The following is a 69,857-nucleotide window of genomic DNA, read 5'->3' as shown; positions in this document are numbered from 1 at the left end:
CCTTTTTAAGGGTCTCAGGAGTCTCTGCTCCAAAACTTTGTGGTTGAGCCGACCTCACTAGCACCAGGGATGCTGGGGATGATGAAGACCACGAGCTGGGGCTGAGCTTGGGCAGTGGTGCTGGGTCTCCCTGCTCCCACAGTGCCTGTGCTGGGCACCACAGTCTCGGTGGCTGGCCCAGGCCTGGGGGTAAGTCGAGGAGAGCTGCAGGGCGATGCCGAAGAGGGCTGGGGTGGCTGGCAGGGAGCTTAATTTACTACTTGATGAATAAAAGGAGGAAACTGGGGATTTTCCAAGCTGGGCTGAGTGATCCGGGAAGGGGAAGGCAGGAGCAGCGGTAGCGCCTATGCCTGCTGGGAAAGGGACATCCGAAGGTGAGTCCTGCTCCTCCGCAGACTAGGGTGGGCACCTGTGTGCACATGGGGGTCCTACATCTCCAGGCACAATGGTGAGCCCGCTTCCTGGCCCCATCTCCCTCCAAGGAGCAAAAAGCATTTGCAGCTCAGAGGTGGGGAGGGACAGGGGTAACAAGAGCCTCCCCCCAAGTTTGCAGGGCTGCAGACCTCAACCTCAAACAGTCTGAGCTTTCACCCAAGGAGCCCTGTAAGTTTTGCTAATCTCAAAATATTGTTGGCATCCGGAGCAGTGATTTACTGCATGTTTTGCCACAGCAAGTACTTTCCAAAAGGCCATGCTAAGTTTACACTGGAGCTGACAGGATCAGATAACTGGCTACTCTGTCCGTCCCTGCTGGCTGCTATGCTGGAGTGCAAAAGGACACTGGCTTCTCTGCAAGGAAGAGGTGACCATAGTCATAAGCAGCATAAAAAAGGGAACCCCAAGAGCGTTTTTCATCAGTCAGACGGCAGGGTGGGATGTAGGTCATGACCTGATTTGCAGGAAGTTTTGAACTTGAATGGAGCCCTGGTATTTCCCTTTGCAAATTGTGCTGCCAGGGACAGAAAATAATTGGTCCTGGTGTTCACCTCCCCAAGGGATTTGCAGGTTGTGAAATTAAATTGGCTTCTCAGCTTCAGTGGCACCCAGGGCCCATTTCCAGACAGGGTGAGAGCCTGGTGTATTGCTTCACATTCCTGGCACATCATCCCTGGGGCTTTTAAAGGTGCCAGGGAGGAATGAATCCTCCAGTGGGATCCTGGGGCATTTCCAGTCTGTAGAAAGGGCTGGATCTCTCTGTGACTTGGGTCTATCATGGAGCAGGTGGTGGGGACAGTCTGTTCATCCATCTTGTTGCTTGCCTGAGGTGTCCTCCTCCTTCCACAGGGCCTCCTTATGACGGTGCCCAGTTCTTGAGATGCATGGGACCCCCAACTTCTCCTTCTTGTGCACCAGTCCCCTTGGGATCTCTTCTATCACCTAAGCCTCCAGGAGAGGGGAGCCAGCCTGGCACACACAGCCCTGATGAAAGCCCTGCAAAAATGCAGGAGCATCTATGCTGCATTGGTGTGTGCATGGATGAGGAGGAGGAGGATGGAGCATTCTCTTCCTATATTGTTTCCTTGCAGGGCCTGTATTACTGTGCAATGAATCAAAGCGTGTTTGCTCTCTGAAGCTCATGTCCTGGCCTAGCTGCTCTGGAGGTGCTTTGGGGTGATGCCTGCTCCTGAGAAGTCACAGGGCTACTTCAGATGAGGATGGGCAGGAGAGAGGTGGCTGGGTCCTTCTGTCCATGGCAGCAGGACACACTGTGGCCAGTTGACTGCCTACATCCAAAGCAGAGCTAGGCCACATCTGACTGTGGGGACGTCACCTCTGTTTTGAAGACCAGGCAAAAAGGGGACAGCATCATCCCAAAGCCTGGCACAATATTAGGAAGGTTTCAGATTAGCTCAGGGTGAGAGAAGCTTTTTTTTCAGTGTCCGCATGATGCTCTCTGGTGGCAGCAGGGAAATGTGCAGCAGGGACAGGGCAGGGCTCTGTGCATGCCACATATTGGAGGGGTTTCCCAGTTAATCAGGACACGCAGCGAGTCACAGGGCTTTGGGATAAAGACCTATTCCCCCACTTATGGCCTAGGGATACAAGAAAAACCTTGATTGATGAGGCTGAGCAGGAGTTGCCTTCCCTCCTGCGTTGAAAGGATGGAGATAGGGGTGAGGCTGGGAGGTGATTCTGCCCCCAGCTGCCACCAGTCACTGTCCCACTCCCTAAACAGCTCAGATCCCCTCTTTCCGGGCTGTGCATGTGGAGCAGCAACCAAAGGAAGTGGAGTCAAGCTGATGTCCAGAGTCAAACCTCTGGAGAAAGACATCTCTTTTTCCTGCATACTTCTCACTGTGTGAACCCCCTCAAAAGGCTGCTGCATGGCCTCAGACCCCTTGATGGTACAGACTGCCTCCAGGCTTTCCAAACCCTACTCCACTCTGGCCAAGCAGGCTGTTAGTGTTCCAGTTGAGGCTGTGTCTCGGCTGGAGCATGGCAGGTTCTTAGCAGGTGCTCTGCATCAGAGCATGAGAGGGAGGTGAAGGAAGTTAGAAAGCAAAGAGGAAGGAGAGGATGGGGAGAGAACAGGGAGAAGAGGCTGGAATGGCCCAGGAGGTAGGTGGATGAAAAGGAAATTGAGAGAGTTGATGTGAGAAAGCTGGGGAGGAGCTGGGAGACACCATCCCATGGTAGTGAGGGACTGGAGACCAGGGAGGAGCCTTGAAGACACTTGAAAAGGTCCTTGATTGAGGTAATGCTGGCAATCCAAGAAGACAGTGGAAAGTCAGATGAGATTGGGAGCATGTGCCTGTCCAAATATATGTCACTGGCCAATGGGACAATGCACCTTGGCAGGGGCTTCTAGTGCCTTGAACTCTTTACATTAGGGCTAGACACCTTCTTGGGCACCAACTGGACTGACTGGGAGACAGCGGGTGCTACCATCAGCACAGAGGTGAGCAAAGGGGGGCTCTGGGTGATGGTGTCTGCCCCTGTGTAATGAAGAGCTTGGAGAGCAAGCATCTAGGACTCCTGCTGAAACAAGAAGACAAAGAAACCAATCTTTGGTATTGGTGGAGCCTGGGGCTAGGACGTTTTCTCCTCCCTTCTCTTGCAGAGCCTTTAGGTTTGCTGGCCAAAGGATTGTATTTTTAACTAGCATTCATATAATGCCTTGCATGGCTGGGGGAGATAGTTGGGTGTGTGTCACTTGGATGCAATCAAGGTGCATAAAACCTGCTAAATAAAGCAGTAAAGGTGACGTGGTAACATTTTGTGGGTTTATGGACCTTTGACTTTTAATGTGGGAGAGGAGAAAAAAAAAGTCACTTCTTGCAGCCTTTGCCTGCCCTAGAGCAGGGCAGGACAGGTGGTGCCGGAGCCTTATTGGCATCCCCAGCTGCTGTCCCCAGGCCTCAGGTAGAGGTGACCCCCAGCAGGCTGAGAACAGTGAGACTGGCAGGCGCTCAGCCCCTGTGGGCTTCCTGCCTTCTTGTCCTAGGTAAACTCAGTCTAGCAGCCCCAGACATAGAGTGAGACTGGAAAAAATGCCAAAGGCAGAGCAATGCCTGGGGTTAGACGTTGCTTCTTGGGGCTTGAGGCACAAAGAGGTGACTGACATGGTGCCAAGGTGTGTGAGCGGTCCTACTTTCCTATCACGTCCCATTCCAGCTGGTCCCCGGGCGCAGCTGCTGGAGGTCACCAGTCCTGCCCTGTGTGGCTGCTGATTTGGAGGGTGCTGTTGACCTTGCTCTGTGACTGTAATGTGCGACAGCCCTGTGGATGCTACTATGGCAGTTATTTCAGCTGGAGACATGGGCAGTGCTGCTCTGGTTGCCCCCTGTGGTGCCATACCCAGGCTGGAGAGGACTTGATAATGATGTTGAGCTCCATGACTCAGCTTCTAGCGATACACTGGGCAAAATCAGGGTATCCCTGTGTAGGTGTCCCTAGTTGTCTCCACCTGCCAGCTAGGAGGAGAGTTCACAGAATGGTTGAGGTTGGGAGGAACCTCTAGAGATCATCTAGTCCAACCCCTCTGCTCCAGCAGGGTCACCTAAAACACATTACACAGGATCACGTCCAGGCAGGTTTTGAATATCTCCAGAGAAGGAGACTCCACAGCCTCTCTGAGCTACCTGTTCCTGTGCTCTGTCACCTTCACAGTAAATAAATTCCTCCTCATATTCAGGCAGAACTTCCTGTGTTTCAGTTTGTGCCCATTTTCTCTTGTCCTGTCGCTGGACACCACTGGAAAGAGTCCAGCACCATCCTCTTGAAATACTCCATTAAGATTTTTGTATGCTTTGATAAGATCCCCTCTCAATCTTCTCTTCTCCAGGCTAAACAGGCCCAGCTCTCACAGCATTTGCTCATATGAGAGATGCTCCAGTCCTCTAATCATCTTTGTAACCCTACACTGGACTCTCTCCAGTAGTTCTACATACCTCTTGTACTGGGGAGCCCAGAACTGGGCACAGTACTCAAGATGTGGCCTCACCAGGGATGAGTAGAGGGGGAAGATAACCTTCCTCAGCCAGCCTGCTGACAACACTCTTCCTAATGCACTCCAGGATACCATTGGCCTTCTTGACCACAAGGCACAATGTTGGCTCCCTCAGCACTTGTGGGTGCATCTCATTGAAGCCCATGGATTTGTGGGTGTCAAGTTTGCCTAAAAGATCTCTAACATGATCTTCCTCCATCAAGAGAAAGTCTTCCTTTTGCCAGACCATCTCTCTTCTCTCCAGAGTCTGGGATTCCTGAGGGCTGCCCTTAGCAGTAAAGGCTGAAGCAAAGATGACACTCAGGAACTCTGCCTTCTCTGCATCCTTCTTCACCAGGGCCTCCAACCCATTCAGCAGCAGGCCCACATTTTCCCTCATCTTCCTTTTGCCACTGATGTATTTGAAGAAGCCATTCTTGTTGTCCTTGACATCCCTTGCCCAGATTTAATCCTAAATGGGCCTTAACCTTCCTCATCGCATCCCAGCATGCTCTGACAACATTCCTGTAGTTCTCCCAAGTGGCCTGTCCCATTTTCCACATTCTGTGTACTTTCTTCTTCTGTTTGAGTTTTGCCAGGAGCTCCTTGCTCATCCCTGCAGATCTCCTGTCCCCTTTGCTCGACTTCTTACTCATAGGGATGCACCAATCTTGAGCTTGGAGGAAGTGATACTTGAATATTAACAAGTTCTCTTGGACTCCCCTTCCTTCCAAGGCCCTAACCCAAAATTTTAGTGATCCTTCCACAGGAGTTATCCCATCACAGCCCAGAAATAACAATCCAGAGAGGCTGATGGTCAGAGAGGGCTGGGTGTTTGCAACTACAATCCCTGTCCGGATGTGGAAGCACTTTTTCTCTCCCATCCCAGAGAGAGGATTTGGCTCCAGGTTCCCATGTGTGCTACTTCACGAGCCAGTGCTGGCCATTGGCATGGGAGCATCTGATGGGGGGCAAACCTGTTGCTTGCCCTAACTGCTGAATCAAGCTGTTGATGCCGGTCACACCTCATGTGAGCTAACATGTTTCCCCATGCAACGAGGATGATTTGGAGCACACACTGCCACTCCCCTCACCTGGCCATACAGGTGGTGTTGCATGAACTGTACTGTGTGCCAGGCAGAGATGCTCTGCAGTAACTTGAAGATACCCTGAATTGCACCAAAGATGTCTCTTTCTTATTACCTGGCTATGTTTTGTAGATCAGATAAGGAAATCTTAAGGCAATGGTAGTTTAATGCCCCAGAGCAGCACTGCTAACAGGTGCTCTCCCTGGGGACTCAAGGAGAGGGACTGAGCTGCCGTGAGTGGAGCCCACGTCACAGCTCAGCCCTGGAGACCCTGCCCGCTGTCATTGCTTCCTGGTGAAGTAAGCATCTGCTTGCGTGTGGTACACAAAGTGGAAAGCTTGCCTACGTCCCAGCCCACCTGCTGCCTGCCCCGGCTGTTTGACTCAGCCTGCTGTGAATATCGTGGTGACATGGAGTCTGGAAAAACTTCTGCTCAGAGCTGAGCGAGATGTGGCATGGCAGATAGGGTACTGAGCCTGCCTGAATCTCAGCCCTGCAGCCGTGCTTGTGGCTGTGCGCTTTCCCAGTGAGCTCCCTGGTTTTCTTCAGGTCTGACTTCACCGTTGAGGAGAGGGGACAGACAAGGTCAGGGAGGGGGGAAAAGCAGCCAAAGGCATTGGGTTCCCCAGGCTGTGCAGGCACGAGACAGCCCATCATGGGAACCATCTCAGTTGTATCTGTGACTAGGAACGGCCAGAAGTATTTAGGCACCTCTCTTGTGCTGAAATTCAAGGGACTTGGGCATGTCCTGGGCCTTTTGTGGTGGCTCCTGAGGACTGTGAATGTTACGTACCCAGAGCTGCATGGGGCCACAGAGAGATTAGAGTGCAGAAACTAACTCCATCAAGTGGTTTTGAATATGCCCCTTTGAGGAGGAGGGAGGACAGCAGTGCGTGTGTGTGGGGGACTGGTAGGCCTGGGTGTCCCCTCATCTTCCCCCCTCCCCAGTACATATCATGGGTGATTTCTGCTTGTTGACCCTGATGATATAACCCTGTGGAGCTGGGCTCTGTCCTTCACCCTGGTAAAGCACCGCTTGCACTAGGGGCATGGTGACACCACACCTGAAGTTGGTGGTGGCTGTCCAAGTGACAGCACGTGATAGCTGTGCTGTTGCTTTTGCAGTCCTCCTAGGGTGCAAAGGGCCCATCCAGACTCTTCAAGGATGTTCACTAAGAGGAGAGCAAGACAGGAAAAGTGCAGAGGATGTTATGGCTTCAAGGAACCCTTCCCACCAGGAGGACAAGGGCCTTCATTTATTCTGGGCCTTTGGTATCTCCGCTTTGCGTTACGGTATACAAATGGAAAGGCCTCATCACCTCCCTTCTAATCTGGGAGCCCTGTCTACACATTGGTTTTAATCTTTGAAGCCTCTAGGATTTAGCCCACCTGTCTGAGGCATCATCCATCTTCTCGTACCAACACATCAGCTGTTGGAGACAACCGTGCCTGGCCTTTTCCCCAGCAGGTCCCTGCCACTGACTTCCCAGCTTGGCAAACCTGGGTGAAGAGGAACCTGGCTGTTTTGGGGTGTAAGCACACTTCCAAGTGAATTATCTTGTTTTACAGCCTCTTCCTGGGAGGTTCCTGTTTTGCAGAGGGATGAACGGAAGCATAAAATGTTTCAGGTATTTGTCCAAAGCTATTTGGTAAATCCAGTGTTAGAAGAGACCCTAGAACATGAGACTTTCCAGGCAGTATTTTAATGTTCAAGCCCTCAGCTACCCATACAAACAGCTAATACTGGTCACTGGATGTATTTTTAATCCTGCTCATTTGTTATTGTGTTAAGCATCAGAGGACTCACACTAGGTGGTACTTCCTTTTATTTCTTTCATCACAATATTGTTTGCTTGCACTGGTGGAGGGGCTTTAACTGAGACACCCTGCTCACATCTGTCATTGCTGAAGTGACTCCACAGAGCGATGTTTTCCCTCCCTGTCTACCTCCTGTGTCACACCTCATGAGAGCGTCCATTCGTGGTGGATAACCAAACTTTCAGCTTCCACGGCTTGTACCCCAGTGAAGGTCTTTGACTTTGGACTTGGGCAACGTGCCACAGATGGCTGTTGCGATCTACGGCAGGGGGTACAGTGTTTCTGTGTTTGAATTTATTCAACGTACAGTGGTCTCGCTGGCAATGTGCCAATAAATAAGATGCCAGTACGCTACAGTAACCTGGCCCAGATAAGTCTTGATGATCAACTGCGTTGATTCACTTGCTCTTAACCTATGAGTCATCTTGTGAGTCAACAGGAAAACAGCACTTAAATGTCATTGATCTGGTTAAAAACCTGAGTTTTGTTCAAATCAAAAACTTCAAGTGTAATAATTGCATTGATGTTCTTTTCCAGAGGAAGCATTTAATTTTCAACTGTGCGCACCCAAATTGAAATGGGAGAGAAATTTGAGTGTGTGTTTCCTTATGAGCTGGAGTTTCAGTATTGATCTCTTTTTGAGGTCTTTAAATTGCTTTTCTTGCATGAAATTGAAAGAAACCTACTTTTACAAAGTACTTCAGCTTAGATTAGACTACATGATCACTTTTGAAAAAATACAGGGAAGACTTCTGAACAGAGTTTATGCTGCTGTGGGAGTCAAGATGACCACCTGAGAGCTGACTGAAAAAAGCAATAAGACATGAGTGAAGTGACTGCTGAAGTCTCCCATGAGAAAAGTTGTATGTTTATTTCCTGAGGTCCCCACAAAGATGTCAGTTATCTGATAAACATATGGATAGTACTACAGCTAACGCTTGCTCTGGACAGAGGTTTTGGCAGATCTCAGTCCACCTCCCTCCAGATCAAGGAGATGCCAATATCATCCAAGACAGGCTGAAATACCTGTATGTCAAGACATGCAGAAACTAAAGTTTCCCCCATCCCTTCTCTCCGGGTCACAGACCCTTCAGGAAGCCAAAGGTGGCTCAGAGAGGTGCTTGGATGGAGGAAGACAGATGGTCTCTTCTAACCCTACATTGCTGTTGTGTTGGGGAGCGAGACTGTCTTGTCTTTTGCTGCAGAAAATTTTCTGGATTGTGACCTGCTTGGCAAATTTGAGCTGCTTCAACCCACTCCAGAGAACAGGGAGCAGCTGCCAGCATCTGTCCATGGTTTCTTGGCTCCCTACAGGTAGCAAAAATCATGGGACCTTCACTTCTCCCCTCCTTCTGCAGAGAATTTGGCCCTCTGGCACCCCACAGGTATTTTGGGAAGGGCAAGTCTTTATTGGTCATATTATTACTTGCTGACAAAAGTAGTTACAGAACACTTGGGTTATCACATAGTTTTGAAGGAAAAGTGCCCTCTCCTGAGACACTGATACCTTCTTTTGATGTCCTGGCTCTGTTCCGCTGCCAAATGTGGTCACTGAAATAACTGAGGGAGGAAAAATCTGTCCATGGGTCAGAAGGGTAGTGCTGCCAGGCTATAGCCTCCTGGCCACACTTGGACTCTGAGAGGCAACCAGGGCAGCAGGAGGGTGTGCGTGCATGTTACTTGATCTCCCTGTGACTAGCGGGACTGGTGGCTATGACGAACTTCTCCCTCAGCTTACAGGGGGAGCAGGGCTAGCAGAAAGTGCAGGACTCCTTCATGCTGCTCCTGGGGAGTGGCAGTCACCTCCTTTACATCCACTTCTTCTCTCCTGCTGTCAGATGTCTGTGAGGAGTGTAAGGTACAGAGGTCCTCAGGGCAGTGCCTCCATACCTCTGTGCAACCACTACAGCTTGTCTATCTCCATTTTCACAGCCAGGAGCTGAGCTTCTGGTCCTAGGCTTGGCTGAGGGATTCAGACTTCTGAGCCAAATAATCTGCAGAGCTGCCCTGTTGTCCTCTTCCCATCCCTTCTTCTCACCAGGTCCATTCCCAGTGCAGGGGTCTTCCACCTGGGATGCGTCTCTCAGAGCACTATGACTCTTCTTGGGATGTTGACATCCCATTTAACACTAATCTGGTAATGAGATTTTGTTTTTTCTTCTATCCTTCTCCTTCTTGGGTTGCCACAGCTCCCCCCACTTAGAAAGCCACCCCCTTGTTAGCAAAGCTCATTCCTTCAGTTCTGTTGGAGCATGTATCTTGCTTCATGCTCTGTCTGTCTCGGAGCTATTGCTTGACCTTTATGCCCCTGTTTGGAGGTGTTTTCTGGGGACCACAAAGCAATGAGCCTTTGGAGCAAAGCCCGGTAGAGTTGGCTTGCATTACTCCTCCATAGCAGGGTCACTGGAAGCAAACATGTAGCTGGGGAACATGAGAGAACACTCTGTGAACCTGAATTTGAGGAAGGTCAAGGAATTAGACCATAGGTTACAGAGACATTTTTAGTAATATTCCATGCACAACATGGCAAATGAGGGACCATGGACAGATCGGGGCTGAGGAGGGATATATCCTCTGAGGATAATGGGGCTTCTCTGGGCCATCATAGGATTTTGGGGTGAATCTGAGTTTGGGGGCTGGAAGAAGGGTTGCTGGACATGAGTCCTGGGGTAACCTGACCCCATGGACAGGTTCCTGCTTTGCACATGCAGGATCAGGCTGGAGGATATGGAGCAGGGCTAGCCCTTGGCTAAGCTTCCCCTGGAACATGGGTCAGCAGAGCTGGTGTACGTGTGCAGTGGGTGTCTGGGAGGGGTCTATGTTGAAGGTTGGGAAGGATTGCTGTGGTGCAACCCATTACATAAACGTTGAGGAGCTATGGGGAGGACATAGGGAACAGGTGAGTCTGCAGTTGAGTTAGTAGTTAGGGAGGACCTGGGGAGCCTGGGGTTCAGGTAGAAGCTAGGGGAGGACCTGGGGGACAGAGGGCTGGACAAGGTCCTAAGCAACTTGCTCTAGCTGACACTGCTTTGAGCAAGGGGGTTGAACTAGGCAATTTCCAGGTGCCCCTTCCAACCCCAGAGATGCTGTGATTCTGTCAGTCTGGGGTTGAGGTAGAGGCCAGAGGAAGAAATGAGGGGCAGAGGGATCTGGGGCTGCAGTAAGGGCTAGGAGAAGACTTGGGGGGGGCAGGTGGGATTGGGGGGGGCATTGCAGGATTCATGGGGGTAGGGAAGGTCTGCGGTGAGAGGAGGGACTGGAGGAGGGCATGGAGGGAGGGAAATTTAGGGTCAATGGAGAGATTTGGGAGGACCGGGGGGTTCAGCGTGACTGGGTAGTAGCAGTGTGTGGGAGGGCCAGGGAGCCCTTATTTAGAGGAGCTCATAGGGGTGTCGGTCCTGGGAAGAGAAGCTGTCAGCCATATCCCCAGAGAAAGGTGACCTGGCCAGGGACTGTCTTGTCCTGTGTGGGGCGTGGGGAGGGGAGGAGAGCAGGGGGGCAGAGACATATGCTCCATCCTCATGGGAGGGGGTAGGGGCATGCTGCTGAATGTGCAGGTCCTGGGTGGCTATTCCTGGCGGCCCCCGCCTGCGCAGGCAGATTGGTTTGCAGGGAGGTGACAAGTGCCAGCTGAAGCCTATAAAAATCTTCTAACTTCTGTCCTGGCTCAGTGACCTGGTTCCCCCCTCCCAGCACAGCCAGCCCGGAGCAGAGACCATTAGTCCACAGCAGAGACCCCAGATCTAGAGTAGAGACGCTTGGTCCAGAGCAGGGACCCCAGATTTGGAGTTGAGACCCCAGGTCCAGAGAAGAGATCATTAATCTTGACCAGGGACCCCTACCCAGAGTAGAGGTCCAAGAGAAGAAATACTCCCTTCCCCGGTCCCCAGGCTTTGCAGAAATGACTGGCAAAACCACAGCTCCAGCTGCACACCCAGCTCCAGCAGCCCCAAAGGAAGAACCAACACCAGCCCCAGCTGCTGAACAGCCCCTGACCCCTGAGAACCTGCCTGCCATGGAGCAGTCCACAGCCCCCACAGATGAGCCAGCTCCCACCCCAACAGCAGAGGCAACTCCAGCCCCCGAAGAAGGTTCCCTGGCTCCCCTACCTGAACCCCAAGCCCCAGCTGCTAAACCTGAGCCTGAGAAGCCTAAAGCAGGTGAGAAGGGGGATAGAAATCAAAGCGGGGGGAGTCTTTAAGGCTGGGAGGGCATACTCAGGGGTATTGGGAGTAGGGAGGGTGAGAGTGGGATGCTGTTGTGGAGGAGAAAGATGCTGGGATGAAATTGGCAGAGAAATAATTGGAGTGGGATAGGGTTGGAGGTTTAGGGTGGAAGGGGTGACAAGGACCTGCAGAGGGCTGAAGACCAGCCCAGAGGTTCTGTGATTGCCCTCTGACAACCCTCTGACACCCTGGGAGCCTGCCCTCACTGCCATTGATTTGTTACAGAGCCACCCAGCCCTCCTTTGTCCTTGGCTGTGGAAGAAGTGAGTGAAAATTCAGTTACACTGACCTGGAAAGCCCCGGAGCAGACTGGCCGCTCGGGCCTGGATGGATACGTGGTGGAGTTCTGCAAAGATGGAAGTAGGCTTGGGCTTTCCTGCCTCGTAAGCATGAAGAGCTGATGTGTTACTGTGAAGGGCAGAGGACAGCCTCAGGGTGGTGATTCAAGACCTCAGGAGGAAGAAGATGCAGTTCTTCCATGTTTGCCTAAAAATAAACACAGAGGAGATGGGGATAACGGGGGAGGATGAGGGAGGAATAGGCACTGCTAGGTAACAGAAGAGCAACTGGCAGGCAGAAGTAGTGGGCAAACCCTGAGCTGTGGAGAAAGGGGCTCAAGACACCTGGAAGGAGGAGGGCTGTGGGTTGCTAGAGGATGGAAGTAGGCTGGTGGGTAACAGTAATTATCTGTGGCTCTTCAATGGCATTGCTTGTAGGTGGAATGACATAGGTGAATGAGACTTAATTTTTTGGGGGAACTCTTGTGAAGCCCAGCTTGGCTTTGGGTGAGAGAGACCCACCTTGTGCAGTTGTGGAAGAGGGATCTTCAAGGCGAAGCCTAGGGCTAGTGGGATGGGTGTGTGGGTGCTGGATGACGTTGGAACAGTTTGAGAGACTGAAGTAGTTGGTAGGTCTTCAGAACGTGAACCATGACCCTTAGCTGTTTGCTTGTAGCAGGCATGATTGACACTTGCTTGGCCATGGGAGGCTTTCACCATGGGACTGGTGGGCTTGGGAAGTAACCACACCTGGACTCAATGCGTGAGGAGACCACTGTTTGGGAATAGGAAAAATGCAGCCATTCCTAGAGGAAGCTGGCTGATAGCCACTCAGAGGTCACAGTTTTGGATGCTCTCCTAGCTTGCTTTGGGTTTGACTGGGTGACAAGAGAGTACTAATCATTCAGTGATGACCACATGGGCTCCATAGCTGCTGAATTTGGACTGCTGCAAATCTGACCCTGGCTGACTAAAATACAATGAGAATTGTCTGTTGGTTTCCTTGGTTTCAGTAATGCAGGTGGGGAAGGGACAGAGGAGCTGGTGGGACTTGGTTCATCTGTCAGCATTTGACAGGAAAAACTTCAGATTGGAAGTGTGAATAGAGGCCTAGCAAACCCGGCACCAATGAGTTGCTCTGGTTGCCTGCATGGGTCACCTAGTCCTGTGGTGCTGCATTGTCCGTTTTTTAGCTGAGAAAACCCTTAAAAGGCTCAGCGGGGGTTGCAAGACCTTGTTGTCTGACATAAGGGAGCTCCTGTGTCTTGGCTGTGGGGTGAATTTGAGACATCCCTTCCAACCAAAGGAAGCAGCTTGGGAGCTGGGGAGCATAGTGAACCCCAATGAGTCTGGGTCAGCAGGAGGAGCAGGTTGGCTTGTTGAGTAATAAGACAACCTTTTGTGAACTCTAGAAATGCACTTAGATGGTCATTCTAGACTGTGAAGGCCATTCTGCAGACCTGCTGGTCTGACCCTTGCAAATCCTTTTTATAGACTGACAGGGGGGGAGCGGGGTGGAGAGACCAGCTTTGGTCTTATTTGCTAGTGAGTACAGGCTTGCTGGCAGCTAATGGTGGCTCTGTGAGGCTTGTTTGTAGGTTTAATCCATTTTTTTTTACTTGCAAACAGCAAGTAAATTTTTTTACTTGCAAATGCTACTCAAAAGTAGTTGATGAATATTTTAATGGACAAAAGTTCAGTATATGCCAACGTCTGGCACCCTGCAGTCCTTGGCAGAGCTGGGTGGCTGGCCTCCAGGACAATGCAGGATCGCATTGAATCCCTGGTGGCCAGCCTCACTTCTAAAATGCCTTTTTCTGCTGGTGCCTTGAATCACTTCATCTTTGCAAGGAAGTAGTTCTGGATTTCACTCCTGTGACTTGATCCAACTTTATGGTACGTGTGTGTGACTAGCTGCGGTGTGCCTGAAGTGCTCTTTTGTTTTTGTTCTAGGTACAGACTGGATCACTGCGAACCAGGAGCCTTTTCTTTCCATGCGGTACACAATCCAGAACCTTAGCTCTGGAGAGAAGATCCGTGTCCGCGTGAAGGCAGTGAACGCCAGTGGAGCCAGTGTTCCAGCTACCTTGGAGCAGCCAGTTCTCATCAGAGAGATCCTCCGTAAGTAGTGCTCCAGCGATGCATGCTCCAGGCTGTGCCACTTGAACTCCCTTTCATTCTGCTCACTTGCATGTGACAATCCAGCCTTTGACTTCATCATTATTCTCAATAACTGGGTCCAGTTCCCTCAGGGTGGGGTGGAGCAGCTGCCTGACCTCAAGACTATACCTCTATCTTTCAGATAGTGAGGCTTTAAGGGCAATGAGTTGCAATCAAAATGCTCTTAGACCTGAGGCCTGAGAGAGTAGACCCATGTTTTCCCATATCACTGCAAGAATTCAGAAATAGTTGCATGCTCAGCACATTTCCTGTCCTCTCCTTGGGCATGCTTACATCTTTAACACACAGTCACACACATGTTAAGTGGTTGGGCCAGAGACAGCCACGTTTATTTAGATGAGGAAAGCTGAGCTGGTTGTTTAGAGCACGGGAACTTTAGTCACTCCGAACTCGCTAGTAAATACCTTGCTGCCATGCTTAGCAAGACTTTAATTCCTCCTCGGGTGCCGCAAGCATGCAGAGGCTGATGTATGATTGCAAGGCCGGTTTTCATTTATTCATCGGAAAATATAGACTTGTTTTTTCTGTTCTGAGGAACTGTTAATGTGCAAGTTTTTCTGTTACTCAAAGAGTGCAGCAGGTTTCTCAGCTGCTTAAAAATAGTAGTAATATTGAAAATTATTCTAGGAACCATCAACTTTTGATAGAAAAAAAGACCTGGAGAAAGCTATCAGGGTCTGGAAAGGGGGCTCTGCAGGGTCCATCCTCGCATTCTGCTTGGAGATGAACCTGGCTAGTCTGTCTGCCTCCTTGTCCAAACTCCCACCCTGCCTAGTAGGGCTGAATCCTTTGGTGATTTAAGCAGAAACATCAGTGGAAGAGAGGTCTGTCTGGCAGCTAGTATCTCTCTCTTAGCCATGTTCACCTTCAGGTCTCAAAAGGAATTGTTATTTTCATTGTGGGGCTGGGGAAAATGAGGCATGGGAAGACTGTGGTGAGATGCTAAATGCAGAGCTCAGGTCTCCCACTTACAGCTCAATGGAGCACTCGCTAAGCTGAGTGCACTGGCTGAGGGGGCGTAAAAATCAGGGACCTGAAAGACCCATGCAAAATTTGCTCCTGTTCCATGCTAAGCGATTGAGTTTTTTTGTTCTTTTTGTTTTTTTGTTTTACTCTTTTGCTAACTGAAACAGTTAATCAGCAAATTGCACTTGTCTAGTTTTGCATTTCACTTGAAATACATCCCTGCACATAATATCCGGTTTTGCTGAGAAACAAATTACCCCTCAGTGCTTTGCTAGCACCCCACAGCCACCCCACTGGCGCTGATGTGCGTCAGGCACACACGTCTGTCCCTCTCTGCCCTATCTGTAACCTCCTGTTTTTCACGTTTTATTAAGAAGCACATCTTATACCTCCCAACAGATCATTTATACTTTTACAAGGGGAGCAGCAGGGATTTAAAATAGCAACAATATAGAAGGCAGACAGTGTGAAAACAGGTGTCACGAGAGAAGGCAAGTGGATTTGGGAGGTGGAGGGAGAGGAGAGAGGGAGAAAACACACATTCGCACAGCAGTTAGATTTTTCAGGGAAATGGGCAGGAAAAACACCTTCCGGCATGTCGCAATGCTTCACCTGGGTCACTGACCTTGGGCAGCCCTCTCCAGCCAAGCAAGGCACGTGTGGGCACGAACTGGGGGAAATACTCATGAATTAACATTCCTGCTTGGAGGCTAAGTTTCTCTGCTCCACTCAGACTGATAAGACCAAGTGTCTGCATCAATGTATGGATTCCTGGAGTGAATAGCAGTGTGCGTGGAGGAGAGACCATCTCAGCTGTTGGTGGGGCCATCTGGGACCGCTGGGCATCTCTCTGCCCTCCCCAGCCCACTGCTTACGTTTTACTCTCACAGCTGTTTCGGCATCACTCACTTCTGGTTTAATTCTGGCCGTCGCCCACCCCCCTCCTCATGCCATCCCTCCCCAGAGCTAAGCTCCGGCACGTTTAATCCAGGCAGAGACACACAGTTCTTTTATGAGGGACTCACGTAAACCCGATGCCTCCCCAGAAGGACCGCTAAGCAGCACAGAGCCGGTAGGGTTACACAGCTGCTATTTTCACCCCAGGAAGGAGAGACAAGCTCCATCAGCATTCTCTGGTGGTTTTTTTTGCTTATCTTTGTTATGTTCCCTTGGGGACATTAGCCCTCATTTTCCAGCCTGGGGCTTTCGCAGCTCTGAGGAATCATGCACTACCTCAGCCTCTTGGCTGCCTTGACCACACAACTAAGGAGGAGGCATAGTGAGTCTTGTACTTTATGGAAATTGGATTATGTGTCTTAGAAAAATCTGCTTTTTGAGTTGGGAGGAAATATTTCCCACAGGGAGAGGCTATCCTTGGCTTCAGCACTATCAGGGCCATGCTGTAGTAGTGCTATTGTGATGCCTCTTCTGGTTAAGCCCTTGTGGGTCACTGTGGACTGGCTATAACAAAAGGAGTGACACCATCAGAGTGGTGTCATTGGGTTGATCTCAATGGACAAGGACAAATGGGGACATAATTTGGGGGTTCTGGCAAAGGAGAAGGCTGGAAAGGCTCTGGAGGGAAGCGCAGTCTTGGAGATGAGAGGGAAGAGGTGGCTGTGTTTCTGGGCTGGATGTTCTCATGGCCAAGCAGGAGTGTGCATGGGGTGGGTCTGCTTGTGTGGGATCTCTCAGGATGCAAGAGATTTCTGACAGTCGCATGATAATGGTGGCCCTGTGGCATGGCTTCTGCTCCCCCAGAGCTCCCGAGGATCCGTGTGCCCCGTCACCTGCGGCAGACTTACGTCAGGCATGTTGGGGATGCTGTGAACCTGATGATCCCTTTCCAGGTAGGCGGGCGATGGTCACCATAGAGGTGTGTGCTTGGGTGAGCATTTTGTGCCTGCTGCAGATGAGGGATGGAGGGGACTGTGCCTGACCAGAGGCAGTGAGAGCAAAAGGGGCTACTTGCCCCCTGAGTATCCCTCTCTACCCCCTGGGCTGAGTGAGTTGGGAGGAATGTTCTGGGGGCTGCTGGCACCACAGTGCCTGGTGATGGGCTAAACTGGGAGCCAGGACCAGTCTCTTTCACCCTCTGCTTTGCCCTTGATTCCCATCATGACAAATCTTAGCTCCTCCATGCTTGATTTTGTAGGTGACTCTGGGGTGAGGGGGTTACTTTCCCCATATCTCCTATGAGGAAAGCACACTGGGGCACAGGCTGCGTCATCTGGGCCACTCCATTAGCCAAAGCAGGGTGGCCCCTGAATCTTCCCTTGTGTCTGTTGGTGAGCATAGGAGAGCATGTGCACCTCGCTGTGCCTCAGGAGAGGTGGTGATCTTTCCTTGGGATTTAATCCCTCAGACTGTTTCACTGCAGGTTGATTTTTACAGTGATTTTTCCAGCTAGTATGAGGTGCCTGGGGCCAGCTGTGGTCTGACTTCTCCTCTCCTCCCACCTCATGTGGGCTGGAGGGTGGCAGCCATGCAGGAAACAGGGTGTGAACCCCTCTCTTGTTCCTGCCCAGTGTCCATCTCTGCTCAGGCAGTGTCAATACTGGTGGTGTTGGCAATAGGAAAACCTCAAAAGAACTAAGACAAAGAACCAAATATTGCTGCAGTCTCAGCTGATGAGCCCTGCTCAGCTCACATTCCTCTGGCTCAGACTTGCAGTGTCTGGCTACATGCTACTGGACCCGGCAGCAGGATGGTAGGGCTCCACCCAGGGAGAGTAGCCGCATTTAGAGCAAGGCAGCCCCAGCTTCTGAATGATGGAGAGCGAGAGGCTGATGCTGGTGGTTCAAACTGGAGTTCATCTGTGTGGTTGATTTATTGCACATTCTCCTGAGAAGCCCCAAAGGTCCACAGCATCTGGAGTTGAACAGCTCCAGCTCTGAAACACCCAGGTGAAGAGTAGGAGGAAGGAAGCGCGAGGCAGAAATCTGCCCCTATAACGAGGGACGCATCTATGCCATGTCTGACTGGCAGCTGGGAGGCAGCGCTGGCCATGCTCCAGGCGTGAATCAGCCCTGGACACTGAATACAAGCCCCTACTGCCAAGCTTGAGTCTGGGCTCAGAGTCTAGGCAACATGAGCTCAGGTCTGCAAAGCCCTGGGTAGGCAGAGGTAGGCTTGCTCTGGGGCAGCTTCAAGGACCAGTTCAAGAGTCTGACAGCTTCCCTGCAGTGGGGCTAACAGGGATGAGCTGTAGTTTCTTCCCTGGGAACTGTGGAATGAGAACGACTCTACCATGCCACAGCTGTCTGGATAAAGTTTGGTGGCTCTGCTCACCCTTCCTTCCAGCAGCACTAGTTGAGATCATGCTCTCGAGCAACTCCTAACCTGCCTGCCCTGGGTTGTTCCAGGGAAAGCCACAACCCCAGGTTATCTGGACGAAGGATGGCCATCCCCTAGACACCAAGCGCATCAACATCCGCAATGGGGAGAAGGACACAATCTTTTTCATCCGTGAGGCACAGCGCAGTGACTCTGGCAAGTACCAACTCACCATCCGGATAAATGGAGCCGAGGACAAAGCCATCGTGGAGATCCAAGTGATTGGTAAGATGGGGAATGGGGCTCTGCAAGATCACTCCTGTTTGCCTACAGTGAGATGCCTTGGAGTCTCGTTTCTGCAGGCAGCCCCTGCCCTGGATGGGAAGGGACAGGGCCAGCAACAAGACAGGAGACTGTGGGGTTGCTCTTCCAGTGTGTGGAGGACTCCAGTGCCAATATGCTCCGGTTGCGGATGCAGGGTTTCTGCTAGCCCATGTACTTGTGCAGAACTCAGTCAGTTTCTTGTTCCTTGTGTGTTGCAATAGGACAAGAAGAGAGTAGAAGCAGGGTACAAGGGATGATTGAGGTGCAGAATTTTGGGGGAGAAAATTAGGATGTCACTTTGTGAGGATTTGCAATTGCAGAACCACCAGGCCCCCCTCAGAACCTGAAGCTGGTGGATGTGTGGGGCTTTAATGTGGCCCTGGAGTGGACTCCCCCAGCAGACAATGGGAACTCTGAGATCAAAGGCTACACAGTGCAGAAGTCGGACAAGAAGAGTGGGGTGAGTCTGGGCACTCCTGCAAACCACAGCACCCAAGTGCCCTGGTGCTGACAGAGCCTTGATAGGCTTTGCGGTGGGAAGGGGAGGCATGAGCTGCTGCTGTCTCCCCACCACCTTCTTCTTTCTTTGAACGGTTTGTCTTTCCTTACCACTCTCCCTTTCCTCCCAGAAATGGTTCACTGTGCTGGAGCGCTGCACTCGCACCAGCTGCACCATCTCTGACCTCATCATGGGCAATACCTATTCTTTCCGGGTGTTTGCAGAGAATGCCAGCGGACTGAGTGAGAAAGCAGCTGTCACCTCCAGCCAAGCACACATCAAAAAGACAAGTGAGGACAGGGCCCTGATTCTGGAAGGTGTTGTGGGAGGTGTCCTGTCCCCCTTTGAGCCGGTCAGGGGCTTCAAGGCCCTTGGCGTTTTCAGTGGTGATGCTGCCATGCTGGTCGCCATGATGAGCCCTGTGAGAATGAGGCAGTGCCTCCCTGGGGTGGAGGTATGGAAGTCCTCTGTCCTCCTTCTGCACCTCATTTCATCTTTAGGGAAGGCTGTTGCTGTGGTTGGACTCCTGGGAGGGGTCAGGACATAAACACCCTGGCCCCTAGCCCATGGACAAGTCAACCTCACTTGCAGGACGACCCAAATGGGTCATGGGGTCCCTGCACCAAGTTTACTTGGGAGGCTGGGGGGCACAGTATGGGGCTGGCCTGGGCAGGGGAGATGCCCCAAGAGTGGGGTAGGAGGCAAAAATTCAGACCTAGACCATCTTCCCCCCTTTCTCCAAAGTGAGATTGAGGCAGGAGTAAGAAAGGGTGAGGAATAGCCCCAGCTTTGCCCTACCACTCAAGGCAAGTGGAGCAAGAGACCCTTGCAATCATCTATTTCAGAACCAGGGCTCTTCCCTGCTCTATTTCCACCCTGCTCCCTGGTAACGTAGTGAGTCAGAGATCTCAGCCACCCTCTAGAGCCTGCATCCAGCTCCTATTTCTGTCCACTATATTTTGTGGGTGGAGTAGGAGATTGAGAGTGGTCTGATCTGGATGTCACCTGCTGCACAGAGCATGCATCACACAGTCAGTTCAGAGATGCACATCCTCCCCTTGCAAGGACCCTGCACTGTCTCCACCAGCACTAACATGGCATGGTTTGATGAGAAGGTAGCTATAGACAGGACTGGTGAGAGCTGAAGATGTGTGAAGCCTGGAGTCAGGCTAGGTGATGTCTGGCTTATTCTGAGAGGGAGCAAAGTATTTTGGGGTACCCTGGGCTGAGTTCCCCTGACCATGCAGCTTCTCAGCCCAGGAGACCCAGCTCTGCTGCAGCCAGCTGTTGCCCCAATTTTCTAGAAACTGTTTACCAGTCAGAGAAGATACCCCAGAGAGACATGATGGAGCCTCCAAAGTTCACCCAGCCCCTGACAGACAGAACCACTACCCGGGGCTACAGCACACACCTCTTCTGCTCTGTCCGGGGCTTCCCACAGGTTAGTAGCTGGATCTCTCCTCCATTAATGACATTGTCTGTGCATGTGGGGAGCCACTGGCTGGGTTTTGCAAAGTGGTTGGAGGTGCTGAGTGATGGCTGCTTGTGTCAGGTTAGGATTTGATTGGGGTTAAAGGGTTGCAGCTGCCCTCTGACACAAACCAAACCAGGACAAGTCTGGTGGTGTTTGCACAGTGGAAGTGAGAGACTGGTTTCACTTCTAGCCATATGGTTTCCTTCTGCACTGGGAAAGAAGTGTGGGGCAGTGGTTAGAGCTCAGGGCCAGAAGATTTGTCTCTTCATGTTGCCCCTCGCTGCGGATCCTACTGCAGCCACCAGCTTCAGGCAGGGCCTGGACAAAGCAAGGAATGACTTTGGGAGGTGGTTGTGTTTTGGGGCTTATTTCTCTGCCTGTATCAAAATGAACGAAAAGCCCTGCTGCCTTCCAGCCCAAAATCATCTGGATGAAAAATCAGATGGAAATACGGGAAGACCCCAAGTACATAGCAATGATTGAGCAGGGCGTCTGCTCCCTGGAAATCCGCAAGCCCAGCCCTTTTGATGGGGGTGTCTACACATGCAAAGCTGTGAATCCCTTAGGGGAGGCCTCAGTAGACTGCAAACTTGATGTGAAAGGTAAGATGGACTAGGGAAATTGAGGAGCAGGTCCAGGATTCTCCCTGCTTGCCTTTCTCTGTTCTCCCTTTTACATGGTTTGTCCCTGTTTTATACTGAGAGTCCAGGTGATGGAAGAGTCTCAGCACGCTGGACAACCCTGCAGAGCTGGAGCTTTGTGCTTATTGGGTTTACGGTCTTGCAGCATGCTGTTGTGCTGAAATCCTCTTCCTCTCATTTATGGCCAAAAATAGGGACAAAACCAGAAACTGCAGAGTTAGAGGATCAGAGATGCTGGTGGAGGCCAGGACAGTCATCTGCTCTTCACTGAATCCACCAGGACTCTGCTGTGCCTCAAGTCACCTGCAAGCCATGCGTATGGGGGTTCTGCCAAAACTACCCCAAAGCTAAGAGGTTCCTGCCCCATGACTTGAGAGGGACAGTCTGAGCACCTTGTCCATGATGGCAAGGAGACTGTCCAGAGCTGATCCGAGGGGCTGGATGATGCAGGTGACTGGTGTCCCTTGTCTGGTTGGTGCTGGTGTGTATGGCATCTAGGGAAGATCCCACTGGGCTCTTTTATTTCAGGAGGTTCTGTCTTCTCTAGCAGCATGTGGATGCCGTGTCCCTCACTGTCCCTGCCTGTTGTGTCAGGACAGCTGAAGGACAGCCAAGGAAAGGTCCCAAGCCCTCACTACCCCACAGCATGACCAACAAGCACCACATCCATCAGTGGTGTGAACATCTGAATCTGTTTGTGAATGGATTTTTCTTGTGACTGCAAACTATCTGTCAAACATGGACTGGGTCATATCCTCATCCCCCTCCCTCTCTTGAACAACTGGCAGCATCCTGGGTTGACCCTTTGGGGTTAATTTCTCCATCACGTCCTCTCCACTTCCCATGTCCTTCCCCAGTTAGAGACAGGGATGCATTGATCCCCTTGCTGCAAAATATCTGTGTTTCCAGGACAAACTCCCTTCTGGTACACTGTGTATCTTCACTACAGCCCTGACGCTGTGGTGACGTGCTCAAGGGTGCTGGAAAGGATTTGTGCCCGGCTCCCCCAGGCCATCCTCAGTGTTTGGAAAGAGGAAGTGCCATGTGGAGACCCTGATCGAGTTCCCTCCTACAGGCATCCCACAGCTTTTCAGTGTTTCCCTCATACCATCTTCCTTAAGCTGGGAGTTGGGGATGCCATATTAAATGTTTCCAGGCAGAACTATCAATGGCAAAGAGCCATGACATGGTTGGGTGACTGATTCGCTCCACCTACAGCTAAGTTGCCCTGATTTATGTTGTAGGGTCCTGCAGATCACACTTCCCTGCTTCAGCAGGGTATCCAGGCCAGTCCTGCATGGAGATGCCCTACTTGCTTTACTTATTCCTCAGACACCTCATTTGGGCCTTGCAGACCCATCTGAGGATGCAGGAGGTTGTATGCCCACACGCACACATTGCACCAATGTTTCTCAAGTCCTGGTGTTGTTGGACTTTTTTTTTTTATTACTTCTCCTCCTGTGGCTTCCTAGCGCACAGTTGCCCCAAGACACAGTCTGTCCTACTTTCTGTGCATGCAGGACTGTGATCCAGCTGGCGCCCAGCACCCTCAGTCCCTGCTGAAGCCACAGTGCTTTTCAGCAAGTTTTGGGGTCTGTATTTGGCTTTGCAACACCTGGTGCCAGGGCTTCCAGCTGGTGTGATGAGCAATGACCCAGCCAGCCCTGGCCATGCTGCCCTGCAGGCAGGGACAAAAGTGCAGCCATGCGGACAGCATGACAAAGTCAGTAAGGGCAGCTTGTTGTTTCACTGGGGACACAATGCTCTTGGGAATTGCCCAGGCTGAGGTTCAGGCTGGGACTGGGAGGTCTTGGAGACAAACTGGCCGGGAGCAGGCAGCGAGGACAGTGTACATGGTCACTCGGAGCGTGTGTGCGTGGGGGTGGTGTCTGTAGGTGCGTGTTGGTCTGTGCGCATGAACAGGTTTGTCATGTTCTGGCTCACTTTTAAAAGGGGAGAGAGGTGAGGGGAGTTCAAGGGTTTATCATCTGCTGTGCTTTCCCACAGTGCCCCAATGAGGATAATTCAGAGAGTGAGATGAAGAGTAAGGTAGGTCTGGTTTGTAGCTGTGGGATGGAGGGAGGATGGATTAGTCCATCAGGGATGGAGTACATTGAGTGTCCTGGATTAGGCCTTGTCAGCTGCTGATAGGCCCAGCCAAGGGCTGCCTTGACCAACAGCTGGAGATGTACTGGTTGGGTGAGATGCTGCAGGGCTTCAGACAAACCTGTCCCTTTACAAGATGAAGGGAGGGTAGTAAGTGTGGGCAGGAGAAGGAGGAGATATATGTGGAGACTGGTGGGTCTGGCAGGCACCTGGGCAGCAGTGTTGCAGTGGGACAGAGCCTGGGGTTTGTAGATGGGGCTGGAGACATAGGGTACCAGGGACTGATGGGGGCAAGTACTGGAATTGGGAGCAGGTAAAAAGGAGCGCAGGGTGGGTCTGCTGGAAAAATAGAGCTAAAGGCCGGACCTAAACTTTCTGGGGTGGGAGAAGACAGAGGAGCTGGACTAGGCTTTTCTTGTATTGGAGACATGGCTGGGACCAGATGTCCCCTCTGATCCCAGACCACCAGTCTCCTGGCCCATGTGTGGCAGTGGTGTGCTTGTTGGTACTCAAGTCTTGTTCCTTTTTGCTGCAGGTGGATTCTGCAGCTCACAGCCCAGCCACCATCTGGTATTGTAGCATGAGGTGATGCTCCCAGTCATGGCCTCTGTGGCCTGTGGGTCTTGCCCCTCCCTGGCAGTGCTCCCAGGTGGCTCATGTGCCCACCCTGCCATGACACAGTCCTCTCTGGATGTGTCCTTAGCTGTGACAATAAATCTGTTTGAGGAGATGCTGGTCCTCATCAAAAACACTATGTCCTGTCTGTTGTGGTGTCAGCATGTGGGGGGCTGGAATGGGGCAGGAGGACAGCTGCTGGGAGTGCTGTAGGTTTGTGATAGCATCCCATTGAAGCATGGGTGGATGGGACATTTTTCAGGCTGGGGAAGAAAGACCTTACTTTGAAAAATGCCTATGAAGATGTCTGGGCTGCCTCTGGCTAAACTAGAGGTAGTTCAGCCGGGAGGAGGAAGAGGAAAATTTTCCTGCTGGAGCCGGGGAATGATCCTGGGTGGGGGGAAAAAATCAACATCAAAAATGTCTCAAGTTGATGCTCCTCCATCAAAGCAGAATATCTTCATCCCCATCACGATGAAAGGGGAAATAACAGTCCAGCAACTCATCACTACCCTGGCACTAGCAACTCCTTCCCCACAGCAAGAGATAGCTGGAGCAGGACATTCCAATTCATTATCTGCAGGGGCAATTGGCCCTGTTATCTATCAATAGCTCAGATGAAGAAAGGAAGCCTCATTTCTTACAGCTCTGAGACAGTCCAGGTCAGATGCTGTTTATTAACAGAAAGCCCAGACAGATCCATCAGGTTGACTAAATACACTGTTAACCAGGGTCATGCATCGTGATTTAGCTCCTCCATCAGCACAATTGTCCTTCTCAGGCTGAAGGACTGGCATGTTGATGAAGGCAAGAGCTCTTGTAGCTACCTGCCAGCCCTGCCATCGGGCTGCATCCCTCAGCCTGAGTGAAAAGGCTGCCTGCCCTGAGATAGCCATCTCCTAGCTATCCTGGTGCATCCTAGGTCGTATCCAGCCAAAGTCCCCTCCTGGCTCACACATCTGGCACTGCCAGCTCTGAGTCCACCACCCTCATGCCCTGGGAGAGCAAAGCCAGACAGTGCCAAGGGTCAAAATAACCATCTCTTCCGTGCAGCTTCTCTCCAATAGCTCTGCAGTGGGGAACCTCCTCTCTGACTCTGTCTTCCCCAGATCACCCACTTCTGGTCCCCAACAACCAGGCCAAGTTGAAGCCCTGTGTAGCATCACCCGTGTCCAGCCAGAGCAACCTGTCTCATGGTTTCCCCTAGTCACTTAGTGCAGTCTCAGCACTGCCTGCTCTAGATATTGTTTCCACCAACAGAGGGCATTGTCATATTAATTTTTTGTTCTGGCTGATGGTCAGGCTGGCTTTTTGATCTGGTTTGGGTTAGTGATGCTGCCTGGGTCCAGGATTGTGGTCCAGCCGCCCAGGCAGTGGACCAGGCAACCACATACGGCAGTGTGAGAGCTGGCATCCTCCAACATGTTCACACACAACATTGGATACTAACAAGGCTGTCCTGGCTCCCTTGACATCCTCAGCATCTTGGATCATGCCTTTGGCCAGCTGGACCCTCGGAGGAACAGGGGCTGTAAGCTGGTTGTGTTAGCAGGGGGTTTACAGCCCCACCAGACTGGTGGGAGAAGCAGCATTTCCAGGACTGTGCAGTGCTGCATGCTGTGCCCTTTGCTTGTTACAAACAGGCTGTGCCCAGATGTTTGTTACACTCCTACAGGGTGAAGAGTGTATTTGTAACCCCACAGGGGCCTGGGGAGGGGAGTAGTATCCACATATAGTGAGCTCTCCCCGGGAAAGGGCCAGAGGGCACCGAGCGGAAAAATCCACTATTTTTTTTTTTCTGAAAGCAATCATCTAAATGCCTTTTAATTTACGAGCATCCCAGTCCTTATGATTCTGGGTACCTTAGCAAGTAGCAGACAAAGATGACAGTTCCAGGAAAGCAGCCTCCTGCAAAAAGGAGAAGCGAGTGGGAATCAGACCTGCACTGGTAAACAGCAGTCCTAACCCATGACCAAGCTACAGCCGCATGAAGGGACCAGGCATACAGGGTGTGTGTGTGTGTGTGTGTGTGTGTGTGTGTGTGTGTGTGTGTGCGCGCGGAGTTCTCTCTGCATTAGCCCAGGGTTGAAGGCTTAGACAGGGCAACATATGGGCAGTGCTCAGACTTCTCAGAGGACATCTCCCTTTTAGTGGGTGGTGGTGATCACACCAGGAGTGTTAGAGAGGCTGCCGGCTGTCTATGTGCTGCCCAGGAAGGGCTGCAAACGGTTAGGGTGTACTGGGAGGCCATACGGGATGGTCAATGTGAGCTTCTGTGGTGAAGCAGCCCCTGCCCATGAGGGACTCACCTCTAGCACAGCCAGGGGTGGTGGGAGCCACTGAACTGGGGGGCTGTGGGCTTCCTCTGCACCAAGCTTTTGGGCTCTTGTGAGCTACAGTCTGCTCAGACATTGGATGAATGTGTCCAGGACCAGGCCAGCTGCCCCCCAGGACTTCCCTACAATGGGGACAGGCAGCCCACCTTCATGCCCTCCTGCCATGCAGGTCCCTGGGAGCCACATCCCCCCTGCATGTGTGTGTTAGTGCATGCTCCACCTCGAACATCCTTGGGCACTACTGATACAGGTTTTCCAGTCCTTCAGCTGAGGGAAATCAGGAAGGTGGTCAAGGCCCCTCCTTCATGCTGAGGCCCAAGGAAGGATTTGCTCCTCTCCTCACCATCACTGTTCTTCTGCAAGCCTCCTTGCTCCACTCCAATGCGTTTTGCCCAGAGTTGTCTGAGTCTGGATAGCCCGGAGCTGTACAGATATTGTATATTGATATCCCAGATGAATGAGTGAGATTGGGCCCAACCATCTTCTCTCTCATCGTTCTTTCCGCCCTCTTTTGCTGCCCTCCTGTTACTCTCACTGAAATGTAACCAGCTGCAGCTCCCTCCATACTGAACAGGGCTGACAGCCTGGGTGAGTGAAGGGGGCACCCAACAGACCCATCTCCCCCACCATATGTACACTGCTTTTCTTTGAATAGCCTACTAAATAGCCGCCCATAAATCTCACCCATCCAAGCTCCTTTTCCTCTCTGCAGCCCCTCCCAGCCACTGCAGGAACCTGCTGCAGTCACTTGGTCCTTCAGTGACGTCCAAGGGGCATGACCCTCCCGTGGGAGAAAAAGGGTCATACGAAGTGTGTTTCCAATGGGAGGCTAGTGAATAAGGGATGCTGATAAGAAAGGAATCCTGATTAACTCAAATTAATTCTTCCCACCACCTAGTCAGCCCTGGAATTAAATCCTGCTGTAAAGCCAAGTCTGGCAGTGCTGTTCTGAGCATCATCCAGAGATCCTACCTCCCTCCAGTGCAGGATGAGTTGAGAAGGCCCATTTGGATAAGAATAGGGAGAAAAGACTTGAAGCTATCTAGAATAAAAAGAGAAAGAGGGCACACAGAGGGGACATAGCCCTCTGGGTGCTGCTCTCAGGGTGACAAGGTACTGCTGGAGTCTGTGGTGAGATGTATCGGGTGAACAAAGGGTGCTTCTTGCTGAGTGTGCTCTGGGGCTATGTTGAGGGTTTCAGTTTCCCACTTTGGTAGCTTTGCAAGTCAGGGATGAACTTTTTTTTTTTTTTTTTTTTTTTTTTTTTTTTTTAGTGGGGGGAAGTGCTGGGTTCCTCACTCTGCAGTGGGTGCTGGCATTGTCAGGGGATGCTTTTTCCTGATCCCCTTTCAGGTCTGATGTCCCAGCCTGGCTCAGTTCTCTCTGGCTATGCAGAGACAGGGGTGCTTTTGAAACCTCCATCAGCCTCTGAGCTGGCAAAATCTCATTAACCAGGGCTTCTCTTGCTCTTGGCAGCTTCGCTCCCACCAGTGTGTCCCCCTCCACTGATACCTAAGTACTTCCATGGGCCTGGGGATATGGTGGCCAGAGGATGAAGTATCCCTCAGCGATGTCCCCAGCATCACCAACCACCATGATCCAGGGAGGCAAAGATCGCCATCAACAGCAGAGGACCTTCTGGGTGGTTTTCATCATTTTGCTTTATTTGCATTAAGATAAACCGCGCCTTTGTCTGTACAATTTCTTCTTAAATATTTGGCAACCTTTAAAAAAAACAACAAAAAAGTAAGGAACAGTGCAGGCTACAATATCAAAACAGTACGATGCTTGTGAATAAATAACTCCCTAGAATAGCTTGGGGATGTAGCTGTTCAGATTGCACAGGGTTGGCAAACCCAACTGTCTGGGGTCCTCGCCCCTTCCCCTGATGTCAGGAACAACAGTAAAATGAGAACCTGGCTGGGCATGGAGAACTTCATCTCTCTGCTCTCTCCTAGCTCCTAGTTGCCTGGTTCGGCAGTGGTGTTGTTGATGTTTTTGTTGGTTTTGCAGCAGAAATACTGGTTCCAGATTTGCAGGAAGGCTGTCCGGAACTTTTTGATTCTGAAGGCGTAAACAATGGGGTTCATGGCCGAGTTGCCATGGGTGAGGAAGATGGCGATGTAGGTGAGAATGTGTGGTGTCTCACAGGATGGGCAGAACAAGGTGATGCAATTGAGGACGTGCAGAGGGAGCCAGCTCAGAGCAAAGAGGAACAGGACGAGTGCTAAGGACTTTGCAATCTTCAGCTCCTTCCCGTAATACTTCTGTGGATCAGTGGAGTTGGAGGAGACCTTCTTGTTGAGCTGCTTGCGGATGAGGTTGAAGACCTCTAGGTAGATGAGTAGCATCAGCAACAGGGGAGGCAGGACCCAGACAAAGAAGTTGAAGTACACCATGTACTCCATGCTGATGACGGTCTCAAACTGACACTTGATGACAAACTCTGTGTGGCTGGCATTCAGCTCCTGAGTCCTCCGCATCTTGTTCAGGTTGTTCCAGCCAAACATAGGGGTAAGTCCCACCAGAAAGGAGACAATCCAACAGCAAGCAATAGCCACTGCTGCCCGTCGGGGTGTCACCACACTTTTATATCTGTGGAAGAGATAGCGACCGTAGAGAAGAATTAAACACTAGCCTGATCCTTTGCCCAGGTTTAAGACTGCTTCACTTGGGGTGCCAGTGTCCAAACTGAGATTGCACAGTGCTCTTCCTTCCCCTCCTTGGAATTTTTTAACCACTCATCTGGATAAAGATATTAACATCATGGTTTCTCTGCATGTGCCCTGGGGAAGCCCTTCCCTGTCTGTACAGGGTCTGTACCCTGTAGTGTACACACCACCTCCTCCAGCCCCAGTGACTGGAAGAGACCTCAGGGGTAATCCTGGAGCTCTCGAGGTTGATTCAAAGCCAGAAAATGCATTAGCAGCCTGAATTAGGGATGGGGGGGCTCTATGTATTCAAAAAAGCATGATCAAAAGTGACCCTAATACCTAGAGGGGCTTCATGTCTCTGGCAGCCCATGTTACATCTGAATACCCCACACAGCAGTGCCTGATCCCCCCCCCCCACACACACACACACGCGCCATCCCCCTGCGTTGGCCCTGCAGGGACCCTGCTGCAGCTAATTCCTGCTGCACCGGTGGAGGAAATCGCTAGCAGAAGCTTCCTCTGGGACCTCCTGGGCCGGAGGAAGGATTGTCGGTGCTAATGGACCCCTGGGGAAGCTTCTGGGCACAGCCTGTTTCATTTCCTAATGTGCTGGGCTGACTGACAAAACCCTCTTTCCTAATGGGATGGTGCCAAGGGATGGAGGGAAGAGGAGAGCCGTGCTCTGGCTTGGCTCTGCCCGCTCCTCGTGCCAGCAGGGAGCACACTGGGGCTGTGTCCATCTCTTCAGATCTTTACAAGCGGGAAGTGAAACCCACTAGACTGATTTTCCCCTTGGCCCTCAGATGAAAGCTTCTCCTTGGAGGCTGAGAAGATTCACAGTGCAAGAGTTATTGCTTTCCACTGAAGGGGATTGAACAAAGAATGTTTGCTGAGTTTTTGAGCAAAGCTGGTGTTAACCAGGTCACGGGGACTGTATGGAGGTGCTGGAAAGCCTGGATCCCTTTCCCAGTGCTCAGGCCTACCTGGTGCATACCTGCAACCCTAAACTGTGGTATAAAGAGGAAGCATTTCAGAACTTTTTAATACACCAGCCCTACAGCAAAGAACTCACATCCTTCTTCCCTCCTTGAAGATCCCTTCTCAAGTTCCAGCTCATAGGTAAATTGTCAGGGTGAGAGCACAGAGGGACATAGGATGGAGCAGGAACATTGGTCCCTAAGAGTCTGGAGGTCAGGAGCCACCAGGCCTTGATGGTTTTCCCAAGTGAAATCCCTCTGGTCTGGGAAGCGATTTCCAGCATCCCAGAGGCAGCCAGGTCCCATGGGAAGGACGTGGCATTGTGGATTGCTGTTTCGTCTGCGAGCTAAAGCTGGAGCCAGAGGGTGATTTATTCCTTGTGGGGAGGAGAAAGGGCAGGAGACCCTGAGAAAGGCATAGGGCAAGAGGAGAACATGGGCAGAGGAAGGCCGAGAGGGGTGGGAGGCTGGTCAGGGAGCACCAGAACTGTGGACTGAGCAAAGAGAACGAGGTGTCCCACAGGAGCACTGGTGGCAGAGGGGTACAGGAGGCCCTCCTGGGGCTGTGCATTAACCTGTGCATTCCACGTCACCAATAACAGAGGATGAAGGCCTTCAGGAAAGGTGCTGTGCCTTTCCATCCATAACCCCCTGCTCCCACCCTGCCAGGCTCAGGCAGCTGGGGGAGACTAAAGATACCAGCATCAACCCCCTCCCTAGCTCCTTCTCTTTAAGCCCTTCTCATCACCCTGCAAGCTAAGGCTGTGTCCCCACAAGGTATCCCCCAGTTCGCAGGAGTCCTCTAATTTTACTGAATGTGCCCCAATCCCAGGTGCTCAGCTGGTGCTGCAGCACTGTGCAACAGCAGTCGGATAAGACAAGGATGCTGAGCAGCAGTCGTGCCACTGTAGTCCCCAAACACATTCCTTAGGCTTGCAGCCAGGCCCCCGCAGGCACAGCGTGGCACTCACCCCTTCTCCTCCTCCCTGGATGCCTGCATTTGAAGCACACACTCGCCACTGCTGCAGTAGGGAGCACAGGGGATGGAATGATTGCTGGGACCCTGCTGTTAGCCATGAACCAGAGCCAAATCAGAGCACACAGCATTCACACTTGCAGCCAGAGGAGGGGATGAAGGAACTGCTGCAGGGGACCCAACCCTGGTGATCCTGCCCCCCCCTGCAGCTCCAGAACATTGTGTGTAGTTGCAGATGGTTATCAGATCAGCTGTGGAGGTCGCAGAGCCCTCAGGTCTCAGGGCGCATGTGAGGCAGCATGGTCCAGAGGCTGTAACACACATAGCAGGCCAACCGCCCCACACCCTGCCGGCTGCACATGCATTTCCCACTTCGCTGCACATGCATCTCACCTCCTTGCTGCATGTCCGTCCCTTGCCACACTGCACATTCATTCCCTCCTTAAGGCACATCCATCCTCCACCACTCCGCATATCCATAGTCTCCTTGCTGCACATCCATCCCCTTGCCCACTGCACATCCCTGGCCTGACACAAATACAACACCCTGAGCGTCTGGTCCTGGCTCACTCTCCTCTTCTCTTTGCTTCGCACCCTGAGGTTTAACCAGGGCACTGCAGAACCAGTCAGTGGCTGAGACATAAGCAAAGCCTGTCCGAGTGTCTCCATCTATGTGTGCCCACATCATCATGGTCACAGGAGCCATGGCTGAACCTGAAGAAGTATGTGGAAATCAGTAGCATTTGGAACTATAGGAATTTTGTTCCCTCTCCTCCTTTGAGCAAGAAGTGAAGAGCAGTGAAGCTTACCAGTTGCATCATCTGGCAGGTAATGGCACTGCCCCAGGGCCGGTGGGTGCCTGCTTCCTCCCACCTCTCCCTGACAGATTTGCATAGTGAACCAGCAGGAATTTGGGCTAAAACTCGATGATTGAAAAAAAAAAAAAAATAAAAACACGATAAAAGCTGTAAAATGACTCTGAATTCCTTCTCCTTCCACCCCTCAGGGTTTGGTCATAGAGTTCCCATGGGGATCAGCTACTCTGAAGGCCACAAACCTTACTTAAAAGGAATGAAATGTGAGATCCCACCTGTAGCCCAACACTATTGCATAGAGTGTTTGGTAGCGAAGCAAATAGCAGAAGGGCTTGAGAGTGCCCTTGCTGCTCCCACTTTTCAGCCTTGGATGTGCTAGAAAGAAAAAAAAAATCTTTCTCATTTACCTCATTTTGCATTAATATGATACGACTGGAGTTTGGGATGGGTCTGGGAGGCAAAAACATTAGAAAATGTTGATAATGGCTTACAATTAATAAATAATCATATTATTATTATCATCATCACTATCATCATTGCATTTTTATTACTACTATTATTTTTTTATCAGCTGTGACTAAAACATCAACAATAATGGTCACCACAATCATCATAAAATTTGGATTTGTTTCGTTCATCTGCAGTATTTCAAGCCTAGCCCTAATTTCCAGCTTTTCCTCCAGCCTTCCCTCTCTCTGCCGGCTGTCTTCATGCTGTCCCTTCCCCATGGAGATGGTCATCACCCCATCACCCCAAGCCTCCTGGACAACCTGCCAAGGCTTTTTTTTTTCCCTAGTGACCATCCATCTTCATTGACACTGTGGTGAATTGGTATGGGCAGGAGTTTTGGTTTGTTGTGGAACCAGGATGTCTTTGAGGGCTTAGAAAACATTACGAAGAGTCAAGATATCCATTATTGATAGAGTGCTGTTTGCATCCCCAGAGGAAGCACAAGAAGTTACAGCTGGAGGCAGAGGCGGACAAACCGGTCCCAGGAGTCACGCGGAGCTAATGGATAGGGGAATGGAGAGTTGGAACAGGCAGCTCCAGAGAGAGATGGTTACTTGTAACAGTATGTGCCAAGAGATGCTTTAGTCACACCCAGCTTCTTGGGCTGAGGATGAAGTCCCTGGGAAAGATGCTGCAGCTCTTCTTCTCCAGGATATTGTAAAATGCTCCCCTGGCCCTTACCCTGAGGACATTCTCCTACGTATTCTTTCCCTATGCTCATCATTCCCAGACTAGATTCACCTTCTTTCTTACACTGGTCACCAGACCACCAGGTCTTGGTGTAGCTGGACCTTGTCATCCCTCTCCACCTCAGCCAAGGGAGTGTGCTCAGCCCAGTGCATGCTGTTTAGATGCTTGTCCCCCAAGAGAGAGCGGAGGGTCCATTTCCCAGGTCTCTTATCCACAACATAGAGTTGGTCCAACTTCACAGCCAGGAAATATATCCTATTAGTTTGGTTAAAAAAACTTGATTTTAAGGCTGATTTGAATTTAAAAAGTTTTTAGCATTCCTTTGAATGCTGTTTTTTCTCTAGAAAATACTTGCAATTGTCCAGTCAGCCCAAAGATGTGGCTTCACTGATCCTTGCTCTGGTAGAGTTTATTTCAGTGCAATTCCTTGGAAATTAATTTACTAATGAAGGCAGGCCCTCACTAATGAAATGAAGCTGGAGCCAACATGGTAGGAGGAAAGGAGGCCAAGCTGACATGAAGCTCATCTGCATTATAAACACAAGGAAAAGCAGCCAGAACATGTTCTGATCTAATTGAAAATCTCTAGACAAAAGCACTTTGATCTCAGAGGGTTTAGGTTTCTGGTACTTTTTCCTGGCTGTATCTTTTCTTCAGATCTTTCAGTGTCCTGGAGGCCATGAGATGGGAAAACTCAGATGTTGGAGCTTGAAGCTGCTGAGAAGTGTGAAGCAGCATCCATTTCCTGAGAGGGGGAGTCTCAGCTGTGGTTCACGACTGGGACATGGCAGACCCAGGGCACTCAGAGAAGGAGGGAAGCACAGCAGAGGCAACATTGCATGCCAGAGGGACCTTGATCACAGCTTTTTTCAGTTCTAACTCTAGACTTGAAGAATGCATTTCTTTTGCAGCCTCTTGCCCATGACTGTTTCCCCAAATTCTTCTTCCCTTGAGATCTCTTTTGGGTTTAATATAGGTTAAAACCCTTAATATCAGAACCTTTCAACTTATCAAGAGTTTGAAGGTTTATTAAAATGTCTAGAGAGATCTGTTAGCATTGACCCAAATGTCTTAGCACCCATATCCCCCTTGCACTGTCTGCATGCATCTTGTATTTGTTCAGGCTGGGACTGTCTCCTTGCTGACTTTATGCCTCCCCAGTGTTTTGGGGCTGGGACCATAATTCCAGCTTGTAGATGTTGCTGAAGGTTTGCAAGGGGGGGCTGGAAAGCCAGCCTGGTTGGCCAGGAGCTTCCCCTTGTCCCCATGGAGGGCTGAGCTGTGCTCTGAATGGGAGCGCGCAGCCTGAGCTGTTCCACCCTTTGGGGCTGCCCAGTTACCTCTCTCTCAGAGCCCATGCCTGTGAGGGTCTCCATGTATCAGTACTCCCCTTTGGATCCTCAGCCTCCATCTTTGCAGCTCTTCAGGGCCAAACATGAACCATGTGAGCCTTCATGCTCTCGACAATATCCATTCATTGGTTAACACTAGCAGGGGGTCCACGTTGTCTGCAAAAGCTCTTGGGACCATCGAATGAGACATAACACATTCTCCCTCCCACCACAGAGGAGCTTTGCACCTTCTTGCATCACCCCTGCAATGTTCACAACTGTGATGGGGATGACAGGCGGGAATAAAACAGCCATGGAGGTAATGTGAGAAAACAGCTCCCAGGCAGAGGAGTGCAGACACTTTTTCAGCATGTTGCTCTCGTGATCACATCACTTCTGTTTTTCCACCATAGTCTGCCTCTCTGAAGAAACAGGATATTGTGACAGCTAGTGGGCATGTAGATGGTGATCCTTGCCTTGGGAAGGGATGGATGTCAGCCAACATCTGTCAAACCTGGCAGCTAGATGGAGCTCTCCATGGCAGCCCATTCGCACAAATGCTTTGAAAATGATGCCCTGGAGGAAGGAGACAGACCTTACCAACATCTCCTTTGGGATGCATGGGAGATAGCCCTGATCCCTAAATCTCAGACTTGTTCCTTGTCAGATGCTGGCTGGACCAGTATAAGCAGATGACCTAAACGTACTGTGAGACTGGTGCAAAGCCTATGGAGACTTTTTCTGGTGAGCTAGGAGAGGATGGCCTTCTGCAGTGGAGACATAAATACTAGTGGATGACAAAGCCCCTGTTCTGCCTCAAAATGGCCCCCTCAGAAGCCTCCATTGGCACAGGATTTATTTGCCAACCCAGGGTCAATATCCTGCCACAGAGATGCTCCCTAGTGCTCCAAAGGGCCGGGGAGGACCCTAGGTTCCTTCCTAACACCTCCAGTTGCCTGGTCTGTGAGACTGCTTGTGAAGGGTGAAATTCAAGATGTGCCAGCAGGGCTCTGGGACAAGAAGGGTTAGGGAGACATGATCGGAGATGATGGGCCAGTGTTTGGTAGATCAGGCAAGGTAGCCTGCCCATAGTCCTGGCCTCAGATTCCTTCCATAACCTTGAAGAAGTGGCTTAAAGGGACCTGAGGAAGAAAATCCCCACTTGGCTCTGTGCCCATGTTTTCTTACTCGGGGTGAGAGAGAACTGAGCTGGGGGATAGGGGGGCTTAAGCAAACACAACTTTACTTTTTCTGCAAGTCACACTTTCTGCAAGATTGTAAATAGACTCCCATGACAGGAGAGGCACTGTTAGGAATATCTTTGTCTTACCCCTCATGCATGAGGATGCAGCTACATCCCAGACCTCTGCCTAAGACCTCTCTGGCACTCCTCAGGCACTCACACCCCAAGTCAGGGCTGTCTGATTCCCACCTTCCCTTGCTACACCAGTGTGGAGCATTCACTGGGACAAGGACAGGCGGGGAACTGCAGGGCACTGAGCCTGTGCAACCACGGGAGAAGGGACAACACAGGCTCTTGCGTATCCTACAAGTACAGGGCACTTGGTGCTCCCTGACACATGCACAGCTAAGCCTGCTCTGTGCAGCAAGAAAAAGTGGGGGACCAAGGCATCCAAAGAAGGGAGTTTGTGAGGGCATCCTAGAGTAGATGTCCCTGGTGGCTGTTAGAGCTTTCTGGCTATGCAGCTGCAAGGCCTTTGTGTGGAAACCACTGGAGTGAGGTGCAGTGATTTCAGTGGTCATGGCTGCTGCCATAGCTGGACTGCCATTGAAGCCCTGCAGAGGGACAGAATGAGCCTGGCAGGGCTTGGAGTGGCTCAAACCACCCCACTGAGTGTTGGCAGACGATTTCCACACTGTACAGTGTCCCTTACATCTTGAATCAGCTCTACAAGCAGCTGGTGCTTTCTAGCCCTGTATGTTAGTACACATGGTGTCAACTGGAGTTACAACAGCTCAATACCCTCAGCAGAGAGAGGTGCTGGACAGGACCAACCCTCTTCTTTCAGGACCTCTGCACCCAGAATGCTTTCTCCAAGTGCTACCTATCAAAGACAAGGAGGTGCAACTGTCCTGACACCTGGCAGGAGGTGCACGGGGAGAAGCAGCACTGCATCCCACTGCAGTAGGAGAAGGCCACATCATGCCACAAGGCTGCTTCATGCAAACCTGACCTAAAGCCATCACAGGAGAAGCTGAAATCATGTTGACTGGGTTTTAAAGAGCTGTAAGTGTACTTGGTTTTGTGGTTCCCAGTGAGGTTCCTCCTGGCCCAGATCGTGCCTGCAGCTATAGGGTAATGACTTGGTTTTACCAGCAGAAAACTACAGAGCTCTGTGTAGAATTTACTCTGCAATGACTGCCCACAAAGCGCAAGTGGCAACAACCAGACGAAGCAGCTGGTAAGTTTGATGGACGTTTCTAACTGCTTTTAATAGCCAGTAATTCTTTAATAGATAAAGGCGATGGTGATTATGAGGCATATGAGAGCAAGTCCGTCCTGCCAAAATTGACTGGTCCTTGCACACAGAGATGCTGTGTCCCCAGGGCTTTAGTGAGTGCTTCATTTAGCAGTAGATGAAGCTAGAGCTGGCCACAGCTCTGGCAAACATCAAGAAAGCAACAGAAAGGGGAGGGTAGTGAGAGAGCAGATTTTGTGCTCTGAGCTTTGTCAGAGCAGGGATATGCTGGTTGTGTATGGGCTGGCAGCGGGGCTGTGCCCATTTGCAGCTCTCATGAACTCCAGACAAAGTCTTGGGGAGATGCCACCACCTTGGTGTGGGATCAGGCCTCCCTGGCACCTTTCCTGGGCCCTTGAAGGCCACTGAGGGCTGCAGAGAGACACAGGTACATCCAAAAGCACTGCTAGCGACACCCATAGATCTGCAAGAACTGGGAGAGATACAGCAGAAAAGGGCTCATATGGGCTAAAGCATCTGTAGATGGAGGAGTGCTGTGTCTACAGGGAAGCCAGGCTGTGTTGGGATCCTGTCGCCCCAATTACTCAATACAAAGCATGAGAGTATGTTAGGGATTTCCATCCAGCTGGTGGCTCCAAGTGTGGGAAGAGGCATCTTCTCCCAGCCCCAGCAATATAAGACCTGGACCTGGTTGACCAGAAATTCCCTGGTTGTCCCTGCTTCTGTCGCTTTCCTGACACCATCAGCCCCATGAAGCTAAGCCCCTGAGCATGTAGACAGCTCATCTCACCTTGAACTTGACATTTTCAGTGGGGCAGTATCACCCACTGCCACATTAGACTGCTTAAGGGGTAATTTCCCTGCTCCCCAAAACACGTAGACATGCACACTTCAGCCACCTTGTTTCTGAGTCTAAAGCTGTCATGTTTCTGGTTCCAGCTAATGGATCGAGTTTGATGTTTTCCTGCTGAGCTGCAAGAGACTTGCATTATCACATCTCTGGTCCCCAGGATGTTAGAAACAGCCACCATCTCACACCAACCCAGATAATTTCATTGTCAAGAAATCATAGCCCCCCTCTCCGGAATGAGACCAGCCTCATCAGAGAAATAGCTGGCTGGATTTCTGCAGCCTGCTTTGTTCAGGACGTCTGCTCCGGCGGACTCCCTGGGCTTGGGCAATGAATCACAGCCCATCTTTGGGAATAAACCACAGACTTCCAGTAACTACAGATCTTCTTCCAGATCACTTTCCAGTCGTCCTGTTCTTAGTTCGGAGAAGAAATACAAGTAACCTCCACAGCAGCTCTACCGCAGACCTGTGCTGCTGACTTCCCCTGGGACAGCCCAGTGGCTCTCACTGAAACAGGGAGCTGCAAGGGGAAATAGGAGTGTGGGGAGGCAGGAGATCATAGGGAGGGAGTGGGGAAAGCATGGGAACCTTGCACACGTCTTTCTTTTTCAAGATCTCTCCCAAGCAGAGGGGAGACGCTGCTGTTGTCCAAAGAAGGCAAAAGAGTATGTGTCATCCATGGCAAATTTTCTCATATCTTTCATGCAGCATCCTTGAGCAGTAAATACAAGTCCTTCCTACATATAAAGTTAATTCTGTTTTCAAATTGAGCTTGATTTATAGCATATAATTGGATCCAAACATATTTCAATACATGGTCACTGCAAAAGTGGCAACACATAGTGAAGTTTACTCTCCAGCCAGAATGGGCCCCTCATCCCAAACTTTTGTGGGTCAGGGTTAACCTGGGGGCTGAGGAAACCTGTGGCATCCAATGCCTTACAGAACTGATGATGATTTAATACCTGTCTCCATGGGATGGCAGACTCAGGGAAGACCATCCCTGCCTCAAAGGAAGCCCTGAGACCACCTGTTATCATGGGCGGTACTGAATCCCCTTGGGGTGATGAACACCCATACAGGGGTGGTCGTGCTCCAGGTGCATCACCCTCCTGCTGCTAAGTGACGATCCTGCAGGTGCACCCAGGGTCCCTGCCTGGCAGGGGGACCGGGCTGTGCACTGCATTGAGGCACAGATTTGTTACCGCAGCAGTGCGTGGCAGTGAAGCCAAGTAAGTCTTTCCCATACACACTGCCTGTTTCCTTATGGGGTAACAGACAGCATTTAGCCTCCTGCACCCAGGCGGCTCCAGGACTCCCTCCCAGCTCCACCATGTGTGGTCACAGCCCTCCAGGATTTTCCTGGATTGCTGGCTTCTCCATCCAGGGCCTGGAAATAGGTGGGAGGGACATGATTTAACACCATTGGCAACAGCTACAAAATAATGAAACAAGCTGCAGAACATCAGAAACTGGGGAAAAAATGTAACGTTCTTGTCATTTGGCTCCTAGTTTCAGAGACCAACATTTTTTAGCATTTCTCTGCAATGCAAAGTATGAGAAGTACTTTTTTTTTCTTAAAAAAAAAAAAAAAAAAAAAGAAATAGCCATTGAGATTCTTCAGTAATAACAGGGCTTTGGGAATTACGGTACAGAACAACAACCCATGCACTAAGAGATAGGGGGTAAAATTATGAGAGCTGATTACATTGGCCAGTGGGTAGTATGATAGATTTGAGCAGTTTTCAATGTGTGACCTCCATGCAATAAAGCTACCAGACATTTTTAGTGTCTAAACAGTTTTGTTGTCAAAAGGAGAAATTTTGAGTTCAAACATCTCCTTGGAGAGAGGTGCAGGCCCCCTACCCCATGGCTCACTGCCTGCTCTCCTGGGAGCAGTCCCAACTCCAGCAAATTATGATTTATGTAAAGCAAGAAGGTATCAAGAAGAGATGGTCCAACCCCATATTCATTCCTCTCCTGAAAGCATCCTGGAGGTATTTTTTTTTGCTTTCTGTTTCTCCTAACTCCTTCAGGGGAGATGGATTCGGACAGAAGTCTTGGGTCGTCTGCCCTTGCTATGCCAGACCATCACTGCATGCATCCGGTCACCTCACGGGCTCTCACGCATCTGCCCTCCTCCCTGGCTGCCACTGCCTGCTGCCACAGCAATTAGCTGGGAGCTGATTAGGCAGGCCTGACCCAGCAGCTGATCTCACATATCTCTGCATGTCACTGTATGACTAGAGAAGTCAGGGCTCTGTGCTGCTGTTGTACCAGGGAGAAGAGATCTTTGGGATAAATCCAGATGGACTTTGCTGGTTAAAGTGGCAATTTTTAATTACTATTTATATTGCAAATGAATTTTTCTATGCATTGACTATTTACCTTCCTTAACTCTCTGAAATGAGGTCTTTGAAAGTCAGTCCCCAGAAATGGAGAAGGGGAGGAAAAGAGGGGAGGGAGAAAAAAGAAGGCAATTTATAAAACTGCTTAAAATGCCAAATTTGTCAAGTGTGGGCTCTGTGAGAAGTCAGAATAAGACGGCAATTACAAAATCCCTCGTGCACCTGGATTCTGAAAGCCTCCATGGCCCTTACTCGATCTCAGGTTAGAGCCTTGGGGAAATGCTGTGATTTGCAGAAACTGTTTATGCTGGGAGGAAGATGTCAACTAAAGAAGAACCTGGGTGCCATCTGCATGGCACCAAGTGGACTGCCCAGAATCACCATCCTTCCCTGTGTATCACTATCATGCTCTGCAAATACTAATAAAAGGACAAGTTGGGGCCCAGGGAACAGCGGGGACCAGATGAGTCTCAAAGGCATCTACAACCACTGAAAAGAAGGAATAGGATAGAGATATCAAATGGAAAGGAAATAAGAGAGTTCTTGAGACCTGCTGTTGACATTTCATTCACATTCAACAGGAGTTCACACCCTGCTCCATGGGTAAATGAGATGTGGGAAACCAGAGATAGCATCTCCCACTAGGAGGCATTAATTCAGCCATGAAGCACAGCTGAGGTGGGACTTTATCTATCAAATGCAGAAGGAAGCTCGAGAAAAAGATATCCTAAATCACAGCTGGAACAAGAGATTGATATCAGCTGTCTTTTAATTTCTTGATTTTACACTTCTACTTGGTAACTATACTTCTGACTTTGCAGACAAACAACTCTTTGGTTTCTTAGGCTGCAACTTGTTACTGCTGTCCAGGATCATCACAGCACAGCCTGCTGCTGCAGAGGGAACATCTCTTTTCATGTACTTAGTTCAGTTCAAAGACTAATACATTCAAAGCTAAAAAATTGGCTGGGAACTGGCAAAACAAGAGAGGTTGTTTTCCCCCTCTAATGTCTAAATAAGAATTAGGAGGGCAGATGAGATCTACTGTTTCTAAACCTCAAAGGACATGGTAACCCCAAACAACCGGTTCAACGTCCTCTATACAGTGCATATTTCCTCTGCTTAAAAGATCAATTTCAAATGAAAAATGTGGTTACATTAATTTATTTTTTGCTAATGAGTTGGCTATATGTACTTTCAATTAATGAAACCCATTTTGGAGGTGTCATTTTGCACTACAGCTGAATTCCAACGTCTGTACAAATACAATTTGCCACAAATCATGAGTAAAATCTGTGTTATGCACCCTCCTAAAGTGCAATAAAAATGAGAAAAGTGAGGATCAGAGTACATACATGTTAAGCCATAAAATTCTTTATGTAGAGATTAATCTTTTCAGTACAGATCTATGTATCTTGAACACACAAATGAAATGCCAGGTTGAAAGTGAAGGCTCCAGTCAGCACCATAATCAAATGTTCCCCCATCACAGAGAACTGATCTTTCACTAAGAAAACAAATAAAAGTGCAAGAGTGAAGCAAACCTGAGGTTTATTATTTAAATCATATTTTCTGTTTCCAATTTAAATGATTTACTCCCTTGAAGGAAAATCAATTCACCTTACTGCTCAGAAGGAAACAACTCAGTATTTCCATCAGGATGACTGAGAGGAAGAGCTGAGACCCAAGACCAGGAATTACAGTGGAATGCATCAGCCTGGCATAAATTACACATTGCACATCTTCCTAATTACCTCAGCAATTCAGTCTAAGCAAGGAGCAATGGGCAGACATAGCCTAGGTCTGCCCAAGCAGCCTAGCTGGAACAGGGCATGGACATGAAGGATGCATGGCCCAGGTGGGACAAAGTCCTCCTCATGTGTGTGGACTGTGCTAGTCCCCATGAAACCTGCAAGGGACCTTGGCATCTCTGTTTCCTAATGCAGGAGGGACAGGCACTAGGGTCTGTCCCCCAGGCCTTTGGGACAGAGGTGTTTTACTGTGGCTGAGCTGTGGCATTTAGGACAGGGGATGGCTCTATGAGGCTGGCACATCTGCACTGTCAGGGACAGACCAGGCTGAGCAAAAGCAGGATAGGGACAACTGCTGATACTGATGTACCTCAACCTCCTTTTGAGCAAACCCATGCCCTACGAGCTCGTAAAGTGCCCAAGCCCCAGCAGTGCTGAAGCTGGGGAATGACCTCCCTTACAACAAAACCCGGTCACCTGCATCTGCACAAGTCTCCTCCATGATTTGTACGGTGTTGCTTTGTCTACCTGGATGCAGATCTGTCTTGACTACTCAGTACCATGCATGTATGGAGACATTTGCACTGAAAAAAAATGATTGCCTTAGGAAATAGCATCATTTGTGAGCATTAGAAGTTTTAAATCAATCGTTATTGTTAACAGTACAGAAGAGAAAGAGAAATAATTTCATCTGCAAGAGTGTGCTAATTATGTCTTTGTCTGAGACAGCATTTCTCAGCGTTGGCCTCTTAGTGCTTCAGGAAAATTTTTAGCATCATTCCTTCTGTGAACAGATGGGGAATTGCAGAGGGGGACTGTGACATGCCAAGTAAAGCAAGATGAATCAAATTGAACAAGGAAGCATCTCTGGTGCCAAGAGTTGGCACTTTCCTAATCTGAAGGATCTAACCAAAATATCCTGGTCTCTGGATGCAGGGAAAGAAATGGTCCTGACAAGGTAGAGATATAAGCCAGAAAGGAGAGAGATTCCCAAAGTGGGCTGGGAGGAGCCACAGGATTTCTGTCCCTGTATCTCAGGGACAGCATGGGAGAACAGGGACTTGAAGATTATTTCCATTTCCTCCTCTAGCTCCTTTCTGTGAATGGAGATTTTCATTAAGAATAAAAATGAAACTGCACCAACCAAAACTGCAGTAGCTGTTGGAAGTGGGCCCCAGCTTGGTGCTGGAGGCAATGCCCACACAGAGAAGCAGGCAGGAAAAGGAGGAAGAAAGGAAAAGGCAGTGAGAGATGAGGCAATGGCTTCGGGTCCTGAAGGGCTCCAGACTGTGAAGGGTAAATACAGATACTGCCAAATTTTTCCACAGGCTTCAGCAGCATTGGGATCCTGCTCTATTTTGTCTTACCAAAAAAATACATTCCCCTGTTCCCCCGCCCCCCCCATCACCAATCTACTCTTAACCCAAAGATACCCCTCATGCTGTGTAGGAAGAAGGAACCCTTGGGGTTATTTTATACTCTTCTGCTGATGACATCACCGGTGCTATCTCCTCTCAACCAGGATCTACCCATTCAACCACCCTCTGGCTGGAAGCACGTCTACGTGCCCGGCAGCAGGCTGCATCAGGGCTGGACTGCTTGCAGAGCAGGGGAGGCTCAACTCGTTGCTATTCTGCAGGGCACCCTCGGGCTCTGGGGCTTTTTGTGCCCACCTTGGACAGTGTCAATTGCTCTTTCTTGTGATGAGGCATCCCGCGCGAGAGCCAAGTGGCTGCTCCAGCAGCTGGGTGGCCATGCTGCCAGCTAAGGCATCTTCCTGCCAAGAGCACGACCAGCCTCTGGGACGACTGGTTTCTGAGTCTGGGGGCAGGAACGTCCCCATTCAGGGCACCTCAGATCATGTATCCCAGGAGGACCAGATCTCTTGTACTCCTCCTCCCACACCCAACTCACATGCTGGGCTCTCGCTGCAGCTCATTCACAACCACCTGCCCTGTGTCTGGCAGGATCACTTGGGAAAAAACATCATTTTTTCTCCAGGATAAACTACTACTGTTTGTAGTAGCTCAGCTGTGTTGGCTGTCATTTCTCCCAACTCTGAGAGGATATCATTGTCCCCAAGGGGATGAACCTCTCAAGATGTCCCTGTTCCTCCTGGGAGCCATTTCTCACCCTCACAACCTCCTCTGTGTTCCATGTCCTGATGGCCCTGAGCCAAGCTTCCCCCTTGTGCTGTCTAATGGGAGCTTTGAACCCTTGTGAACAGTGTCTAGACTTCCCTTGTGCCCTTTGGATAGAACCCTGGAGGGTTTTCCCCCATCCTTCCTCCAGTCAGGGATTTTCTTCCAGCCCATTGATTTCTTTCCACTTTGAAATGACTCCTATGTGTGTCATGAAGAAACTCATCTCCCAGGTCATTTTGCTAGATTTTGTTTTCCATATGATTTCCCTGTTCCTTTCTGTGCTACAAAGACCTTCTCTGTCCCCTCTCCTCGTTCAAATCCAGAATATCAGAGCAGGTAATACTCTGAATACTTTCTGAATTTCAGTCCCCACTTGACTCTTCCAGCGCTGCTCTGATTGGTCCCCCCCGAGCCTTCTTTCCATGCTAAGGCTCATGCTGTCACCTTTTGGGATGAGTCATTCCTCTCGGCTGTCAGGGTGATTTTGAGCATGATCATTTGGATGCAGTGGCTATGCAGCCCCAGTCCCTGAATGAACCCCTTTGCCCAGTCCTTCCTAACCTGCCTTGAATGCCTACGGACACCCAGGTCCCAGCCTGGTGGCTGCCACATCCCCTTCTAGTGCAAATCTTTGTGCAATATCCCCTTGCACTCAGGAACAGGCTCCTCTGAGATGTGCTGGACACCTGGAAACCTGGAGATCTGGTTTGCGGTTTGCTCTTGCTTCACTGACTGCAAACTCTCCAAGGCTGGTGGCAGTGGGTCTGTGGTCCCTCGATAACAGATCCTGAAAGCAGAGTTTGGTAGGCTTTGTACTGGCTTGTGGCCAAAATACCCCTTCTGGTCAACAGGGTTGATGTGGTGCTTCTGGGACATGGCTGACCTCAACCTAATGCCAGGAACAGGGTAGAGAAATCATACTGGGGCATAAAGAGAGCTGAGGGTGGCTCAACTTTTGCTAGACAGAGAGAGATAGATGCCATATATATGTGCCATGGACTGTGCAATGATGTGGAGCCTGGCCTCCATAGCTGATGGCTGGGGAGGAGGTTGCTGTTGGCTGGGCTCACTGGCAGAGGAGTGCCGGAGGATGCTTGCACACTCAGACCCAGCCCCATGAGTCACTTTATCACCTACATTGGCTAGTGTGTAGCAAAGGTGGTACTGTTTCTATAAAGACAACACTTCCCACCAATGGAGTCAAATTCTTCCACCTCTGGGGTGGTGGTAGACTCAAGAGCTTCCTGTCAGAGGGCTCCTACACGCCCTTAGCTGTCTTCTGTTCAGCTGGCTGGGTTGCGGGGGCTGATCCTGACTCACTCCTGACATGCTGCCTGCAGGGCTGGGCTGGGCTGGCAAACTGGAGGCCAGGCAGGCTGAAACAGTAGCTTTTACTCTGACAAACCCTCCTTCACTAGGGCTTTCAGTTATCCCATTGCTGCCAGCTATATGGGGTCCTTGGAAAAGACCAGACACACGGGCCAGGCTTTCCTTTTCCTAGGAGATCTGCAGCCCAGAAGGACCAGCTGGCTTCCAGAAGAAACCCTGCTTCACCTTGTTATGCCTGTGTGGAGCACCATGGCACACACTGGGAGCACAGAGGAGCCCTGCTGTCTAGTGCCCTAGGGACAGCCGCGACGTTAGACTAGGCTGATTGCTGCACAGCGCATGAATGCAAATGCCAGGTCACCCCGGTGTGTCTCAGCATCTACATTCACATCTCCTGATGACATCAGAGCCATGTTGCTGCTCTGTGCCTCAGTTCCCCTCCCTGTAAATGTGCTTCTGCCCTTGGTGGGAACATGCCTTCAGATTTACTTGTGACACCTTGTCAAGGGGCAACTTTTTAACCTCAAAACCAGTGGAAATGGGAAAAACCCCAAAGAAAATCTTTCCAGAGTGTGATTTTGGCATACAGAAGGTGAGAGCCAGCAGAAGGGAGCTGGTTACTGTTCATCTCCCTGCAGCTAAATGCAGGAAGACATAAGCTCTGCCAAGGGGACAGATGTTGACTTCTAGCTAACGGGGTCAGGGCGAAATGATCCACTGGGCAGATTACACAGCACGGAGACTGTATCTCGCTCTGCTCAGTACCAGGCAGAAGGAGGATCGGGACAGGATGGGGGGCTGCTGTCTGGCCTGCCCAACCTGGGTGCCTGGAAGTCCTGCACCTCCTTTTGTCATTTTAATTTGGAAAGTTTGCAGCAAATATCAGCAAGCCCAGGCATCTCTGCTCAGGAATTGGGGAGATTCTTCCCCCTTTTCCATCTGTGCTGCTGTGAGGAGAGCACGCACGCTGTGGCTCTCGCTGGCCGGAGCCTTGCCACATCCCACACTCATCCAAGTGAGGGGTATGGCATGAAACCCAAGCTTTTTCCCCAAGACATCAGGAGCTGCAAACACTGATCAGAGCCCAGGTTGCTTTCGTCTGGCCTGCTTCTCAGTGCCTGTAGCTTTTTTGAGTGACCTGATTTCTTTTCTGTCAGCAAACGTCTCGTGGTGCTGCTGTGGCAGCTGTGTGCACTCCCGGAGCGCCTGATCTAGACAAGCCCTCGCTGAGGGAAGAGCCCTTGCTGAGCGTGGTTGCAGCGTTGATCTCTGACTTAGCATGCACTCTGCTGAAAATTGCTCTGTGGATCACAGAGTCTTGCTAAAAGCTGGATTACCCAGGTATTTATAGGGATATTGAGATCAATATAACCTGCTGGGAAAATACCTGTGGAGGGAAGACCTCCCACTGCCCCTTTCCATTTCCATTTCCATTTCCATTTCCATTTCCATTTCTCTTTCTCTGATCATTTCAGTGACATCAGAACAGTACTTCAGGTCTAGACTGCAAGTTCAGTCCCAAATCAGCAGCAAAATCACTTTAGCTGAAATATCCTGACCTTCATTTCTCCAATTCTCCCCCATCTCCAGTTTGACAGAGCCTCGCAAACTCCTCAGACATCTCAGGGAGGAGGTTGCGGCTAGTGATGGAAACTGGAGCTTCCCATGTGTGTTAGCAGTTACAAAGCCAGCTCACCAACCTGTACAATCTTCCATGGTTAAACTGGACCCTGGAGCTAGATCCTGGGGGTAAATTTGGGGATAGAGGCATCCTAGAGGTAGATCTGGGGGTAAATCCATGCTGAGGTTAGCTCTAGCCCTGAAGGGGCAGAAGCACCTGGCATTACTTGGTCACAGCTTTTCCAGTGCAGAGACCATTTGTACAGCACCTAGCACAGCAACGTTTGGTGCCAGGCACGGATGCAGTGCCACAGTATAATTATAATTGTAATGCACTGTCTGGCACTTGAACAAACATGCTACCCCCCAGGCCAAATCTCTGAGAGAAAGGAGCAAGAAGAAGTTTTTCCTTAGGAGGAACAGTGCAATTTTTGGACTTGCATGGCCTGTCCATGCACCATGGAGCCAGTTCCGAAGAGTTCAGCTCTCGATGTGATATGCTTGCTCTGATTTAACACCGACACTCTCAGTTGAAAATCTCCAAAGTCTCCAACAGACCCTTCTGGGCTGTGATTTCTACTTTTTACTTTTTGTACTTGATTATGATCTACTTGTCCCCTGGGAATGAAGGTTTCCACAGGTGACCATTGTTTGCTAAAATTATAGTTGGTGCAGGCCAGCAAGGGAAAAGAAAAAAACAAGGAGAGAGGTGGCGTTGGAGACCTACCTGTCCCCCAAACTTCTCTGGCTTAGGAAAAGGGGAGCATTTTCTTGAGAAATGCAGCCAATAATTTCACTGGGACAGGACCTGTAAGGAGGAATGGCAACTTTTCTTTGACTAACAGAGACTGAAAAAAACCTAGCTGAGCTCCCAGGCGTGAGACCCCCTGCCTTCAGCAGCTCTCCTGTCTTATACTCCAGATCTGAGTCATCTGGATGTTTTTGAAACATTTCCTCCAGATTTAAAAATAAGCCTCAGAAGAGCCCCATGGTTGGGTTTATTCACTTGCTTGGCTGGGTAGGTTTGCTTGCTGTTGCCCTGATTTATTATCTGCTTTGGCCAGACTGGTTAGATACATCTCCTGTGACTCAGCTTCCCAGGGGACTCCCAAATGAAAAGCATCACCTTGCAGGCGGATTGCCCTCAAGTGCAGCATACACTTCCTTTTCTTAATTTTATCTCATTGATCTTCTTTTCCAGGCTGAAACTGTGATGCCAGCTTGAAAAATTGATTCTTAGGTTTGATACCTCCACTTTTCAGAGGAATAGGCTCCCACAGGGATAGGATAAGGGGCCACTACGCTCCCTAGCCTCAGCCAAAACCTCTCTATCTCCTTCCCATCTATGTCCTCAGTCTTTGAGAGACTAAATGTCTGGGGAGGCTTCTGAGCACTCAGAGTCCAGAACACTGGAAGATTTCACCACACTCTTCAGTGCTAGTTGATCTTACCTGGAAATTTGGGCCAAAGCATGGTCCCATCCCAAGGCCTCCCTCAGCCACCTCTCCTTGCCCTCCCATGGCACCAGGGTGTCTAGCACCCTCCTGCTAAGACCATTCCTGAGCCCTCAGTGGTAGAAAGAAAACTTGTTTGCCAGCTCAGATGTACACCCTGCTTCACAACCCAGCTGGCCATGGGCAATGAGGCTTCCTAGGGCTTCCTGTAACCCAGCCCCAGCTGGCCCCATGCCTGTGGCTCTTGGCAGGCACCAAGAGAAGGGGAAAGAGCGCTGCAATCCCAGCAAGGGTTGGATCTTGAGCCTGCCTCCTCTCCTGCATCACACCAAACAGGGAAAAGGAGGGACAAAGGCTTCATTTGCAGCTGTGCCAAAACAGCCCCTGGCACAAGCCAAGAGCAGACCCCTTGCCCCGTGCCAATCTCCGGTCGTCCACCCCTTAACAGTATCCTGCTTCAAAAAGCTGGGATTCACCCTCCTCCTGGCTTGCAGGGTCTGCAGGTCAAGGCTGATGGGTGCTCCTGCCATCCCTGAGCTTTTTTATCTCTGAAGGCTCAAGACAGGGCACTTCTGAAACAGTAGACCGTGCCAAAGCTCTCTTCCAGAGCTACTCACAGATCCAGCTTTATCTTCACAGACCCTGCTTTATTCTGGGCTCTCCCTCTGATGAGTCCTGTGTTCCCCTATCAGCTTCTGCTTCCCATTTCCTAATAATTTCCAGCCCAATTTGATCTAATTTCCATGTCTCTGCAGCCTTACACAAAATGCAGCTCACTCTGGCTGGAGGCTCCTTGGGGAGCTGTGATGGGAAGGGCAGGGCTAGGGTGATGGCTGAGCACCCAGCACCGTGGTATGAGGGCTTGGACATGAAGGGTGGGGGATGCCCTGCTGGGCAACAAGAGGCCCCACAGGTGAGGGCTGTTGCTACAAGCAGATTTCTCCAGGTTTTCTCTTCCTGGCATGAGTTTCAAAGCACTTGAGGAAAGAACTGATGGTCCAAGACAAGCAGATGGGGGAAGGATCTGCCAGGAAATCCCAAGACAAGACCTGCCTGCATCCGTACATTTGGTCACCCCATGGCACCTTGCCAGCTGAGATGTGTGTTCCACAGGGGCTGTGGCGGCACCAGGTCCCGAGAACATTGGTTTCTTGCCACCTCCAAGCACATCATGAAAAGCCCGACACAGTGTCTCCAAGTAGAGACAGGCGCCGAAGGAGCTACATCCCTCCCCAAACATCCCCCTGTCAACATCCCCCCCCCTGCATCCTGTCACCAGTGGCTGCTGCTGAGATGCTGGAGGGCTGGTTCCTGCCAGACGCCCCTGGCCTGCTGCTTCCCCTCCTTTTGAACTCGTTTCATCTTCCCCAGGAATGGTGAGTGTGGCTGCGAGGGGGAAGTATGGGCTGGACCGGGGGATCCTGCTGTGCTGGGTGAGGGTGGAAATGGGGCGCCTGAGGTGCTGCCTTGTCATGGGGCCAGTGAGGAAGGATGCAGGAGGGAAGATGGGGGGCTGTTCCGCCAGCACGAGCACTTCAAACCTATTTTAGGTAGTTTCCAGCTGTTTGGAGCAGCTCCTGCAGAGGCTGGAAAGTGCGGTATCCTCTCCTACAGCCCACTCAAGATGAGCAATGCTCCTACATCCCCCTGCAGTTGAGGAATGACTCTACGGAGGGATGCAGCCTCCAGTAGCCCTCAAATGGTGCGTCAGAAGGTTTTGGAACAGAGGGAAAGGGTTTGGTGGGATAACACAGTCCTCAGACTCTACTGGGGGTGTGGGGTGCTCGATTTGTCTCTAAGCTCCACACTCATGAACATACTTTAGTCCCCAGTGCCCCTTCCCTCTGATATTCAAGAGCTACTGGTGAAGGGGAGGTCACTAAAAAGAAGAAAAGTGTACCAAAATTCCCTTTCTTTTGGGCAAACCCAAAGAAACCAACCTGCTGTTACAGTCTTCCTGTCAGGACCTCCAACCTCCATGCTGCATGGTCAGCCAATATTCCCATGTCCTGGCTTGGCATGGGTAAGTGTGGCTAGAGATCAACTTTGGTGCTGCTCCTAAGCAATGATTGCCCCAAAGACCCAATGTGGTGGTAGAAAAAACAGCCTTGATCCCGTGGTTGCTTGGGCAGCCTGCCCTCGGCTTGATGAGAAACTCAGCCGTGGGAGCGAGGAGGACACCCAAGCTGGAACAGAAGCTTCGTGACCACTTAGGCAACTCCAGTTGCTATCCCTTGCCAAATTCAGAGATATTTCATGACAAGATTTGCTCAAGACATGGTCATGCTGCCACCAAACCCCGGTCCCAGGGCAATAATATCTGCTGTCCATCCAAGGCTTGCTCTCTGGTGGCTGCATGAGGGAACATATGGCCCATGCATTCAGTGGTGCAAGAAGTAAACCATTGGGTGGTGCCCCCAAGCTTGTACCCCAGAGAGAGGGTTTAGTGCGTGCAGGCAGGAGCTGGAGCTGGGCTGCACTACACTGTGTTCTCCCCTCCTTGCCAAGCTGTGCTCCCAGTCCCAGCTCTGCACTGCTTAATTAAATAGAAAGCTTTGAAAACCTGGTGGTGACTTTGTTTCTCCTTCAGACAACTCTTTCCAGCCAACACTCCTGTCTTTTTCTCATCCGAGCTAGCTAGCATGTGACAGAGACCTCTGTGGCACCTGAGATCCTTGTGCATCCCTTCAGGATTTCAGAAATGCAAGCGATACCCTGCAAAGGAAGCCCTTAGTGCAGACAGCCTTTGCTGGAACAAGGATGGAGCGGAGATGCAGAGAGCCTCTCTCACTGCTGCTCCCGTTCCCTGCTGGCCGCCTCTGAAAAACGCATTTCCTCTGCCTGTGGTCAGAGCATTTTTCTGAGCCTTGTCAGAGCCAGTAACAACCACATGTGAGCGGACAGCAGGGCCAAAGACGCAGGGGTTCCACTGGCATGTCAGCACAAGAGATGCTAGCAGGGACCCACCTCCACCCTGCTTGGCCATGTGGCACCCATGCTGGTGGTCATCCACCCCCCTTTACCAGGCTTATCTCGGGCCTCTCTCTGACCCGTACTGTCTTGACATAGGCGCAGGGTGTAGCATGCCTGCTATCTCCTGACCCTGTCCTGTCCAGATCTGGTGTTGGTCAACCATACTGTGCACCTCCAGATTGTAGGATGTGCCCCTGCTCCATGTTTTGGCTGTTCCCAAGGTCAGGGCAAGGGCAGAGATGCCCCCGTGTGTTTCCCTCCCCAGCTCCAATGTTTGCAAACCTCCAGCTTCTGACAGAACCCAGGATCCCATTGCAGCTGGGGCCCTATTGCCCTTGCATCTCTGGAGATGTTTCCTTGCATGAGCAGCTCTCCTTGACATTCCCCAGGCGTGAACTGTGATATGAAGGTGCAGGACATCTGGGAAGGGCTTCCCCAGCCTCTTCAGGAACATCTGGCTCATGATTTATCCTCAGCCTCTACTCCTCCCATTGGTCCTGTCGGCTGACTCCAGGCCATGCAGCCCAAAATATGAAGGTGTTGGGTGATGGGCTTGTTAAGGCATCCATGAAGAAGGGCTCTGACCCTCAAACACCAGTGTGAGGGCTGGTAGGCAGTAGCCTCACCGCCACTGTGGGGATACCCTCCTCAGAGAGGAGGTGTTTCCCCCTGGCTACTAGAGCCCATCCCAGATGCAGGATGCCTGCAGAGCCCAGGCAATGCCAGGAGAGGCAAGATCCACCTCTCCACACGCACTGACAGATAGCAGGCTGCAGCAGGGGATCTTTTCTAGAGAGGGAGCTGGATTTTTCCAACATATCTTTCCCTAAAAATGAGCCCAAAACAAGTACTGAGCACCCCTGGCTCAGCAGACACTTCACTAGGTGAAACAAATGGGCCAAAGCAGAACCACCAAACTGCCCATGTTGGTTCTCTGGCTATGAGAGGAGTTGAGGCAGCTCACTGCAATGGAGATGGTCCTGCAAAGAGCACCTCATGAGGGACCTGAGTTCTGCCAATGTGTTTCAGGCTTCTGGTGTCTGGCACCGTTTAGCACATTCGTGGGTTTGGTGTCACCGAGAGGAGCAGAACTGTGAAGCTGTGATTCAATCTATCAGCACCTGGGCCCACAAAAAATGTTTCAGCATCACATTTTGGTAACATGCTTTTGGCATCTAGCAATAAGTCAAGAGAAATTTGGGGTATTTCTGATTTAGAAAATATCCTTTAGCAGTGTTTTCTATCCTATTTGTGTTCTCCAGTATTGTTTTACTGCTGCTATGTCTAGGACATGAACCAAGCAGCTAAAAATCACAGCGCTTGCCAACTGCGGGGAATTAACAACAGGGAAAGAAGGAAACTTCCAAGGACAAGAGAACAGGAGAGCTGGAGAAGCTGAGTTCATACTGTTGAGGCTACAAAGTCTTTCAATACTAAACCGGACTGCAAGAGCCATAGTAAAATCTCATGATGTTGAGTGACTGAGTACAAAACAGAACGACGAAATTCAGGGTCCATATTGCACAAGAAAAGCCCGCCCAAATTGTTTCCACCATGGGGAGCTCTAACTTAATCCTGCTCTTGGGAAAGATCCTGCTGTCAGAGCAGAAACCTTCCTGAAAAGGCGCACTTGATGTTCAGATGTATTAAGGGAGGAAAGAGACTGTTTGGATTTGTTAGCAAAAATGACAGACAGGGAACGAGGGAGCGTTGCCATGTATAAACTTGCAGTCCTCCCACGTCCTGAATCCATTCCCACCTCAAAGAGGATGTAGGAGAACCAGAAAAGCTCTGAGAGCAATGACAGGGTGAGAATCACACAGCACACTAGTGGACCAAAGGACAAGGATTTTTCCAGCTGGAAAAAATCACACTTTAGCAAAGAAGTTGGTAAAGGCCTGTGAAAAGTGTGTGCAGAGAGAATTTGAGCAGGGGCTGCGTTTTTTCCAAGACTGAGAGGGTACCCACTGAATTTCCCTGACAAGACCAAAGGAAAAGCTATTTCACAGCAGCTTCACATGGGATGCATAGGGGCAGGATGGCTTCCAGAAGAGATTGGACAACTTCCTGGAAGTTGGAGGTGCTGATGGCTCTGAAGACAGCGCTCTAAGAAAGCTCAAAAGCTTGTGATTGCCAGAAGCTGAGTGGGTAGCAAGGACTTCTCGCTCAATGTGTGTGTGCACGCGCACACACACACACACACACTTTTTTTCCCCAAGCATCTGCCATCATTCAGTTTTAGGGGAAAAATCTGAAAGCAACAGATCTCTGTCTCAATCCAATGGAGCTGAGGATGCCAGACTCTCCTGAGCAGTCAGCATTGGACCTGATGCAGGATGTCTCCTGCCTCTATCCACCTTTATGAGAAGGTGAGGGACACCTGCCCTGAGAAGGGCTCCTAGTCCCATGGGGGTTTGGGTAGCACCTTATACAAGGTGCTTTGGCCCCTTTTGGGGTCCTGACGCTGGTGCACTGAGGAAGGGTCATGTATTCCTCCAGCAGGTGACCTGGAGCCCAGGGCTGAATGGGGCAATGGGGTGACTCAGCCTGGACGCATGCTCAGCTGTCCCTGCCTGCGGCACAGGCTGCTGGCAGCACTGGCCATGCCAGGCTGAGTCGGCAGCACTGTTGTTTTCCTGGCCAGTCTGAACTGCTTGTGATCACCATCTGCGCTCCATCACTCGCACACCACTCCACAGCATTGACCGTCTTGTCTCCTCTCTTTATTGGGATAAGAGACCTGCCGCTGTTTCCTTAGGGAAGGTTTCCTCCCCTCCCAGCTCCGTGGGCCCCACCGTCCCATCTCCAGCCCTCGCATGGCACGGCTGAACCACAGCTTGAGTTTTCCAGCAATGCTCCCAGCAGGTCACTGTGAGCAGCAGCTTTCCTGCAGCTGATGAGCCTGGCAAACACCCTGTTCTCCTTCCTACAGCCTGAGGACCTCCTCATATAGTGCAAGGGGTACCAGCAACAGCAAACGCCACATGGTGCACTGCATTCCTGTTCCGCCCTGCTAACACTCCCTTGTCCTGCCAGGGCATCTCATCCCCCTAGGCAGTGTCTCCCCAGTCCTGGCCACAAAACGAGGGGCTGTGCGACCGCCTTGGTTGGTCAGGAAGCAGTTAAATATCTGCTCTTGTAGTTGCAGAGTTCAAAGAAAGTGCGTCCCCCAAGCACAGCATCAAGGCAGCCGGACGGTTTTTGCAATGGGCTCGTTTTGTCAGCAGATGTTGAGAAGGGGAAGGACAGAGAAATGATTTATTTGTGGGGCAGCTCATTAGCCAGGGCTCTCCCTGGAGAGATGAGGCTGCATCATGAGACACCCTGGGGTCTCACCTCTAGCCCTTTGAGCCCCAAAAGGATGCCATGTGTCCCACAGGTCCCAGGGTAAGCAGGTCACTAGCCCCAGGCTCCTGAGCCTCCCTCAGCAGGGGGAACAGGGTAAGGACAGAAGTATCTTTCCCTTTCTGTGAGTGGGCTAAAGCCTAGCACAGTCAGAGCCTGCTCCGACCACTGCTGTGGCCAGACGTGTCCCGTCCTTCAGAGCGGAAGAGTTAAGAGACCTTCCTCCTATTGTGACTACTTCTTGGAGAGTTTGTGGCTTCCTCGATCCCTTTACCCACTCCTGGACCCAGTCCCGAAGCATTTTTCCTACCTCACAGGGATCTTCACTCGCAGATATCGATCCACGGCGATGGCCAGGAGTGCCAGGATGGAGCTCTCGGTGAGGATAAGCACGGGGCAGGCCACCATGAGGCAGCTGTAAAACTCCGTCTGTGGCCCGATGTTGATGATGATGGCCAGGGGAATGACCAGGGCCCCCACAGCCACGTCAGCCACTGCCAGCGAGACGATGAAGCAGAAAGTGGCGTCCCGCAGCGCCTGGTTCATCTTCACAGCCCAGATGACCAGAATGTTGCCTGGCACAGACACCAAGGCGATAAGGACTTCGATGGAGATGTAAGCAGCCTGGAAGGCTGAGACGGTGTGTGCCATGATGCTCCAGTCCCTGCCCCGCCAGTGCTGGGGCCCTTTGGTCACCTGCAAACACACGGGAAGGCGGTGAGCAACTGGCATCCGTTAGCTGTGCTGCGAGACAAGTCAGAGCCTATGCGGGGGAGGAGGGGTGAGGGGACAGGAGAAAAGATCTCCATCTGTGCCTGTCCCTGCTGCTCCCCCTTCCCCAGGGCATGGCCAGCCCCTACCAGCCCATTGCCCCGTCCCACTCGTGTGGCGCCCACCTCCATCCTGCAGCAATTTACTTTGCAAACGCGCCCAGGAGTCCCGTGGTGCACGGGGCGAGCGGCAGGCGCTTGAGAGGGGAGCACCAAGCACCTTGTTTCCCCGCACCTTCTGCTGCCAGGGCTTGGGACTCGCTGCTCCTACGGGACTCCCTGCTGCCGACCCCTGTGGCCGCTGCAGCCGGCGATGACACTCTGCTCCCCTCCCATCTGCTTCCCGTCGGGAATTTGCACAGCGCTTTTGCAACAGTGAGCCAGCCCCCGCCGGCTGGCCCAGCCTCCCAAACCAAGCCCCAGCAGCTCACCTTGTCCTAGAAATCAAGCGCTTTTTGGGGGTACCCTTCCCCCCAAAATGGAGCTCTTCACCCCCAGGGCAGCCCAGGTGGCATGCTGGGTGAGCACCGGAGCGATGCTCAGGGCTCCGGATACCACGCGGCTGGCTCAGCTCAGCCCGTGTCCCGCTGGTGCTGCGCGGCCCCGCTGCAGCAAGCCGAGCTGTGCTCAGCTCGGGGTGCCCTGCACTGTTCTGCTCCCGCAGCCTCTGCCAGCTTCCAGCCGGAGCTGGAGCATCACATGGTGCAACGCGGCAGCTCCTGCAGCAGTTTAAAGAGCGACTGACCCGATTTGGAGCCCGCCGCGCAGAGTCAAACTGAGCAGGGAAGAGAGTGGGCTGGACTGGGCTGCGGCGAGGGCGGGGGCCGGGCTGGCCCAGCCGGCTGGCCCAGGGATGCAGAGGCAGAACCGGCGCAGCTCAGCGGCAAGGGGAGGTCCAGTGGGATGAGCCTAGTCGGAGTCAGGAGCAATGTGAGCGCCAGAGCCAGTGCCAGCCCTAGAAGTTGCCCCATGCTCTGAACTTGCTTTGGGTCCCAGTTTTAGCATCAGAACTAACATTTAGTATAAACACAATTCGTGAAGGGAATGTGAACCCCAAGGCAAAACCAGGACCAGCCTCAGCTCTAAGCGAGCAAGGACCCAGGGCAACATCCGGACATGGACAAGCTTCTGCTGCAGGTTCAGCCCCAGAACGGGACGAAAACCCAAAGTTGGGACCAGAACCAGCACAGCAAACTGGGAAATTTCTCTGAGTCTGCAACCGGACTCTAGCTGGCAACATCTCACCCAAAATCAGTGCTGAGATGAATCGAGAATGAGCCTTTAAGCACCCTTCCTTCTCAGGGGTGCTTTTCTCTGAATGGCAACCCCTGGGTGCTGGTGGGGCGTCCCGCAGCACGCTTTGGAGCCTGAGCTGCAATGAAGGGAAGGGCACAAGGCTGGCCTTATCCAGGGACAGCATTTGTTGTGGAGGGGGCTGCACAGAGGGGAAAATAGCCATCACTTCCCATCGCCAGGTTCGCTGCTCAGCCCAGGCATGGAGCTGGCTGCAAGGCTTTGCTTAGAGCCCAGGGGAGAATTTTGTGGGCTGTTTCCCCATCCCAGACAGCGCATTTGGAGGAATGCATGCCCCAAACTAGTGCTGAGGCTGCCCACAGGAGAAACTAATGGGGAATTCTGGGGAGCAATGGCTACCCCCCCCCAATTTTTTCCCCTTTGATGGGTAGCAGAGAGACAATAGGTTTGGAGCTTGGACTTGACTCTGATGGAGCTGAACTAGCAAGCCCAAAATGCCACAGCATGGCCCTTGCAGAGCTGCCTCCCCTGTCATGTGGGAGTGCTCCTTGGGCACTCTCTCCACCCTCCAAGGACCCCAGCCAAGGCACCCACAGGACTAATCCTGCATAAGCAGCTGGGTCCAGTTTATCCAGGTACTGCAGGGACCAGGGCTGATTCCTCACCTCTCCCAGCCTATCTACAGCCTCAGATTGGATTTGGGAAAGGGAATTCTCCACACACCTCTCCCAAACCCCATCTGCATCTCTCCCTATTCTGCTCCGGTAGGTCAGGGTGCTGGGGCAGGACATGTCCCCTACTTTGCTCTGTCTCAGTGGCAGATGTGCCAACACCTAGATTTGTCCCTTGGGGCTGTCCCCACAACTTCAACCCTCTCCTCCATCAGAGCCTGCACATCCCAAAACAGGGATGGAGATGACCGTGAGGACCGTCACCAGCCCAGTGCTGTATACTGGGCTCCCAACTTGCTGTCCCAAGCTACCTTGACAGAGCAGGCAGAGTGCAGCCGGGGAGGTCCACTATCTAGAGCTAGAGGTCATTCAGGGGCTGTGGCAACGGGCCGCCTCTGGGCGCTTTGGCTGTGCCAACAACGGGGCTAAGAAAGCTTATTTGGATTTAAAAGATCTGTTTGCTCTGAAGGGAGAAAAATAAACCGAGGAGGATGTCGGGTTCACATAAACATTTTGCTATTTATGGGAAGCATTTGCTGGAGTGTCTCACATCCCCTAGTGCATCTCTCTTCACACAACCCCACAGCAGGGAGGAAGCAGTCACCGTATTAGATGGCTCAAGTCTAAAACTGGAGGCAACATGTGGGGCAGGTATGCACAGGGCATACCCCCAGGCTGACTCTGGGATCTGCAAGGTGCCATGAGAGTGGAGAATGGAAAAGACATCCCAAGATAGCCCCGAAACCTCTCTCCTGCCTTCTTCCCATGGAAAGTATCCTTGCACTCAACCTCCAGCTGGGAGGAGAGCAGAAAAACCAGTAGGTTAATCAGAAGAATGAAATGCTGAGCCAGACGTAGGCAGGTCCCAGCCTAATTGTATGCAAATGTTCCAAATACGGTGATTAAAAAGCCACTCCTTTTCCTTAGTGCATTCTGTGTGTTTCCCCTCAGGACTTGTGATCCAGAATACTTTATCTTAGCAGCACCCCAAAAAAAGAGATCACTTAGAGAATGAGCTTCCCAGCTGAGAGATGTGAGTCCCACCAAAGGGCACTGGTGGGAAGGGAAATATAAGCTCTCTTGCCAGCCTGAACAAACTTTCTTAGGACTCTGGCAAAGCCTGCAAAAATCAATCAAGCAAACGTGCTCAGTCGTGATTGATGATTATTCCAGGTGGTTGTGCAGAGACCACTCTGCTGGCCAGGCCTGGTGGATGCAGCATCACCCACTTGTCCTTTCCAGATGAAAATGGGCCAGAGCTTGTGTTGGAGGAGTTTCAGATATTCCTTAAAAAAATGCAGGAAACACAATTTGCTTGTGAGCATCAGGCACCCAGTAGGTCACCCAAGTCCTCCAGGCTCTTGCTGGGATTTGGAAGAAGAAAACGTCCTGAGAGCTGCAATGGGTCATGATGTTCCTGAGGAAGTATCGGATGAGGCTGCTATGGGCATCTCCTGGTGTCATCACCTGGTGTCATCTGTCAGGAGTAACAGGGGACGAAGGACAGTGGGGGGTTGCGGGCACGATGTGAGTTACAGCAAGACTTGATGCACAAGGACATTCCTGACCTAGCTTTTCCAGCTAGCCATCTCTTGCGAGAGGAGGATGGGAGCAAACATTGACCACTCCAGGAAGAGAAAACAGGAATATTCTGAAGCCCTACCAGAGTGATGCACCAAACACCTTGGCATGTTGGGGCTGGGGCTGGTTGTGCCGACCTGCCCAGGTGATGAAACCAAATCCCATTGCGCATCTGCAGGGCTAGGTAGGAGCCAAGAAATGCTTTTTTTGAGAAAGCATGTCAGGACATGAGTAGCTCAGTTCCATCCCTCTCAGTTCAAGCCTTTTCTGGTATGTGTGATCTTTGTCCCCCTAATGTCTCATTTTCTCTGCATGAAGGGCACCAACACGCTGCTATCTCGAGTGCTCAAGGCAGGAAAGACTGAAGGTTTTGCATCTCTGTGGTCACAGGGACCATCCCAGAGTCCCTCTGGTCATGGAAAGGGGCCTCTTAATTAGGGAAGATAATTAGGAGCGTGACTAGTGCCAGCAGCACTGGGCTGTGTGCTTAGAGGGCTGACCCTCTTCGTGAGATATTAATTAAGATAACTGGCACCCCTGAACAACATGGTCCAGTGCTTCCAGACAAGATGGCACAAGGAGAAACGGAAGAAGCAAACAATTGGGAAAGACTGAAGCTTTTCCAAGGGTGCCTCTGTTGTGGTGACATGCTGGAAGAACAAATTAGGAGACCCGATGGCTCGAGTGCCAGATTATCACACTTTTTGAGAATGTCTTCAGCAAACAGGGTTATCCTGGAGTGATCACGGGACTCAGTTTTGCTCGGTGGCGCTCAGTCCCACTGCAGAACGATACTCACACTGTTCACACTGTGGTGCCCATGTTGGTGCCATCGGGGTGATGAGGAGCTCTGGCAGGTATTGGCACGTGGTGGGACATCGCTTTCTGAGTTGTTCCCTGTGTCTGTTGGGGATTAACTGGGCAAATGTAATATGCCGTCCCGGGGCTGTTTTTCTCCCGTTTACAGGGATACATGGTTCTTCTTCCATGGGAAGCCATTCCAGTGACAAGAAGCATCCCACTTTTCCAGAGCAAAGCATCCTCATCTGGACTCCCTGTGGAGATACAGCAGATACTCAATGGTTGTGACATAGCTTAAAAAAATTTCCTGCGAGCTAATCTGAAATGTGAAGTCCCTTCATTTTCTTTTGGGCTCCTGAGCTGGAGGGTCACGTGCTGGCTACATCTTCAAGCTTTTCTGCACAACCACAAAGGGTAATTTTTTCATCAGGAAACTGAGATTGCCATCTAATCACAGGACTCCTAGAGCAGGGATTTTAACATAGAACACGCAATGCTGAAAGATGACAGAGAGAGACAACTGCCTTCCCGTGGACTGACAACTTCCATCAAGCACATCTCAGCCTTGCAGCCGAAAGCACTTTTTAAAGCAAGTTGGCAGCACTACCTGTGCGCAAAGGAGAAGTCATGGGCTGTATTTGGGGTCATGCAGCAAGTGGGTGTAGAGCCAGAATGTGATCCTGCTCTCCTTAGCCCCCGCTAAATATCACCCTCATGAGGCTGCTGGCTCCCACACACAGGGCTGAAGGGACAAGAGAGGGGCCAAATCCAGTTCTGTGCCCTGCCAGATGCCAGCCAGATGTTGTGTGCAGTCCACTGGCCCGTAGCCAAGTCAAATGTTTTGGCCCTGCTCCATCCCGCCCTTTGCAAGGCATTTACCCCAAACCCTTAGATTAGCATTAGTCATTTTGCCTGCTCCTTCCAAGCCCCTTTAGCTGCAGGTGGAGCTGGGAAAAGGCAATGAATTCAGGATCATCTGCCATGCCATGCCACTTGGATGGCAGGAGGAAGGACAATTATGGGGCTCTGGAGCCAGCTTGAACCTGAGTCTGGATTTGGCACAGAAGAAATGCTGAGCAATCACTTAATCCAAGAGAAAACAAGTCCTTGAAGTGCCAAAATGCAGCCAGCTCTCTGCCTGTGTTGCGCTTGGCATGGTAGCTGGCTAGAGCATAGGTCTCACTGGGTGTGCAGCATGCTCTGAACTGCAGAGGGGTGCCAGTGTCTGCCCCGAGCCCCAGTCCAGGCCCTTTGCCTTCTTCCTGATGTATCTTCCTTACCACGTGCAGGGCCTATTTTAATCCCAAGTGGCTGCCAGAGGGAGCCCCGTGAGCGTTATCAAGCCAGGCTGTGAGCCAAGAGCTATTCCTAAGCACCACTTCTAGCTTTGCGAGCAGCACGAAAGGGGGTTAAATCTTTCCACCGCTTCAAGTCAGTGTGCTGCAGTTTATCAGACAAATGAAACCCTATGTCTTCACTCCATAGCCATCCCTTAAACCAGACAAGTGCTAGCACTTTCTCTTCCGTGCCCCATGTAGAGGCAGGCTGGTGCTTGCCGCCTCCGGCTCCATGGGCGCTGAGTTGTGCCTGTGGGGAGGCTGGTGATGTAAGTGCTCTGAAGCAAGCAACAACAATCACGGACCTTTCTGGGGCAAAGACTCATGCAAAACAGTAACTTTTCAGGGAAGGAAAAAAAAATAAAACCACAGAAATAAAAATGTCTCATTAGAGTCCCTGCAAGTCATGGTTCGCCAGGGAAGTTGGAAGAGAGACTGAAACCTCTTCCCCTAATGGATCTTCGAGCCGATGTAAACATTTTCTGATCGATCTTTGGGCAAATATTGGGAACGGGGTGAGGAGGCAAGCTGGGAAAAATCACAGTGCTATACCTGGTAGACATGAGGGTCAGCCCCAGAGCTGGGGCCGTGGTGGTCCCAGGACACTGGCTTTTGGCCCCACATACTTTGCAGTGAGCATTCCTGGGTGAAGGAAAAAGCAAGGGATGAAGGAATGACGGTGACAAGAAAAAGCCACTTGGACTTGAAGTTTCTCGCCTTTCCCCAACCATGATCCCCTCACATTTGGTGTCCCTTGGTGCCAGCATCCTGCCCAAGACGAGAGAGGCAGCCCTCTGGTAGCTGGGACAGGAACGTTTTGTCTCCATGGATGCTGGTCCCAAGATTTCTTTTTTTCTCACCTTAGAATTGTGTCCCTCAGTTCTATTTTAAAATTCTCTGCTTTTAGTTTCCAGCTGTCACTTACTACATCTTTCTCAGCTGGTTGAATAGCTCTTGATTTTGGTAACAGGGTTTTCTCCCCACTCAGACACTTACCGACCATAATCACATTCCCACCCTCCAAAGAAAAGCTCTTTCTGTATTAGGACTGAGCTGTCAGGCTCCCGGCGGGAGGTGATTTCTCCAGCCCACAAGTCCTGCTTTCTGCAGCTAAAATTATTTCCATCGTCTCTCTCCAAGCTCAAGGACTTGTTGTTGTTGTTTTATTTCCAGAAATGAAGTCAGGACAGAATTTCACTGGCCAGGTCCCCTACATTGTATGCTGGTTAAATCCTTCACACATGCCTAAACTTACAGAGTGCTATTGAAGACATGGAAAATTCCTTAACAGAAAAGAGGATCTGCCTCCTGCCCAGCTCCCCTTCTCTTTCTGCTGTGAACCTTTCCACGTGGCCCCAAGTCAGCACAAACATTCCCCAAAACATCTGATCACCAACCAAAAAAGTGTCCCAACATTTCTCCCTCGGGGACAGCTTTTGCAGAGCAAAGGCGCTGGACTCCAGTGCGACTCTGTGATGACGTTGTAGCAAGACATGTGATATTTGCATTGCGCAGAAAAACCCAGAGATATTCAGTAGCAACATTCCCACAGAAATACTGGCTCTGCTCCTTCGGGATGTGCAACCAGAAGTCCCCTACCATGAGCTCCGCATATACCAGCCCTGATAGACACAGGGCAGTGAACATGGTTCCTTCTCCTGGGTTTTCTCCCCTTGCTGCAATGAGTTGAAAAGATTCAGGTTGCAGGGCCCAGCTCATAGTTTGCCCAGCTGCATGGCAGGAAACTCCCAGCAGAATTTAAGTCCTGGGAAGAGTGAGGAGATGGAGAAAGGAAACTCATCACAGTAGCGTCTCGGAGATCCGCTCCCACCACGGGATGCTGTGCTGTGCTCCTGTGATCTCTTGCCTGTTGCTTGCGAGATAGATATGCCGAAGTGGGAACCAGATGCAGGAAGTTCAGTGTCTCAGACTCAAGGTGTCCCAGGAGCTGGCTCCCAGCTCTTCAGTGGTGCAAAGGGCCCACGTCTGCTCCTGTGCCTCCCAGGGCAAAGAGGGGGTGAGGGAGAATGCAGAAGTTGCCTTTCTGGGGAGCTGTGACTAAAGCTACTGCTAGAGCTTTTCTCTGCAAAGCTGCTACGAGTCCCCAGCTCAGCAGCAGTCAAGCATCCCGCCTGTCTCTCTGGAGACCTGTTGGGAACAAGACTCAGCCCGACCCCCAGGAGCAGCCCTTTCCCACGAAAAACCCTGGTCAAAGCAGCCCAGCATTTGCCGTCCCCTTTTGTTTCCTCCATTCAGGGTGGAGATGTAGGGATGGGACAGGGAAAATAAGCTCTCCTCTTTGACTCCTAGTCCCTCGTGTCTTCCTGTGGGGAATAAAGAGGGTCAAGCCCAGTGTCTCGCCTGCTCTGTTTTCCCAAAATATCACAGCAGGCTGGGGAGCTGTGATATTGCACCTCTGCTTATCTCTTGGCTTTAAAGGGGAGCTGAGATCCAGCACAGCTACCAAATAAGCAGTGGGAAAGACAAACTCAGATACTGCCCCAGGTGCAAGCTTTGGTCCCTTCCCAGGTATCGTGAACCTGCCCAGTGCTGAGGGCAGTGGGAGCCCCCGGTCTCTGGATTTGGACTCTCTAAAGAAATGCTCAATATGAGCATGTGTCCTCCACGTCCAAAGGCCTTTTGGGCAGTCAGGGACATAACCAGAGAGAAGAGCAGAATGGCTGACTCCACATGGCACAGTGCCCAGGTAATTAGTCCCAGGTAATTAGGTCATAAGGAGGATGGCTTTGATGCAGGGATAAGCGGTGTCTTGAGAAAGCCCTTGGGGCTGGTTGGTGATGTCTGCTCATTTGAATGCTGCTTGGGGAGGAGGACACGTGCAGCTGTTGGCACTGTGGGGATCACTGAGAGACATCGGCTGCCGAGGGTTTCTGCTCCCCTCAGCCATTTGCTCCCCAAAAGCAATTAAGTTAATGAGTCCAAAGGCACCAGACATGACACTGGAAAAGAGGGACCGAACAGGGTGATGGGAAACATCTCCTGCAGGTCCCTGCTGGGGAGGACCCTGGAAGGGAAATACGAGAAACAAAAAAGCTCAAGGCAAATTTCTGTCCCGTTTGATGAGGTGAAAACAGAGACGGTTCCCTTGGAGAAAATCAAGGGCAAGAGGGTGGGTAGATCTAGGGCCAGTAATTCTTTCCCTAGGACTGTCTCCCCTCCAGTCAACAATAAAAATGCAAATGAAAGTGTTTCCGGGAAGTTCCTCCACTTCCCCTTAGCCTCCCCTCCCCGGATTGGGATGTTTTGGCCCAAAAGGCGAGCCGGGGCCTGAGAGGGGAGCAGGAACTGGAGGAAGCCAAACCCTGGGAGCTATTTTCAGCTCTTCAGCAGGAAAAACACCTGCTGGGGTCATTATGCTGAGGACAAAAAATAAACCTCAAGATTTTGTCCTTTGGGGGTGGGAAATGAATAGCTGGAGCCATCCCCGTCAGAAACTGGTGCCGGACTCAACAGGGGTTCGCCCTGAGGATTTCCAGGTCACTGTATGAGCGATTCCCTGTCTCAGCCCCCATAAAAACGTCTGTGTCCACAGGTGCCTAGACAGGGATGTAGGGGTGTTTTTCCCAAGAGGAAAAGGAGTTCAAAGGAGTCAGAACTGCTCTCGGCCTCTAAAGTGGGGTGTGCAGCCCCCAGGGGCTGGACATAGCGTGCCAATAATTGGGCTTCTGGTGCCCTCTCCCGTCCGGAACACCACATGGCTGATGCAGCTGAAGGGAAGGCTGATGATTTCTACCTCCCTCTTGGCAAGGAAAAGGCAATCTTGTTCCCCCTGCAGCCCCATGGGATGCTTGAGTTCTGCAGTGACACCACGAAGGAGGGAGGTTATCCTTGGCCACAACCTTAGGGCTCAGAAAATTGTTGCTTAAAGGCTTTTCCAGTCATCCTGGCTGGTTTTGCCGGTGGCAAGCCATGCACTTAATTTTCTGAGTGTCTGAGACATAGTGGAAATTGTTTGAGGCCCTAGGACAGGGTGTTGGAGCATCCTGCAAGTGTGCCCGGGAGCTCCCAGAGTCTCAGCAGAGCCAAGGCTCTTAACAGAGGCATTTACCTGGCTGTCCAGACACTATCCATCCTCAGCATGTACCCTTCTCCCCATTCTTCCCCCTACCCATGGAGACATACTTTTTTAAGCCTGCTCCCCACCCCCCAGCCAGTGGAGGAAGCCTCCGCACCTGATCCCTGCAGCATCTCATCTCAACCTGGTGCTAGCCCCTCTCACCCCCAACCTGCTGCCCTGGAACAGTCTGAACACCAAAGCTGGCCCTGGTCTGATGGGGGGAGATGGGTCAGCAGTGTCGTTGCATGGAGGCAGTAGACTTGCAGGGGCAGTGAGAACACCCTGAGCATCGCAGGGCTCGCCACTACGGAGTCAGGGCAGGGGCCTTGCAGTACTGGTTTTCCTCTTCCCCAGGTGTCTCAGTCACTGTACTCAAATCTGGCTCCATCAGCTTGTAGCTTCATTCACTGGGTTATTTTCTTCCACTTGGCATGGCTTTGCATGAGAGGAGGAGTTGGGGAAGGGAGAGAGGATGGAGAAGGCACTGGGGAATCTCAGTTTGGCAACCAGGCAGATGGGATGTGGGAGGAGATCTCCACCTTTAACCCATGAAGTTCAGCAGGGGAAAGCAGGGTGAGAAAAGCATGGCATGATCGTACCAGCTTTGTTCCCACCGTTCCCAGAAGGAAGAAGAGCCAACATGTGAGCAGCAAGAGTTTCCCAGTGGTAGATATCTGGAGGTGGCAGCCACATGCTGTGCTGCCTGTCCAGTGCTGGGGCCTTGCTGCTGCAGGGACGGGATTATCCATGAGATGCTTGACCGGGCCTGACACCACTTGCTGGAGCACCCAACAGCTGAGTATGTGAGCGGGAGTCGGGGTGTTTTTAGGGCTCCATGTGAGGCATGAGCATGGCTGCCCTGAGGAGGCTCACCATTGGAGGGGGAAACCCATTCGTGGACGTAGAGGAATGAGTCCTGGTGAGAAGGGAAAGGGCTGAGCCATGAGCCACAGCCTCTTTCCAGGCTTGGGAATGTACAGGGTGAGGCCTCTCTGAAAGGGCTGGGCCCCATTCCCAGGGATTGGCTCATCTGGCATCACCACTGGCACATCCCAGGGAGGGTCTGCAGTCACCTCTCTCCTCCATTCCCATCCCCAAGCCAGGAAATCCTCACAACCCTCCCTCACCAGCTTGTTGAAGTGCCCTGCATGAAGACCACGTTGTGCTGACGTTTGCTGCGGAGGCAGAAAAAAGTAAGAGCAACCTGTTAATCTCCTGAAAGCCCTACAGACACCTCGTTTTCCCCCCTGTTCCTCAGGCTGTGATCCCGGGGCATCAGCATTTGGGTTCACGTTAGGCTGTCGGGGCCTCTCGAGCCCCACAGCTGGAATATGCTCAGTACACAGCACACATACATCAGTGGCGCACATAGCTGCTAGTGACTCCATGGTCAGCCATCCACAAGACCTGGCCTGAAGGTGCCTGAGCATTTTCAGCTCTGACTCAGCACACTGGCTCGCTGCTGGACTCCTCCAGCACCGTCTCTGCAGCAGCTCCTTGCAACCCACCTTGGGGCTGCCCACCCGCTGAGGGACACTGCTGTCCCCAGCTCCTGTCCCCGGGCCTTGTGCCATCCCCTGACCCAGACAGCTGTCCCTCTTATGGAGTCGAATAGCCACCATATGTTGCTCATGAATCCCTTGCATTCATGGGTCTTCCTCTAAATACCCACCTGTTCTCCAGTTTGCCAAGCCAGATTCTCCCACCCTAGGAAAACAGCCCGTTGTTGACAATCCAAATGTTCCCTGGTCCCTCTGTGACACATGTGGGGACAGCCCAGACGGCCGGGCACGCCGTGTATGGGACAGAGCTGCAGCCTCGTGCATGCTGGGAACATCCCAGCACAGTGGGACTGCTGATGGGAGATCCCATGAGTCTGGCATGCTCATGCTGTGTCGAAGTGGGGCCTGCTAGCAGGGGCCCTGCCAGGCAATGCCCTCCTCCAGCTGCATTTTGGAGCTAGTGGGTTGAGAAAAACAAAGAACATGTCCAGGGCATGGGGCCATGAAGCAAGGGTGGCCATGGCATGCCAGAAACACAAGAAGTTTAGTGCTGTCCCTGGGGCACAGTAGGACTCAATAAGTGTAGGCCAGTAGCCTGGTATGTTGGGGCACCCAGAATGGTCTCTGGACTGGGAGCTAGCAAGCTAGTGGGCGGAAACTCAGTATGGTCACTGGACTGGGAGTCAGTGAAATGGTATGCCAGGGCACCCAGTATGGTCTCTGGATCAGGAACCAGTGGACTGGTGCGTTGGGGCATGACAGGACTAGAATACCCCCGTTTCCACTTGCACTATATTTCTCCAAGGTAGGTGTATAACAACTCCACTGCTACCAATATCACATGGCTGTAAAGTGGGGACAGATGAGAAGCAGGTCTGTCACACTATAGGTGCCCCACAAGCCTTGAGAATGAGGTGGCCGCCCTGTTGGGGATCTGTAGCTTGCAGGGGTGCTCCACAACAAAGCACCGCTATCGTTATCCCTGTTTTACCAATGGGGAAACTGAGGCACGGAAGCCAAAGCTGAGCTGACTGGTGCCTGGGGTGCAGGAATGAGCAGCGAGGAGGGGGCTGGAGCGCGAAGCCCAGCCCTGTGGTGGGGATTGCTGGGCACTGTCACTGCTTTCTGACGCTTTGTTCTGGCACAGCCCTCTGCACAGGCGCGTGGTTCCCTCGTCCCAACCTTTCTGATGTCCAGCACTCTGGGGAGAGCTGGTGGTACGGAGGGGGCACAACTGCTCCTTGCACCTGGATGCTGCCCAGCTCGGGACCAGCATGGCTCTGCCACCCTCCTGGCTCTGTCCTGATGCCAGCAGCGTGGGAAAACCTTTTAGCCTGGGCAACCTCAGCCTGCCTAGTGCTTGTGCACGGTGCTGCACAAACCCAGTCTGATTGCTCTCTCAACCCACCAGAGAACTCAGACTGGGGGAGCTGGCAGATACAGGTCAGGAAGGGGCTGCTGGCTGCTCCTGCCACCACTACTTGCTTCCCAGGAGATGATGGAGAGCAGGAGACAGTCCCCCATCACTTCCCGCAGACCGGACCTAAAAACAGTCCCGAATTCTTGGCAGGTTGAGACCTAGCCGTGCAACACCGGTGGCTCCCAGCTCACCACAGGGCAGGCTCCAAGTGCGAGTAGCTGGCTGCTGCAGCCTCACTGCAACCGACCAGCTGTCGCCATCCCAAATCTGCAGCAAGCAGGCACGTCGGAAATCCCGGGTGTCCGAGGAGAGGTCTGCTCTGCATTCCTCGCCTGGGCCGTGGGGGAGCGGGGAGAGGGCCAAGCATCCCCGCGCCGCCTGCAGCTGCTCCCAAATATGTTATGACTTGTCACTGCAGCAGGAAGGGATGGCGGCAAGCCTGGAAAACAAAAGGGGACACGGGCCAGAGGGGTGTGTGGAGGTATGGGTGGCAAGGTCCCTGACTGGTCCCAGTGCTAGGCCAACTTTGCTTGCACGTTGGCTGGAGGAAATGGCCTTTTTTTTGGGGGGGGACACCTTTCCTGCCCAGAAATCCTCCACACTATTCAGCCAGATGGTCTCTTTACTGGATCCCATCCCCTACTCAAAACTCATCCCTGACCTCTTTCTTCCTGGCTGCAGGACATTGCCCGTGGCCCTTGGGGTGTCAGCGCTGTCTCCCCACCTGGCTTGACCTCAACCCCTCAGATTTGCTATTTTTTCTGCTCTTTCCAATGGAAGGAGTCAACTGGAACCAAATGCACCGGCTGCCATCAGGTCTCCAGCACAGTGCCCTCTCATGCAGCGCTACACACGGGCTGGGGTGTGCTTGTGGGCTCTGCCAAAACACAGAAAAGCAAGACACAAGGGGCTGCTCTGCATCCTTGGCCTCAGACCTGGTGAGAGCAGTAGCACGGGCTGCAGTGTGAGAGCCAGGACAGAGCGAGCAGGCCTGGAGAAGCGAGGACAAACGTTTCTTGCTGAGGTTTTTCTCAATGAACTGGTATTTTTAACCTGGAGCTCAGCTTCAGCCTCATGGCTGCTTTTCCTCGCTGGCTGTGAACGTGCAAGCCACTGCCGCGAGGCCCTCGTGTCCCCCCCCCCCCCCGCTTTTACTAGGGGAAGGTCACCCCATGACAGATCGCAACACGTTCTTGCTGGCGCGCACACAGCATCGCCTTTGTGTGCGTCCCAGCCGCGACCATCCATCACAGGCTAACCTGACAGCAGGCAGCAGAGCCCTAATCCCCCAGCCGGCTCCGAATTACTCGGGGTGCAGTCGACGTGGGCAGCAATGAGACCTGGGAAAAGCTGCTCCCTCTACCCCTCCCGTGGTCCTAGTTGCAGCGATCTACTGGGTGCTCAGGGTGGTACTGGCTAGCAAGGGAGCCGGCTGGGTAACCTGGATCCCAGAGTGCCTTGGCAGTGTGGATGCATGTACATCCTGGGCTTAGGGACCCCAGACCTTGCTGTCTCCCTGCACCATGTCCAGGAATAGGTCCTGTTTTGGAAAAGAGGGTCTGACCAGCATCTGTACTGTGGATAGAGGAGCAGAGCCATGGTGGAGTGGGTGCAGCACTATCCTGGCTCCCCGTGTCACTGTGGATGACCCACATCAGACGCCTGAAAGGAGCAGAGGTGACTCCAGCCCTCCAGGCTCCCCTCCCCTCTTCCCAGTCCTCATGCTGGGGCACACTAGTCTCTTACTGGTGACCTTTCCTCCCTGTCTCCAGGGATGGATGCCTGTGGGGTGTCCCCCAGCAGTGCTACCTGCTCAGCCACCCGGAGCTAGAAGACCTGGTTCATGTGTTGGCGCTGTACTCAGCACGCTCCCCGCCTTGCCGGGGAGAGCCTATTGCAACTGCCAGCGCCTGCTCGAGTGATGCTGCTCCCATTTTATGAAGTGCTAAATGCTTGACCAGTCTGTTGTATGGGCC

General features: G+C 51.5%; 2 protein-coding genes across 5 annotated transcripts; one reads left to right on the top strand and one right to left on the bottom strand.

Annotated features, from left to right (window-relative positions):
• Nucleotides 1-11,236: 11,236 nt before the first annotated feature.
• On the top strand, nucleotides 11,237-25,128 carry MYBPH (myosin binding protein H). Its single transcript, XM_062594780.1, has 10 exons — nucleotides 11,237-11,495; nucleotides 11,787-11,921; nucleotides 13,793-13,960; nucleotides 16,748-16,836; nucleotides 18,352-18,547; nucleotides 18,907-19,046; nucleotides 19,216-19,375; nucleotides 20,390-20,526; nucleotides 20,975-21,161; nucleotides 25,031-25,128. Exons 1-10 carry the CDS (start codon nucleotides 11,237-11,239, stop codon nucleotides 25,126-25,128), a joined length of 1,569 nt encoding a protein of 522 aa, XP_062450764.1.
• A 2,772-nt stretch (nucleotides 25,129-27,900) lies between these two features.
• ADORA1 (adenosine A1 receptor) lies at nucleotides 27,901-56,243 on the bottom strand. 4 transcript variants are annotated; one of them, XM_062595134.1, is made up of 3 exons: nucleotides 55,669-56,243; nucleotides 54,778-55,163; nucleotides 27,901-28,852 (listed from the first exon to the last, which is right to left on the bottom strand). In XM_062595134.1, the coding sequence occupies exons 2-3, from the start codon at nucleotides 55,116-55,118 to the stop codon at nucleotides 28,219-28,221; spliced, it is 975 nt and encodes a 324-aa protein (XP_062451118.1). In that variant the 5' UTR covers nucleotides 55,119-55,163; nucleotides 55,669-56,243; the 3' UTR covers nucleotides 27,901-28,218. The 4 variants fall into 4 exon arrangements, with proteins under 4 accessions (XP_062451118.1, XP_062451120.1, XP_062451119.1 ...); XM_062595136.1 differs by lacking the exon at nucleotides 55,669-56,243 and adding an exon at nucleotides 55,458-55,618; XM_062595135.1 differs by lacking the exon at nucleotides 55,669-56,243 and adding an exon at nucleotides 55,473-55,618.
• Between the last annotated feature and the right edge of the window lie 13,614 nt (nucleotides 56,244-69,857).

This window comes from Rhea pennata, chromosome 25 (genome assembly GCF_028389875.1).
Source record: "Rhea pennata isolate bPtePen1 chromosome 25, bPtePen1.pri, whole genome shotgun sequence".
NCBI lineage: Eukaryota > Metazoa > Chordata > Aves > Rheiformes > Rheidae > Rhea > Rhea pennata.
This window is presented reverse-complemented; position numbering and strand designations above follow the sequence as displayed.

Bases quoted from the DNA above. Each gene is read 5' to 3' on its own strand.
- MYBPH (XM_062594780.1), top strand. From the start codon at position 11,237: ATGACTGGCAAAACCACAGCTCCAGCTGCACACCCAGCTCCAGCAGCC. The intron at 18,548-18,906 runs GTAAGATGGGGA...TTGCAATTGCAG, and splicing joins CGTGGAGATCCAAGTGATTG to AACCACCAGGCCCCCCTCAG. The intron at 19,047-19,215 runs GTGAGTCTGGGC...CTTTCCTCCCAG, and splicing joins AGTCGGACAAGAAGAGTGGG to AAATGGTTCACTGTGCTGGA.
- ADORA1 (XM_062595134.1), bottom strand. From the start codon at position 55,118: ATGGCACACACCGTCTCAGCCTTCCAGGCTGCTTACATCTCCATCGAA. The intron at 28,853-54,777 runs GTAGGAAAAATG...TCTCTTCCACAG, and splicing joins CGAGTGAAGATCCCTGTGAG to ATATAAAAGTGTGGTGACAC.